Source organism: Primulina tabacum, chromosome 7 (assembly GCF_025594145.1).
Source record: "Primulina tabacum isolate GXHZ01 chromosome 7, ASM2559414v2, whole genome shotgun sequence".
Taxonomy (NCBI): Eukaryota; Viridiplantae; Streptophyta; class Magnoliopsida; order Lamiales; family Gesneriaceae; genus Primulina; species Primulina tabacum.
In genome coordinates, this window is record NC_134556.1 from 22,305,948 (window position 1) to 22,378,036 (window position 72,089).

Here is a 72,089-nt window from a genome sequence, read left to right on the forward strand (position 1 = left end):
AAGTGTTTTGGATTATCAAAGTGTCATGGGCCTTGAAGTTGTTGGGCCATTAGATGGCTTACATATTTGTGAAATTTTAAATGAGCCAAAATATTTTTGGTGAAAAATGTGTTTTTGGGCCCTTAAGTTTAAAATTACAAAAGTTGCAAATATTTTCTCATAAAATAAATAATTGAAGTTGGACTTTAATTATTTATAGTAAATTGTGATTTACAAGAAATTCGGTTATAAATAAATTAATTGGAAAGTAGACAAAGGTGTTTGTATACTTTGTTAATTAAGTTTATAATCGTGGCGGTTAGTGATTGGTTCAAGATATATAATATTGGATCAATTAATTATTGTGATAATTAATTGATGATGTATGATATGTGATATTATGCATGAAGAATGATCAAAAGCCCAAGTCCAATTTGCTAGGTGTATGCTAGGATATTTTGTGTTGACTGATTGTAATAATTATCAAATTTAAAGTGGGCTTGGTTTATGGCCCGTTCCCACCCCCATGAGATGTATCCCTATTTGCCATGGATATTTATTTGTAAATATTAGTATAGTGGATGATCAAGATTAGAAGATGGTGGCCATGATGATTATGAAGATCGAAGACATGTAAATATTGGAAGCTAATGTAATAGTTGCATTTGCATCCCTTGCATTACCCTAGGATTGGACCTAGGCCCGTGTTTAGCTCACACGGGCCATTAGTATTGGGGCGATTGATCATCCTTGTTTTGTTTACTGTTTATATTATATGCATGATATGTTATAAATAATGAGTATGTGCGTTATTATTATGATAATAACAAAGTTGCATGAATCGGGAAAACATACGATCAAACATGTCGAGCTTTTAAATAAAATTAATGACGAGACCTTTCAAAATTAAAAAACCCTCATTTTGAATAAGATTCAAAATTAATATCAAGCCCGAAAAGGGGAATTATAAATTTGTTTATAATTTCCATGTCTTCCATCGACAATGGGTGCATGATGAACGCTACCCGTACTCGGGGCTCGGCTCATATTATTGAGGGGGCCCTGGGTGCCAGAAAGCTGTGACATCCATTGACATGATGATGTGAACTACGTGGAACTTCCATGATTTCGGCTCATATTATTGGGGGAACTCATGGCAACCGTCCATTAAGGTTCAACATCGGTGGGTAAGGCTTGACACGTGAAGATGAACGACGTCATATTATTGAGTCCTAATCAAACGTGAGACAAAAGTTTACGTATAGGGTTGCATTGTTATGCAATTGGAAACTACCTTTTAGGAATTGTGATTGGCTGATATTATTCGGGATCATGATTCGCTAATTGGACCTTGCGTACCTACTGAGGAAAGGAGTTTCCCGTTTTCACTAGAGGGTAGTGAAAGATGTCAAAACAGTGAGAGTAAACATTTATAAAGTAAAAGTCCATACTTTATATCTTATTAAATATTTTAAAATAGTCATTAACATTTATCTGTTTACTTTTCAATACTTTTTGACAATGTCTTCGATTCGCAATTCGCTATCTGTAATACTCGACAAACATGTATTAACCGGACCTAATTACCTCAATTGGCTAATAAATCTGAAAAATCGTCTTGAATTCGGAAAGGATAGCATATACACTTACTAAGTCGTCCCCTGTTGAGGCTCCGACTGTGGGGACCCGGACGCTAATCATCTTCTTAATCATCTTTGGGATTTAATTATCAATTAAGATAAACAGGGTCTAAAAATTTTTCTTTAAAATGCGGAAGGTAATGGAATCAATCTATTATACAAACCAGTATAATAATACAAATCTTGTACATCATGCTTCTAGTTCAAACTAATCTAAGGTTTGACTACTAAATTTCAAGTATTAAACCAAGTCTACATCCAAGTCCGGAATCACCACTCTAATCTCGATCTCTCATCATCTTCTTGACCCCGATCTTGTCCCACTCGTTGTCATGCACACATACAAAACAAGACAACAGCCGGATACTCCGGTGAAAATAAATCCCAGTATAAATAATGTATACATGCAGTTAACGGAATTAACATAAAATCATGAATTATATCTTATCACATGTAGCATAATCAAACAACATGTATCAATACCAATCTGTAAATAATATCTGAATCGTAATCTACGAAACATAAATCAATACAATTATGTAAATCAAGTTCTAGTCCCGATATCTAAGACTCGACTCATCTCTCATTCTAATCTAGTCTAGGGATCCCGGTGAATAAGAACGTTACAAGTCTCCCACCTACTACTACTAGTCGCAGTGGCGGTACGTTCTTATTTCTGGACTTTGGTCTAGCTGTATCGAATAATCTACAATAAGAACAATATCTGTATCTTAAGCACATCGATACACCAAACGTCCAGTGCCTTGGCGTATCTACCAAGACTAAGCCTATTCTGACAATGTGCAATGGGTCAGTGACAAGTCTGTCAAAATCTAACCCCTCTGTCAGTGACTCTTACTTAATAGCTCTCTGCTTCCTACTTCTAATTCAATCGAATAAACATACTCATTAAAACACAAAGGTATAAAAACAATACCATACAAGTATGTGGTTTAGGGAAACTCGAGTTAAATCTAACTCAAGTCGATCTCCCAATTGACATCCATTTATACCTTTCTCATCTCGGTCTGATGAAGACGAAGTCTTGTATTCCAATCTGTCCATATCCAAATCTGATAATGACAATCATATAAATACCATATCAGTATATAACTCAATTCAAGACCTGTTCTGATCAATACTCAAAGCAACACATAATTTGATCAATGTCAACGACATACAATGCAATCTCAATCACTATTGAATCTGATCAAAATCAATCCACTGATGTCTCGACGGCATAACAATACGGTCTTGATAGCCCCGTCAATCTCAACATCACAGATATAATCATACAACTCATATCAATACGAATCATAATCTCAATTCTGTACAGTCTCACAATACCGGCAATACAATATCAGTATATTCGAATCAACAACTCATCTGAACCAAATCTGAATAATATCAATATACCCGCAATACAGTATAAATCAGATATCAATTCCAACACCTCATAATCGATAACAACATAATTTTGATATCAAATTGGTATAACCACAATTGAATCAACTCTGAAAATTCATAACAATTGCATAAACAGTTTGTTCTTTAATCCGATTTCGATTATACGATGTCTATTGTCTCGAGAACAACATATCTGAATCATATTCGATTCTGGAAATACCATAATTTAAAATCATATAGAAACTTAAGAAAACTTACGTCCAATTGTAGCTCGTGTCGAGAGGATCCAGAACTATTTCCGGATTGCAAATCGGATAGACGGATTTGCCAAAACTTAAATTTCTCAAGTACAAAGAAGCTTGAGGATTCTCTCTGAACTTTGGATCAATTTCTACTGTAATGGCCGAAGGAATGAAGTAATATATATATCACATGCATGCTAGGACAAGTGGCCCATTTCTTTCTCGCGCACGTCGTACAGCGGGTGCGCTCACTTTTGCGCCGCGGGTGCGCTCCATGTATTGATATGCATCAACTTTCCCCGAAGCTTGGACCGCGGGTGTGCTCTGTCTTTTAACGCGGGTGCGCTGACCCTACTGGTACAACACCGCGGGTGCGGTCTGTCTAGCACCGCGGGTGCGCTCAATCTCCAGTAGCAACTTTCATACCCTACTGGCCATGCACCGCGGGTGCGGTACTTCTTCACCACGGGTGCGGTGTCACTTCTGTAATTAATCTCCAACTCTCTGTCCATCAACCGCGGGTGCGGTCTTGTTCGTAGCGCGGGTGCGGTCTTGTTCGTAGCGCGGGTGCGGTCTAGACTTTATGCAACCCTTCATAATCTCATTCAGTGCCTCTCATTACATGTCATGCATACTCATATCTTCCGAATATCACATCAATGAAGACTAATAAATCTCGAGCCTTACATTCCTCCCCCTCTAAGAAATGATTTCGTCCTCGAAATCGCAAGTAATCAATTCAGACATATCAGAAGGAATGTATACAGAGTTTAAATCAAAACTCATCTCAATGAATCCATTCTGACATCTTAATCTCATATCAGATTCTGTCTTTCAAGGAAGATTTCTAATGCTCTGTCGACTTTACTGTATATGCAACAGTAGAATATTCTTCGTTCTAAATTTTCTTCCTTTCACGGATCTCCGATTCAAGACTGGAGTAGTCATTCAAGAAGCATAAAATCATAATACCACTCGAAATCATTTTAATCGAATCAATCGTAAAATACTGGCTATACAATATCCGTATATACCAATCAACAGCTCATACCAAATCAATATCATTAGCTGATATCAGATCTATTTATCCCAGTCAAGGATATATTAAATCTTCGGCCCCAAATACCAATCGTCACTATCCGACGTCGGCATATTAAATCTGTCTGGTCTGAGCTATCTTCATTCTGTTCTGAATTAGTTACATTTCCTTTGTCATATCTCTGATCAATTTAGATTAAAGTTCATATACCTCAAAGATATCATCTCTATATGAAAGAAATCTGTGGTACTCAATGTACAATATCTTATCTGCAACTATCTCATTACTCTTCTGATGGTTATTATCATACTATAATTCATAGGATGACTATATGTCATATTAACTAGTGCTAGCATCCAGCACTACAACTCCATAATTATCTTCTAATATCTGGATAGTACACTCTGGCTATCTGTCAGTCGGTGGATAATATATGAATGAGTTCATGGTACGTTCTGCCACAATTACAAACTCAATCAAAATCATAATCTGATATAGTCTAGTTCTACATTCTGATCAGTCTGACCATTTCTTTGACATCGATCTGTGTCATTTGGTCATGTTTTTATGTTATCTGGTACAAACTAATAGATATAGATTGGACAATCTGTCAATCACAATCATATTACATCACAATCTGGAAAGTATTGCAGTGGTCTTATTACGAAATTCATCGAAATATACTCCCCATGTCTAGTCAGAAATATACCAATTCTGTAATAACTCTTCTGATTTATATCTTTCTATCTTCATTTATTGGCGATTCAGACATTTCAGTACAAATTCTGCCAACATTTCAGCATAAATTCTGCCATAACTGATTTAATCTGTCTATATCAAAACTATCTGTTCGAATATCATACATTCTCAGTCACCAAAATGAAAACTGAATCCACTATGGTGCATTTCGGACACTATCGGTCATTTCAGATTCGAACTATTTGGTACAAAAAATCAGTTAATAATATAAATTAAAGAAAAATACCTACCTGGTATTCGGTTCTGATTATCGATATCAAATTCTGTTGTACAATTCTGAAACATTTGACATCACAAGATAATCATTCTCATACCGTAAAATCACATATATTTCACTCTGATCGATGCTCTATTCTGATTATTGAAATTAAGCTCTGAACATTCTGATTATATTTCTGATCTACTGAAATTCTCGAATTCAACTCTGATTCGGATTGAACTGTATATAATCTCAACGGTTCACATTGATCTGTATCAAATACGGCTGTAGAAATATAACAATACTCAGGCAGACACAAAATAACAATCGTATAAGATAATCTGCCAACTCAGACCAAAAATAAATTTCTGACAATTCTGACATTTCTGAAATTTCTGATATTTCTGATCTCTCTAATATCGGTATCATTCTTATCTACTGATCATGATCTCAACTGTGTCAAAATCAATCGGTATACTAACTTCAGATATCGCATATTCTGAATACAATCTATTTCCAGCAGGATTCATATCTTAATAATTTCTGTATACAATAATCACAGTTCTCAGAGTATTCAATACAATCTTCAGATATTCGATTCAGTCGATCAGATGCTGTAAGTATATCAAGCTATCATAGATACAACAAGCATGAAATCATCAGAATATCTCTGAACATACTGAAATATGCCACCGAGAAACACTAAATCAAATGTAACTCCTGGCCCGTACTCTTCTACTGATCTTTCAATTCTTTCACTTCATTCAGTGTCATTCTGTACATTTAATATCATTCTGTACTGAATTCTAAAGCACAAACAGTATCTGATCTCAATTCAATTCTGAAATCTATTTTTCTGATATAAAGCAAATCTGAAATCTTATCTGGCAATTATCAGCCAACTCGTACATCACTGGCAATCTGCCAATGCTAGGCTCGATTTCAGTACATCTACTGAATACATAAGGATACCATCTGCTCATTTCTGTATCAATCGAGTCATAGGCAATACAGATATCAAAGGAATTCTAAATCTAGAATCCTTACCGTGAAATTTCTACTCATCAGCCATATCTGGTCTGAATCTTATACTCTCCTGAAAGGAATCTATAATAGTTCTGTACTTGTTCAGCATATTAATATCAATAATGCAATCCAATCAGAAAACAAAATTACATCATAATTTAACTCGATCTCATTCTCATCTTACTGTAGTATACAATATGTCACAGAAATCTCTGATATCAATCTTTCCTTCCCAAAAGGTACAAAGATTAATACCACAACAATACAGACCCAACAGATACCATATATATCAATGCAACTCAGTCAAAGATAATCATAGGAAATGCATTAGTATATATCAATACATATGCAATATAATCATAAAGTAACAGTACCTGCCACTATATCATCAAGTGCCTCTTGAGTCTGTTCCTCGGTCACTACCACCAGATGGTCCTGATCCCTGAAATCTTCGGGAATCTCTCTGGGGACAAACTCTAGCAAGTGTCCCGGCTGTCGGCAGATACGACAACTACCAGTCACTCCCTGCCATTGCTCTGTGGAATGTCTCCCTCCGCAAATCCTGCAATACACTCCAGTATAACTTGGGCTGGAACCACTGGAGCTAGTTGAACCACTCAGTCCGCTCCCTAACTTCTTGAATGGTTTCTTTCGAGCTTTCAGCAAATCTTGCTTTCCACTCGTGTTGCCGCGATCAAATCGGAGAGGGGATTGCTGTGTCTGGGGTTGCATCGCACACACCCTTTTTAGTTGTCTAATCAGACTCGCCTTCGCTCTCTTCGCTTTACTTAAGGCATCAGCAAAATGATAAGGTCGCTGCATATTCATCAATGCAACTATCTCCGAGTTCAATCCTCTGATGAACTGATCCGCTACAGCTTCATCATTCCCAATTACATGAGGAGCAAAACGCAGTAGAGTAGAGAATTTAGCAACATATCCTTCAATATTCAGTTGACCTTGTCTCAAATTCTGCTTTCTTGTCCTCACGGTAAGATCCTGAGAAGAATCTTCGATAAAATTCAGTTCTGAATATTTCCCACGAAATCACTGTACCTCTCTGTTCTAGCATTCTTTTACTTGTAATCCACCAACTTCTGGCAGTCTCTCGTAACTGGTGGAATATCAATTTAATTCTCTGCTCATCTGAATAATCAAGTAAATCAAACAGTATTTCTATGTCATCAAACCAATTCTCACAATCTTCAGACGTCTCGATACCACTCAGAATCGGCAGCTGAAATAACTGAAACTCTTCCAACTGTATTTCCATCTGAGTTTCTGATACATCTATCTGTTCAGTCGAAGTACTACCCCTTTCTGGAATTCTTCGAGGAGGTACATCTGATTACCAAAAAATTTCATCCAAGATATGGACGTTCTTCCTATGGAAGTTGTTCCTGTCCCGGTGTTGTGTGACAACACGGGAGCTATAGCTCAAGCAAAGGAGCCAATGTCTCATCAGAAATCCAAACACGTATTGAGAAAGTACCACATCCTCCGAGAGATTGTGGAAAGAGGAGATGTCTCGATTGACAAAGTCGGCTCTGCAGATAATGTTGCTGATCCACTAACTAAGCCTTTACCTGGACCATTATTCGAGTAGCATCGCGAATTGATGGGTTTGAAGCATATGGGTACACTACAAGAATAAATGCTTATGGTGACATTCATAAATGTCATCATATTCAATATTTAGTGACATTTAAGTTTTAGTGACATCTCCAACAAATGTCGTCTATTCCAATGTCGTCTTAAACTTTCTGAAATTTTTTTATGTCATTATAAGACGTTAATGACAACTTCATACGTGTTACTAATTATTCATATAATGAAAATTTTAAATGTCAAGAAAACTCATGTTTTAAAGATATTTATACATGCCTTGCTATTATAGCAATAATGACAAATTTATATGTCAGGTAAAATAATTTATAATGACAACTAAAAGTGTCGTGTATATTATTTATAATGACAACTAAAAGTGTCGTGTACATTATTTATAGTGACAATAAAAAATGTCACTAATGATATGTTATAAGGTTAATTTAAAACGTCTCATTATGTAATCTGTAATGACAACTCTCTTCCCGTTCTAGGACAACTAGAACTTGTATTTCACACCAATTTGGTCCCAACGTCTGTCTTCTACTTCGGTATTTGGATCCATGCTACGAACCACTCCTTTTGCCACAATTTTCGTCGAATCAAATAAACTTTTTACTGAGACAGAACATCCAATCTATGTGAAAGTGCAAAAGAGAAAGTTTTGATAAAAACAATTATAAAGTACAATCATCAACAACCATTATGCTAATGAGTATGTCCAGCTAGCCAGAAAACAAAAAAGCATAAAGAAACATCATTCAAATTAGTTAACTCATGACAGCAAATATACATGTAATATATATTCTCAATCAAAATATACTATCTAAATCAATAAATAGCTAACTCGAGTTAATTATAAGCTCACACAAAACATAGCTTACAAAAAAGCAATGCAGTATTAAGAAAGAAGACTTGGAAGGGATCTTAGCAATAAATAAAGAAACTTGTCATCATCATACGAGATCAATGAACTAGTGGTGTTGGAATTTATTAGTCTTCTTCATATATACTATATACATATATATCCATTATCTGTAATCGAATTAATTCCTTCTTATTAAAGTAGTACTGTTGACACAGATTTGTACTCTACTATGTACTGTGAGGACAATCAACAAGATGATATTGGAACCACCTTTTCTGATGATTTTCCCCATCTTCAAGATTTATATGGTGAATTTGATGAAGATGACACTAAAGTCTACTTGATTTTCCCCATCTTCAAGATTTATATGGTGAATTTGATGAAGATGACACTAAAGTCTACTTGTCTTCGTCACTTACAATGGAAGAAAATGAATGGAGTCCTTGCTTTTCCTTGCAATCTAGCAAGAATTCAGAAACATGTTTACTAGTGGATGAAATAAATCTGGACAAAGAATCCAGTCTTCCTCACCTACTAAAGGCTTATGGAGAGGCTGTTGAAAAAGGCGAGAGTGAGTTAGGAAATAAGTTTCTAAAGATGTCCAAGGACTTACTAGCTAATTTTGCAGGAGTTGTAATTATTGGTGATGGAGAAGTGGAGGATATGAACACTTGTTCTAGTTTCCGTTCATTTTTTGACAAATTTGTGAGACACCACAATGCTCTCTATGAAGCTTTAGAGAGTAGTTTCTCAGTTGATCTTGCAGAAGCAAGAACAACCATTGAAAGTTTTTTTCAATAGGCCAATTTTTTTTTAAAATAGGCGCGCCAGGCCTACTAGATGATCTAACGTATATTCTTAAACCAAAAAGCCAATGCTGAATCAATAAAGTACTAACTCAATATAATAATAAAGTAATAAAACTAGAAAAAAGACTTTACCCTTGGAGATAATGGACTACTAGAGGATGCTGTGTGTTGTATATTGTTGTAATTTGAACCAAGGTTTTGGTTTGGTTGATTGCAAATCTTTGATTCTAACATTGCAATGTGTTGGCCTTGTTTTCTAATTTGCTCATCCATTTTTTCTAACTTTATCTTTTGCTCCATCACTATTCGATTGCATGTACTACGGCTTGGAACTTCTCCCCATAAATCAGATGGGTTAACACCATCACCAAGCATACGCATTCGGCCTGATCTATCTGGTCCAATGATTTGAGAAAATACGTCATTTTGACCAATTTGATCATCCTCATCTTCAGGAAGTTGATTTTCTAGTTCTTTCATTGCAGCCTTCACCAAAAAATCAAAATTCATAATTTATTCATAATGATTATGAAAACAAATATCTTTGAAAGTAATCTAGTTGAAGTTTATAAAACAACTTACCAATTTTTCTGCCACAATGTTGCCTGAGGGACTTCCATTAGCATGAATGAAACATGCATGAAATAATTCAACTCTTGATGGAGGTTGCCCTTTTTCTTTTTTCTAATATGTAATTGGTTAAAAGTTTGTAGATTCTAATGCATGTAGAATTATAAGATTAATAAGATAAATTACCAATTTTTGTTTCACTTGAGCGAAAGATCTTCTTCCAGTTGTCTGATTCATTATCTTTTGGTTCCGAGCAATCTTATTTTTTTCACTTCTCTCCTGATACATTAAATTCAACTTGGTACACAAGACAAATGTCTACATGAACATTTTTCTAAACATATAAAATATTTTATACCTTTGATTTTTCAGAGTTCCACTGAGCAACTAGTTTCACATATTGTTCTACAAAAGCTCTTTTATCTTTTTCTTCAAGAAGAACTTGCATTGGCAACTCAGGATCATAATACTTCTTTTTTAGTTCTGCCTTCCAGTTTCTCCATTTTGTTGCTATTGAACGTAGCGTCCAACTTTCTGTTCCAGGAGGAAGGTCGTACTTTTCCTACAAAGGCATTTAGACAATTTACCATCATAGTAAAAAATTATTTAATAATAAAATTATTCAATAACATTTCAATTACCTTTATAACATCTAGCATTTTTCTTACTATCTAGGGGCATTTTATGCCAATCTTCCACGTCAATCGGGCAAAATTTACCATTTCTTGCCAAAGTACCCAAAAAATCAGTAAATTTATTTCTTCTTGATCCAATAGGACGTCCCATATCATCACATCGAATCTTAATACGTGGCAGCGTGCTAGGTCTACCCCAAATTTCTTTCATAAATGTAGGGCCTCTAGTTTTCTCCTCAGCGTTAAGAGATTCACTTTCGCTATCTACATCTAGATGCAAAAAAGAGAAATAAATGATTGAAAAAATAAAGTGAAATGAGTTATTACATTTTTCGTATAGGTTACCTTGATCAGATTCTTCGTTCATAAAATCATTTTCAACATGTGGGTTATTGTTGAATGTGATCCTAGAAGTCAAACCTGTATGTTTTTTATATGAATAAATAAAGAATGAAGTAAGTATTATAACAAGTTATATCTAAATGTAATCATCGGAACTAAAAAACTATAATTTCATGTCTTTCTATATCTTAATTTTTAGGATGTTACCTTGTAATTCAATGTCATTTTCATTTGAAGCTTCATCTATTTGGTTTCTTGATGCACCTTGAATGCTTTGACAATCTGCACAAGCATTATTTCAACAAAATATATGCAAATTGAGTTTATAATTATAAATAATATGCTACCTCTTTCTTTTGAATTTCGAGTTGTGTGATTGTCAATCAAAATCAGTGGTTGAGTATTTGTCTCATCTTGAAGTTGAAAATGAGTTTTTCCAACATTTTTATTTTTAAGAGTCATTCCTATCAAAAGCAAGTTATATAAGATAAATAAAGCATTAATAAGCATTATACCGAATTATATCAAAATTTAATCTTTTGAAATAAAAAATTCTTAAGTTTCATATATTTTTATATATCATACCTACATCATTGTGTTGCTGCTTTGAAACTTTATCCTTTTGGTTATTTAGCATACCTTGTGTGTTTTGACATTCTGCACAAGTATTGACTCCACAAAAATATAAGCAAGTTAAGTTTTAATTATAAGCAACAAAGTTCTAACTTTTTTCGCTAGCTACCATGTTATTACCAAGTTCTCTTGCAAGACTGACTTGAACAAAGTATACAACATTCATACAAATGCAAAAGGTCAAATAAGAGTTATACACAAGCAACAAACAGATTGTTTTTGTGTAAAATGCGATGATACCTCTTTTTTTTGAATTTCGATTTACATGATTGGCAGATATAATAAGTGGTTGTGTATCTTCCTCATCTCGAAGTTGAAAATAAGATTTTCCAAAAAATTTACTCTTACGAGTCATTCCTATCAAAAGAAAAGGTTAAAAATTACAAATGCTTTTATATAGAATAAATAAAACATGAAGTAAGCATTATACATATCCAAACTTAATCGTTTCAAATAAAATGCTATAAGTTTCATATCTTTTTTATATTTAATACCTTGTAAATCATTGTGTTGGTGCTTTGAAACTCCATCCATTTGGTTATTCAACATACCTTGTATGTTTTGAATTTCTACACAAGTTTTGATACCACCAAAATATAAGTAAGTTGAGTTTTTAATTATAAAAAGAAAATGCTAACCTTTTCCGCTATCATTCATGCTACCGAGTTCTCTTGCAAGACCAACTTGAACAAAGTACATAAAATTCAGACAAAATCAAAAGGTCCAATAAGAGTAATACAAAATCAGCAAACATATTCTTGATGTATAAAGTTACATGCTACCTTTTTTTGAACTTCGAGCTGCGTGATTGACAATCATAATTCGAGATTGTGTATTTGCCTTATCTTGATGTTGAAAATGAGGTTTTCCAACAGTTTTACCATCACTAGCCATTCCTATCAAGAGCAAGAACCACAACTTGAAGATAAAAAAAAGTTAGTTATATCCTTTGATATGATAAATAAAGATCCATAGTGAAAAATGAAATTAAAATATATAATGTTATTATTATTCTAGTATCCGGCAAATCCACTCTACTAGTTTCACTTTATATCATATTAACTAAACATAAAAAATTATATATGCAAGAAAAAATCTCATCATTATCTAAATCTCATCATTCATCAACGTCAATTTCAACTCCTGCAACATCATCCCGAACCCAAACGACTTCTTCATGTTCATTCTCGTCTTCAGGATTACAAATACAACTTTGAAGATATGTATCAACATCTGCCATAGGTTGCATTTTATACTTTGCTCGTGTATCGGTGGTGATAATTACATGCCAATTACAATCAACTGGATCTTCCACATAAAAAACTTGCATGGCTTGGGATGCTAATATATAAGGCTCGTTGTGACGCTTCACATTTGTAAAATTGGCCAACATAAAACCATCTTCATCCAGTTTTAGTCGTTTGCCTTTGGAGACCCAATCACATTCAAATAAAACAACTCTTCGACCTCCCTCATAATCTAACTCAATCACATTTTGCAAAATCCCATAATAATCAAGTTCACTTGATACTGGATTCTGATCTCTTATACTTGAATAACTTGAAGTGGTAGCCCGAACAATTACACCACAATTCTGAGTTTTTCTTTTGCGTTCCACTTCTTTTGTATGAAACCTAAATCCATTGGAAATGAATTTTTCATATCGTATCCCTATGAAATTTGGGCCTCTGGCAAGTGATTTCAAATCATTTGATATTGGATCATCTTGTGAAGGATTTGTATTTTCAATCTATCACACAAGAAAAAATTGATAAATTATGTATAAAAATCATAATATTTAACCTTAATGACAATTACAAAAGAAACTTACATGTTTGGCAAACCAAGAGGCAAAAGACTCACTATGCATACGTTCAATTTGGTGTGGTGGAAGACCGGAATGTGTAAGATTCAAAATCTGACGGTGTTCACTGCAAATTAAGAAAGATGGTTTGATAAACATCGATGATTATATATTTAAACACAATGAAATATATAATCACATACTCTATATAAGATTGTACGTGATGACAGTTGAATAACACATATTGATGTGCCTTCTTTAATGTCTCATCATCAAACTTAGTTGCAATGGGCTTTCCAAGTGCATAACCAGAGGCCGTAAACACGCCCAATGCGAATGTTGAGCCGATAGTTGTCTCATCATTTCTTTTTGATTGATTGAATTTTGTCTCTACATAATCAGCTAAATAAAAAGAACAGAATGTCAAACATTCCTCAGCCAAATACCCCTCAGCAATGGATCCTTCTGGCCTATTTTTATTTCGAACATATGACTTCAATGTCCCCAAATACCTTGTACCAAAAACATAAATTTTGTATTATTTAGTGAAAACAATAATTTAAATAAAACAATATCAATAATATTTGTTTTTACCTTTCAATTGGATACATCCAACGATAGTAAACTGGTCCAGCAAGTTGTACTTCAGTAGCCAAATGTACAGTCAAATGAATCATTATGTCAAAAAATGAGGGAGGAAAAATCTTCTCCAACTGACAGAGGATCACCGCAATATCTTTCCTTAGACGAACCACATAAGTAGGAGAAATTACTTTACAACATAGCTCTCTGAAATACCTACTGAATCTAATCAAAGGAGTCCGAACTGATTTAGACAAAGTTCTACGTAGTCCCACCGGCAAAAACTGCTGCATCAAAATATGGTTGTCATGGCTTTTTAGACCAATTAATTTTGCCGGTTTCATTTGAACACACCGTGAAATGTTAGAAGCATATCCATTTGGAACTTTAACTTTTTTCAAAACCTTGCAAAATGTGCCCTTCTCATTTTTCCCCATTGAATAACATGCTGGAGGCAGATAAACTCTACTTGGTCCTTTCTCAATAAGATGAAGTGCTGATCTTATTCCAATTTCTTGCAAATCAAGACGTGATTTAATATTATCTTTTGTTTTTCCTTCCATATTCAGCAGTGTCCCACAAATTGATTCGCACACATTCTTCTCAATATGCATAAAATCAAGATTGTGGCGTACCACATTATCTTTCCAATATGGTAAATCGAAGAAAATACTCAACTTTTTCCAATTGAATGGTAGTTCTGGATTATCATCAACTGTTTTTCCAAATTTCAAATTAAAATTTTTCAACTCGTTGATCACTGTGTCTCCCGAAAGTATGGGTGATGGTCTTCCATACTCTTCTGTGCCATCAATATTTTGAGCATCTTTGCGAAACTCATGATCACCGTTCAAAAATTTGCGGTGACCCATATAACAATATTTTCTGCCATTTTTTAACCAGCGTGAATGTGTAAATTTGTGGCACACTGGGCATGCAAATTTACCTTTGGTGCTCCATCAGATAGGGTTGCATATCCAGGAAAATCACTTATAGTCCATAATAATGCGGCATTCAATTGAAAATTCTGCTTGGTTGATGCATCATATGTCTGCACTCCTACCTCCCACAAATCCTTCAAATCTGCAACAAGGGGCTGCAAGTAGATGTCGATGTTATTTCCAGGAGCAGATGGACCAGGTATTAGCAATGATAATATAAAGTATGGTTGTTTCATCCACATCCATGGTGGAAGATTATAAGGCACTAAAATGACTGGCCACGTACTATGCGCCACACTCATATTTTTGAATGGATTAAATCCATCTGAAGCTAATCCTAGCCTTATGTTTCGGGGATCCTTTGCGAATTCAGGGTGGTTATGGTCAAACGTTTGCCAAGCTGGGGAATCAGCTGGGTGTCGCATGTAACCGTCTTTCGTGCGAGATTCAGAATGCCATCTCATATGGACTGCTGTTTTGCAGGACATGAACAAACGTTGTAACCTAGGCTTTATTGGAAAATACCATAAAACCTTGTGTGCAACATTCCTCTTGTCACCAATAGGATCATTTTCAGATGTTTCCCATCTAGGCTCGTTGCATGTTTTGCATCGAACTCTTTCTTCGTCCAACCGCCAGTATAAAGTGCAATCATTAGGACAAGCATCGATCTTTTCATAACCAAGTCCTAATTGCTTCATCAATTTCTCTGCTTCATAGTATGACTTTGGTAAATCTTTCATGGCATTTGGAAATGCTTCTCTCAACAAATCCAAAAGCATATTGAAGATTTTATTGGTAATTTTTCCAAGACATTTTAAGTGAAGCAAGCGAATGATGAATGAAAGTTTTGAGAATTTCTTGCATCCGGGATATAACTCTTTTTGTGAATCATCAATTAGTTTATAGAATTTCTCGGCCTCTCCGATTGGAATCTCTTTATCCTTTTCAAATCCCGCTGTATTGATTGTATCACCATCGTTTTGTGGGACCCCAAAAGCATCGTGAACTAATCCCTCCATATCATCTACATCATCACGAGATGGAACAGAACTAGATATTGAAGATGCACTACATGCTATCTCTCCATGAGCCACCCAGTGAGTATAACCTTTGATAAATCCATCAACCGTCAAATGATCACAAGCATCCTCTCTTGAAACACATATGCCAATCTTACATTTTGCACAAGGACACGCAATCATTCCATTTATGTTTGCATTAGAAAATGCAAAATCTAAGAAACTCTCAAGTCCTTTCCTGTATTCCTTGGTTTGTCTCGGCAAAAACATCCAACTTTTATCCATCACAATTCTGGTAAAAAGATATACTTAAACTAGTTCAGCAAACAAATATATAATTTTTGTATGTGTGGAGTAAAATATCGAACAAGATATATACAATTAGTGTCTCAAAACACAACAATAATTTAATAACCAAAAAAATATGTGAACAAAAGAAAACTAGAGTGAAACCCAAAAATCCCTTATAGATAGCTATATTTTTTTATGAATTAATTTCATATATTTTTATTATTTTCAATCATTTTAAAGAAAATAAGTTAGCTTTGAGATCACCACTTGTTATAAATTGATTTCATATATTAATAGTTGATATATTTTGAAATCATGTTAATCGAACATATGAAATTTGTCATCAACGTCAATAACTAGATCGACTGTTTATTGCTTAATAAATTATAGTTGATAATGAACGACAAAATTCAAATATTTATAACTATATTGTTATCTAAATGTACTTTTTTTCAGCCAATATAACACATGGACAACTATTTATATATATTTTAATTCAATATGCTTAGTAATCCAGCTAAGTTACATATTGGTCACACCTGGAAGCTTAAGAAAATGAATTGTTTCTTATTTAATTTGTGTACCCAAAAAGAATAAACAAGCATATGCCACATTCGAGAGCCTCTATTTATAAAGCAAGAAACAATAGTCAATATGCAAAAACAAGCCAAAACAAATAAATACTTCTCCCAAACGGACATTTATTATTTGATTTCAATTAAAAAAACATATTATAAACTTCTAAAAAAATATATATTATTATTTTATAAAAAACGAATATAATTAAGTAAAAATACCATTCACCTCAAACAAACCCTTTGTTATATATTGTCATCAATCATTGATAATATACTCCTATTGGCTAAAAATAAAAAATCTCATGAAATCAAAGAAGTCAGATAATGGTCATTATGTTTTAATAAAATCTAAAAGAGAAGGAAAGCTGACATATAGTGTTCATTCCAGATGTGGAAAAACAGTTAAGCTTCAAGTATTTTTTTCTTACATATGGAGTGCGAGTGTTTGAGAAAAAGGAAACATTAATCAAAGTTAAGAAGTATATATTAAAAGGGTTTACATCAGTTCAAAGAATCTGATCAACTTTTGCCTTTCAGTATTCAATTTTTTGTTCTTGGAATATCCATCTATATATATATATGTACATATGTGTGTGTGTGTGTGTGCGCGCGCGTGTGTGTGACAGATCAATTGTCGACTGATGGAGTATAAGATGTATTGTCCATGTTTAAATCTTATATAATCATATTTAGAGCTTATTCTCACAACTGTGCACGTGTGTGCCAATTCCTAGACATCTCCATACTTATAAAATAAACTCTAAAAAATCTCAAAATCTCTGAAATATGAAATCTTGGAAATTACATTATGAAGCTCATACCTCTTTGAATCTCGTGAAATGTTAGATTATGAAGCCCATACCTCAATGGCTTTAATGAAGCTAGCTTTTCTCTATTTATGAGTGTTGGTCAGATTACATGTAATAGCACTGTTACCCTGGAATCTTATCATATACACTCGATTCTTATTTAAGACACCTCAACAGATGAGTGTTGCCTAAAATCTGCCCCTCAGTTACTTAATGTTCAATGATTTCCCATAGTAAATGTGTTCCAGGTGATAGATGTTCTTTATTATAAATACTCCAATACTTCAAAGAGTGGCAAGTGAACAGGCGAAGTTTCCTCTGTCCTTAGTTTCAGAGTAATGGTATTGTTATACGCTTACATTTTTCTACTACTGTACGTGCGTAGAATAGCGAGGCTGGGTTTTCACAAAGTCTTACTTGTATCTGCATTATGGTTGTTAATTGCTTCCTAAACACATAGCATGTGGATTGTGGATGTACCTTGTTGTCACAACTCAGATCCAAACTAATTGCATCTTGGAAAGTACAGATATTGGTGACTTAACAACCAACCTTTCAACTCAGTTAGTAGAAATAGATCGGCTATAATATGATTAGACATTGGTTTTTCCGAGCATATCCTATGTTAGGTGATATGGTTAGAAGGTTCAATAGATAAGCACATACGCAAAGTGCAACAACAATTTGAGAGTTAAGGGGTTAGGAAGCATAATGCTCTGTAAGGATTGATTTCCAAATAACTGAGTTAGGCCCACTTTATCAACATGATCATACATAACCTGCGCATTTGTTTATGGGTTTTAGTGCTGGTCAAAACACGTTGCGAGCTCCTTCATATAAACTCAGCACAAAATGCCAAGCTCAGCTCAAAAACAATGAAGAACACAGAACAATATTTATGTTATGAATCAACTTTTTAATCACAAAAATTGTGACTCAAATCGAACACTCCTCTATTCTCAATAAATCAATCAAGCAAATCAAATGAATCGAACACTCTTATAAAATCGAACACCTCTTCTAAAATAGAACACTCTTATAAAATCGAACTCCTCTTATAAAATCAAATGAATCGAAATCCTCTTCTATATGACTCGAACACTCTTAACAAAAAACTGTGACCAAAATCTCTTACAAAACAAGGGATTCGGAACTTACCGGAGATGAGCGGCTGGACAAATCTGAAAATGAGAAGCAGCTGGACAAATCTCAAACCGTGACACTAGAAAAAAGAAATAAGAAGGAAGGATTAGCGGCTGAACGAGGGAAAAGAAGGGCGCGAGAGATTTGGGAGAAAAAGCGGCGAGAGAGATTTGGCACAATGTATAAATTAATCCATCGTTCTTTCCTTTTTTTTCCTTTTAATTAAGTTTTTTTTTTAGTTTTTTAATGAGAGTGAGAGTGAGAGATTAAAAAATTGGAAATGAGTGGGAAAAATAAGAACTTTTAGTGGAATTCATTAAAAACGTCATTATAACATATCTAATTTAATATTTTTTTAATTAAAAATTTTATGTGTAACCAATGTCATGATATGTATGTAATAACGACATTATTTTAAAAATGTCACTAAGAAAATGTCAGTATAGCCATTTTTTCTTGTAGTGGTAGTTGGTTTTAGTGCAAGTGGGAGATTGTTAGAGTAGGTGCCCGTCGAGCCAAGTGTTGGCCGAGTGTTCACAATGAAACTCTATGTATAAGCAATCTTTATTTTAATAATATTTGAAATTATTATTTTGGCACATCTTTATCTGTATACCAATGCTAGTTGCATAGATAAAGCCCTTGAATATACAAATAGTAGAAAGAATATGAGATGCTCATATGATGACTATCATGAAACTCATATTTGGAATACTGTATATTCTAAACAGTTCCTAGTCGATTCAGCCGCCGCTAAGAAGGATATAGGCCGCTCGAGTTCGAGACTAGTATCTGCGATGTGAGTACCATGTTTCATTGGTAGGGGACATTGTGATGTCCGAGCATGCAGATAGGTGCTCCTGGTAGAGTGCACTGAACAACCCTCCATAAAGGACCTTCCAAGTGGTTCTCACTTATCAAGTGGAAAAGTCCTAGTTTATGGTTGTACACCATTAGTCCTTATGACCCGGGATAATATTGAGACTCTATGTGCTAGAATTACACTTTGACTTGTTTACCGACTCTCATGGGGCCATCAGGTGGCAAGGTTGGGTGTTCTGTCGAAACATATAGGAGTCGATGCATTGTAGTCGGGGATTCACCGCTTACCTTCGGGTATGGATATCCTATGTGTTCTCATGTGTATGTAGGTTGAAATCTCTTATCAGAGTATGGTGGTAATTATGAAAGGGGTCGATGCAACTACGACATGACACATAGTATCGATTCATTGACAACTCTCGATAAACCAATGGTTGTCGAATCGGTCGGGATATATGAGTTGAAGGGACCGTACTGTACGCTAACCATAATTGAATGGTTCTTGCAGGCACTATCATTTGATACCTAGGGAATCATGTAAGCGATGCTGCTAGGCGTTTAACATGATTGGTTGGGTACTATCAGACTTGAGTTCTGACATTCTTGTTAGCAAGTAGTTGATAAGTAAGAATGAAGCAATTGGGGTATGCTCGTATAAGGAAATGTTTAGTCCGAATCACATGGAGATGTGAACCCACGGCTAGTTGTATCAATGAACCATTGAGGGTCACACAAGTGCTAACTTTCTAGATCCCGTTGAGAAGTAAAATAGTTCAATGTGTTGAACGACTTATAAAGGAGTTTATAAGCATAAATAAAAATAGAAGTAGGCCAAACAAATAATGTATTTGAAAATTGTGATTTTCATAAACATTATTATGGACTAAATTAAATTAATTCAAGTGTTGAACTAATTAAACACTAGTTGGCCTAGTAGAGTCCAAATAATTAAATTAATTCAAGTGTTGAATTAATTAAATAACATTGGGCCTTGTAGAGCCCAATTAGAAATAATTATTAAACTAGTGGGCTTGAGTAAAATCAAGTAAACTTTAAATGGACTCAAATATGTTTGGGACATTTAAATAAAAGTCCATGGGCCTTGTACTTGTTACAAGCCCAAGTAGAAGGCATGCAAGGGAGGTGAAGGGTTGGAGACAACTTTTTCAATGTCCAAGGCATGTCATGCAACTTTTTGCTTCAACTTTTTGCCCAACCAAGAAAAATGTTTTCTCCTTCTCTCCTACTACACCATATGGCCGAAAATTTTAAGATAATTCTCCTCCAATTTTTGTTCTTCAATGGTTGAGGAAAGCTTAGTCTTCTCAATGAAAATGCTCTAATTTTTCTAGTGCAAAATTAGAGTGGATTTAGCTTGTTGGTGGTGTACCTAATTTGAAGGAAAGATTTCAAGAACAAGGAAAGCTTGTAGAGGGTCTTGCTATTGAAGAGCTTAGTTGTTTGACAACTAAGTTGGAGCCATGATCAATCTCTTGAGATTGATAGGTACATTTCTTAAACACACTATGTATGACAATTTGTGTTTTGTATTTGCTACACATCCTAGTACATGAGGTGTTCGGTTTTCTTCCTAGAAAATAAATTTTGGACTTCCGTTGCGCATTTGAACACCTAAAATCGATCCTCTTTCACTAGTTGCACAAGACGATGATAAAGATTATTTTCAGCGAAATAAAGATGTGCAGAACAACAAAAGAGATCTGGGAGAAGTTGATTTAGCTATGCGAGGGCAACGAGCAGACAAAATAAATAAACTCTCAGTTGCTGTTCAGAAGTTTGAAAACATTAAAATGAAGACTGGAGAGTCCATAAATGAGTACAATGAAAGAGTCAACGGCATTATAAATGAACTAAATACATTTGGAAAAGTATATTCAAACAAAGAAATTGCGCTGAAGGTGGTTAGAGGTCTTCTCAAAGAATGAAATGTCAACACCATGACTATGAGAGAGTCAAAGGACCTGAATAAGGTAGAATTACATGATTTGTTTGCTGATCTCAAAGCCTATGAGTTTGAACTGCAAACAAGAGAAGGAGAGCCTTCTACACCACAAATTGAAAGGATCGGTTACGATATCTGGAAGCGCTACGGAACTTTCGAAAATCATATTTTCATAGGAATAAAACCGAGCACCCAACATAGTGTGTAGCAAATACTAAAATAATCATACATAGTGTGTTTAGAAATTTACCTATCAATCACAAAGATTGATTATTGGCTCCAACTAAATTTTAAACAACTTATCTCTTGAAGAGTTGACCCAATCTACAAGCTTTCTAGAGCATTCCTTGCTCAAATGGATTCTTTCCTTCAAATTAGGTCCACCACTAGCTTGGAAGATCCAATCTAATTTTGCACTAAAAAAAGCTAGAGTATTTTGCATTGAGAATAGTATGATTTCATCAACAATTGAAGAAGTAAAATGAGAGGATTTTTGGCTATGATGTTTCGGCCATCTCAAGCTTGGAGGAGAGAAGTATTTTCTTGGTTGTGTGAAAAGTAAAAAGTTGCACGTGCATGCCATGCCTAGTTTGTTGAAAAAGTTGTCTTCAACTCTTCACCTTCCAAGCATGCATTTTATTTGGGCTTGTAACAATTACAAAGCCCATGGACTTTTATTTAAATATGTCAAACACATTTGAGACCATTTAAACTTTACTTGATTTTACTCAAGCACGCTAGTTGGATAATTATATCATATTGGACTCTACAAGACCCAATGTTATTTAATTAATTTAACACTCGAATTAATTTAATTATTTGGACTCTATTAGGTCCACTAGTATTTAATTAATTCAACATTTGAATTAATTTAATTTAGTCCATAATAACGTTTATGAAAATCACAATTTTCAAATACATTATTTATTTGAGCCATCTTTTAATTTAAGAAAAGTTCCACAAATTAAAAGTTACATTCTCCATAATCCGCTTATAGAAGTCATACTTTTATTTTTCTTTGCGCTTATAAATTCCTATATAATTTATAAGCCGTTCAACACATTGAACTATTTTCCTTCTCAACGAGATCTAGAAAGTTAGCACTTGTGTTACCTTCAATGGTTCAATGATAAAACTAATCGTGAGTTCACATCTCAATGTGATTCAATACTAAACATGTCCTTATATTAGCATATCCAGTTGCATCATTCTTACTTATCAACTCCTTGATAATAAGAACATCAGAACTCAAGTCTGATAGTACCCAACCAACCATTTTAAATGCCTAGCAGGATCACTTACATGATTCCATAGGTATCAAATGATAGTGCCTGCAAGAACCATTCCATTATTGTTAACGTACAGTACGGTCCCTTCATCTCATATATCCCGACCGATTCGACAACTATTGCTATATCGACAGCTGTCAAAGAATCGATACTATGTGTCATGCCGTAGTTACATCGATGATGTAATCTAAGAAACCCCTTTCTTAATTACCACCAACACTCTGATCATAGATTTCAAACTACATACACATGAGATAACATAGGATATCCATACCCTAAGGTAAGCGGTGAATCCCCGACTACAATGCATAGACTCCTATATGTTTGGACAGAAAATCCAACCTTGCCACCTGATGACCCCATGTGAGTTGGTAAACAAGTCAAAGTGCAATGCTAGCATATAGAGTCACAATATTGTCCCGAGTCATAAGGACTAATGGTGTACAACCATAAACTAGGGTGTTTTCACTCGATAAGTGAGAACCATTTGAAAAGTAATTTATGGAGGGTTGTTCAGTGCACTCTACGAGGAGCACCTATCTGCATGCTCGGACATCACAATGTCCCCTACCAATGAAACATGGTACTCACATCGCATATACTAGTCTCAAACTCGAGCGGCCTTTATCCTTCTTAACGGCGGCTGAATCGACTAGGAACTCTTTAGAATATACATTATTCCAAATATGAGTTTCATGATACTCAAACGGCAGCTGAATCGACTAGGAAATCTTTAGAATATACAGTATTCCAAATATGAGATTCATGATACTCATCATATCAGCATCTCACATTCTTTCTATTATTTGTATATTCAAGGACTTTATCTATAAAACTAGCATGAGTATATAGATAAAGATGTGCCAAAACAATAATTTCAAATATTATTAAAATAAAGATTGTTTATACATAGAGTTTAAACATGAACCATCGGCCAACACTTGGCTCGACGGACAACTGCTCTAACAATCTCCCACTTGCACTAGAGCCAACTACCCATATGCTTCAAAACCATCGATTCACGATGCTTCTCGAATAATGGTCAAGGTAAAAGCTTAGTTAGTGGATCAGCAACATTATCTGTGGAGCCGACTTTGTCAATCGAAACTTCTCATTTTTCCACAATCTCTCGAAGGATGTGGTACTTTCTCAATACATGTTTGGATTTCTGATGAGACCTTGGCTCCTTCGCCTGAGCAATGGCTCCCGTGTTGTCACAAAACACCGGGACTGGAGCAACTCCATTAGGAATGACGTCCAACTCTTGGACAAAATTCCTTAACAAAATAGCCTCCTTTGCTGCAGCAGTGTATTCGGCCTCAGTGGTGGAATCCACAGTACTTTCTTGCTTGGAACTCTTTCAAGAGACAGCAGAACCATTTAGCATGAATACGAATCCATAAGTTGACTTTGAGTCATCGATATCTTTTTGGAAGTTAAAGTCGGTATAGCATTTCAATTTCAATTTTCAACCCCCATAGACCAAGAACAATTTATTGGTCCTTCTCAAGTACTTGAGCAAGTCTTTCACAGCTTTCCAATGTGGAAGACCAGGGTTCGATTGATATCTACTCACTACACTTAGTGCAAAAGCCACGTCAGAACGTGTATATATCATCACATACATGATGCTACCAATTACAGACGCATACAAAATGCTTGTCATCGCCTCTATCTCCGCATCAGTCTTTGAAGACATAGACTTGGATAGGGACACACCATGACACATTGGTAGATGTCCTCTCTTGGACTCATCCATCGAGAATCTCTTAATGATGGTATCAATGTATATGAACTGGGTGTGACCAAGCAATCTTATTGATCTATCTCTATAGATCTGTATTTCAAATAAAAAAGATGCTTCACCCAAGTATTGCATCGAGAACTTACAAGCTAACCATATTTTAGTTGATTGCAACATCCCTACATCATTCCCAATGAGTAGAATGTCATCAACATAAAGCACCAGGAATGTCACATTACTCCTACTGACCTTCTTATACACAGAGTTTGTAGTGGCTTGTGTTTCGTACATGAAAATTTCCGGAATAATTTAAAATTTTTTCTTTAAATAAATAAAATGCCTCGTTCATAAAATATACTGATAAAAGATTCAATGTTTAAAGTAGCAGCAGAATAAAAGCTTTAAATATCGAGATAGCAGGGGAAGTAAATATTTGTTTCAAAGCAACAACTTAAAATAATTCATTGCGATAAAATGAGTTTGCATAAAATAATAAATAAACCGATAAATGAGGTCCTCAGATTCCTACTACTGCCGACCCAAGATGGCTCACTGGTCCTCGCCCTCGGTCCCGACCTCATCAGCACCTACAACAATCAAGTCTAGTGAGTATAAAGACTCAGCATGCATATATCGTGAATAACGAGTAAAATATATCATAAAGTTTCATGCCGGGTAAAAATATCATGTCGTAAAGCAAAACGTGAAAATATCTTGTCATGAGTAATTATAAATATGTGCATAACTGACCTGAAAATCGTAAGTGAAATGCTTGCTCGATAGAGCCCTGTCATGAAATAGCATATAATAATTTTTTGTTGAGAATATGTTCTACGCAAGTGGCCCAAAACGTGAAATGAATCGTCTGATCAGACTAAATCACAGTATACTGGGCGGTAGAGATCATCACAACCCTTGGACTGGATATCCGTACCCATACATGAACATGAACCGGTCAGTAGCCACCAGATGAAGTAAAAATCCCATGATAAGCTGCAATCCCATGAACGTGAGGTGGCCACAAGCAATATCGCATATATCTCAAAAATGAACATTTTATATTTTTATGCACGTAATATAATTAAATTCCTGAGTTATTTTACAAATTTGGGTTGGATCGTTCCCAGGCTCGCTGCGACCTAATTCTAACATGAAAAACATGCACACAACTTGACTTGACCATGCAAATAACTTATCTTGACCAACGCTTCAAAATCGAACTAAAAACGAGACTATTACGCCCAACAAACTTAATATTTAACCATGACTCTGTACCAACCCGAAACAACATCAAATCATAATTTAGTCATGATTAAAATACACCTAAAATACTGGAAAATAATTACCAAGGGCTGTAATACACGAAAATTGTGCATGGAGGCCAAAATCATGAAACGCTCTTTCGAGAGTCACTTTGGCACATTACACCGTAAATTCTCGTACGACATCTAAACTTGACCAAATCACAAACCGCCAAAAACATGACCTTCCTAACTCAATAAGGCACTGTCCAGTCTAAGGCCATAGGCTAAAAGCCAACCAAGAACTCGAAACACACCTCTGAACCGAAGGCAAAGTTGCTGTCAAGAAAATTACAGCAGCAGCTGTTGCGCTTCCTTGCGTCGTTTTCAAGGCTAATGGCCATTGGGGCTTGAACCACCGACCAGAGCCTCTTACCAACATCCTAAGGCATGGTTTGAACCATGGCTAAGGGCCCTAGGCCAACCACAATTCCTGCCAACACCTACGACTAATACAAGCTTCACCCGAGAACACACACATTGCACGCGTGGGGGCGTTGCTTGTTTTGCTGTCAAATGAAGGATCCATTGGCTATGAGGTTAACCATGGTCCATGCTAGACATGATAAGGTATTGTATGAGTCATGGTTAAGGGCTAGAAGCCAAACACAACCCACTTGACACCTAAAAACCGAAACTCAACACACTCAACAAAAACCAGAATTTTAAAACCGAAGGGGGCTGTTCTTGTTTATTTTGAAAACCGATGGGAACATGAACCAAGCCATGAAAGGGGATCTTGGTCACGTCCTAGAAATTTCAAGGAAAGGTTCTAACCATGGCTACAGCCCCTAGGGCAGCCAAGATCAGAACACTTTCCTTAGACAAGCAACAAAAACAAATCGAAACTCATAAATTTCCATAAGAAGAGTTGCTGTCAAATCTCTTCCTCCAGCGTGTAGGGGCTGGTACCAATGGACTAACACGACCCTAACATGCCCTAGTACATATCTAGATGCAGCCTTGGGTGCCTGGAATCGAGCCAACCTCCTGAAACCACAAAACCAACAAAAACGTGAAGCACAAGTGGGAGGGCCAAAATCTGTGCAGACTTTTTATAACACTTGCTGTACAATTTCGGTTTATGCTCCATGAAACATGATCATATTATGATTTAAATTACTTATATGACTTGATTAAAGAGAAAAGAAACGTATATACATGCCTTAAGTTGTTTTTTTACAATAAACAACACAATACGTCGGATCGGGAGACACGGCAACGGAAATGAAGATGCCTCGCTATTGTTGTTGCCTTGGCCAAGAATGGGAGCTGCCAAATCTCCTAATTTTTGTGCTAGGGAGAGTGGAGAAGGTGGTGAAGGCTTGTGGTCAAATAAGGTGGTACATGGGGGAGTAAATGATGCCAAGTTGGGGGGAACATGCATGATGAATGGGTGGCCTTTGTTTTGTTGTTGGGGGAGTTAAATGGTGTCAAGTTGGGGATTGTGTGGAGTGGAGAGGACCGAGACATGTCTTCCCAAATTGGTGTAGGATTTGTTTAAGTTTTGCTAAGTAGAATCCTATGTTAGCTAAGCTTGATTAAAAGGTTAATTAAGTATAATCTTGATTATTAAGAAGCCTACAATTAAATTGGTGATTAATTAATTAAAGTATACTTAAATCCACTTGATTTCATTAAAATAAATTATTTGTTAGCTTGGAATAAATTTAAGAATATTTTTGGATCATAAAATTCATCTCCGATTTCCTATCTCCGGTCCGGTCTCGCGTATATATCTAAAAAGTTAAAATTTGAAATACGCGATTTAAAATCCTTATAAAAAAAATAACGTAAATGATTTAAATGCAATTAAATCAACAAATTCCTAAAATAATAATCATTTAAAATTAAATAATAGATATTATGCACATATTTACGCATATTGGTTTTTCGGGTACTACAGAGTTCCTCGAGATTCTTAGTAAAACCAAACTATTTGATTGTACTATCGAATCTAATATTCCAACTCCTAGATGCTTGCTTTAGACCATAAATAGATCTCTGAAATTTGCATACCATATGCTCACTTTTGATAGATGTAAACCATTCAGGTTGAGACATGTAAATCTCTTTCGTAATATCCCCATTAGGAAAAGATGTCTTGACATCCATATGCCATATCTCATAGTCATACCATGCAGCTATGGCTAGCAATATCCTTATAGACTTGAACATTGCAACTGGAGAAAAGGTTTCCTCAAATTCAACTCCTTGTCTTAGAGTATAGCCCTTTGCTAATAATCGTGCTTTGAAGGTCAATACCTTCCCATCCGCCCCAAGTTTCCTCTTGTAAATCCATTTACACCCTATGGGAACAGTTCCCTCAGGTGGACCACAAGATTCCACATTTGGTTCGAATGCACGGAATTCATCTCAAATTCCATAGCTTCAAGCCACTTGGAAGAATCGGCATCACATAACGCTTCATTGAAGGTTATTGTGGGTTATCCTATGAAGGTTATTCGATGCCGATTATATTCAAGGACTTTTATCTATGCAACTAGCATGAGTATATAGATAAAGATGTGACAAAACAATAATTCAAAATATTACTAAAATAAATATTGTTTATACATAGAGTTTAAACATGAACCCTCGGCCAACACTTGGCTTGACGGTCACCTACTCTAACACAAATCACTACTTCCCTTAGTGCTATCAAACTGGAACCAATTGGTTCGGTTGAGAAAACAGCAGATCAGCTGAGTAATGATGCCATGTCATTATTTGGGAAGAAATTTGGTAAATTCATGAGAAGAAACCAAGGTTAATTCCAGAGGAAATATCAGAAAAACAACTCTAAGGAAGAACCAAATTATTGCTATAATTGTGGGAAGCCATGACATTTTATTGTTGACTGTCCTAAACCAAAGAAGGACAATAAACATTCAACTGAAAAAGGGAAGAAATCAGTTGAATACAAAAGAAGAGATAGAAATGATAAGAGATCATTCAAAAAGAAGCATGAAGTCATGCTAGCTGAAGAAAGCAAATCAAAATAGGCAGAGACTGATAGTGAAGAGTCTGAAGCTGAGAGCTCGAGCAGCTCCAGCGATGATGAATAAGAAGTTAAATGGTTAATGGAAAATGATGCAGAACTAGAGTCAACAAGTGAACATGTATTTGACTTCAGCTCTACTGATTTTACACGTGAAAAACTCATTTTCACACTGCATGACATGGTAAACGAGTATCAAAAACTTGCTCGATTTTTTGAAAAAGCCAAAGCAGAGTAAACTGATCCCAAAGACAACAAAACTGAAACTGATAAGTCAGTTGAATTGTTGAGTTTGAGAAGGGAGATTGAAAAGAAAAAAAGATTAAATGACTGAGAACCAATCTTTGATTCAGCAGTTAAAAACTGAAATTTCAAAACAAACTGATCTGATTCAAGCATGGATCAATTCATCAGTCACTCTGACTGAAATGAAGATTTTACAAAAATCAGTTGATGATAAAACTGGTTTGGGCTTTAATAGCATTGATGAAACCTCTGCAACTGATAAATTTACAAAGTTTAATGAGCACAAAGCAACTTTGTAAAATCAACCGTAGTACAAGAAATCTTTGACCCAAGTAAATTGTAGAGGCCCGTATTTTCGTACTTGAAAATTTGCGGAATAATTTAAAATTTTCTCTTTAAATAAATTAAAATGCCTCATTCATAAAATATATTGATAAAAAGATTCAATGTTTAAAGTAGCAGCGGAATTGAAAATTTGCGGAATAATTTAAAATTTTCTCTTTAAATAAATTAAAATGCCTCATTCATAAAATATACTGATAAAAAGATTCAATGTTTAAAGTAGCAGCGGAAGTAAATAATGTTTTCAAAATAACAACTTAAAATAATTCAACAAAATAAAAACTGAGTCTGGAATAAAAATAATAAGTGCTGAAAATGAGGTCCTCAGGTTCCTACTACTGCAGACCCAAGATGGCTCACTGGTCCCCGCCCTCGGTCCCGACCTCATCAGTACCTACAACAATCAAGTCTAGTGAGTCTAAAGACTCAGCATGCATATATCATGGATAACAAGTAAAAATATCGTAAAATCTGGCGTAACGTAAAATATCATATCATAGAGCGTAACGTGAAAATCGTGTCATGAATAATTATAAATACATGCATAACTGAATAATCGTAAGTGAAATGTTTGCTCGATAGAGCCCTGTCATAAAATAGCATATCATAATTTTCTGTTGAGAATATGTTCTACGCAAGTGGCCCATAACATGATCTGAATCGTTTGATCAGACTAAACCACAGTATACTGGGCGGTAGAGACCATCACAGCCCTTGGACTGGATATCTGTACCCATAAATGAACATGAACTGGACCGGTCAGTGGTCACTGGGTAAAGTAATAATCCCATGATAAGCTGCAATCCCATGAGTGTGAAGTGGCCACAAGCAATATCGTATATATCTCAAAAATATACTTTTATATTTTTATGCACGTAATATAATTAAATGTCCTGTATTATTTTACCGAATGGGTTGGATCGTTCTCAGGCTCGCTGCGACCTAATTCTAACATGAGAAAAATGCAAATAATCTTAACTTGAGAATGACTTCGTAATTGTACCCAAAAACGGGGCCAACTAGATTAACAACTTAAATTCTAACCATGACTCCGTGCCAACCCGAACCTACATCAAACCATCGTTTAGACATGATTAAAATACACCTAAAATGATGAAATAATGCTCCTAAAATTGTAAAATTCGAAGTTTGGTGAATGGAGGCCAAAAACATGAAACGCTCTTTCGAGAGTCACTTTGGTAATTTGCACCGTAAATTCTCGTACGACCTCTAAACTTAACCGAATCACAAACGGCCAAAAACATGACCTTCCTAACTTGATGAGGTACTGTCCAATCCAAGGCCATAGGCTAAAAGCCAACCAAAAACTTAAACATGCCTCTGAACCGAAGCACCAAGTTGCTGTCCAAAATTACAACAGCAGCGCTTGCACTTGCATCGCTTCGTTTGCGAGGCTATTGGCCATTGGGGCTTGAACCACCAACCAGAGCCTCTTATTAACATCCTAAGGTGTGGCTTGAACCATGGCTAAGGGCCCTAGGCCAGTCACAATCCAAGCAACACCTGCCACCATTCACATGCTCCACCCGAGAACGCATCTCACATGCGTGGGGTGTCTTGTTCGTTCTTGCTGTCATGTGTCATTCCAGTGGCCATATGATCAACCATGGCATGTTCTAGACACCATGAGGTATTGTGTGAACCATGGCTAAGGGCTAGAAGCCAACCAAGATCCACCCAAACCCCATATATTCGAAACCCACTAATGCAGAAAATAAAAGGATCTAAGGGACACTTGTCTTGTTTTGTTTTGAAAACAGATGGGACCATGAACCAAGCCATGAAAGGGCATCTTGGTCACGTCCCAGACATACCAAGGAAGGATTCTAACCATGGCTACAGCCCCTAGGGCAATCAAAATCAGAACCCACACCTTAGGCAAGAAAAACAAGAAATCGAAACACAAAAACTGCACTACGGGAGTTGCTGTCCATTTCGTCTTGCTTGTGGCGAAGGGACTCAAACCGATGGACCAGCACCTCCCTAACACATCCTAGTTCATGTCTAAAAGCAGCCTTGAGTTCCTGGAACGAGCCATCCCTGAAATCAAAAGAAAACATACCAACGTGAAGCATGAAGGGAAACAAAATCTGTGCAGAATTTTCTTGTTCTTGTTGCTGAAAAATTTCGGTTTTTGCCTTCTTAATCTTGCACATGAAATGTTTCAAAATAAATATAGGACTTGATTGAAGAGACAAGGAATGGTATATGCATGCCTGGAATTTTTGTTTTGAAGAAAACAAAAGATACGACGACGCGGCGCGGAGGAGACGGAGTGTTCTTCTTTTGTTTCTACTTTCTCTCTTATTTCTCTCAACCTCACACGATTATTCCTCTTAGAAAATGCTCTGAATTTTTGAGAATGTTGAGGGAGAAAATGTATAGGAGAGGAAGGGAAAGTCTACCAATTAAATGGGATGAAATGTCAAGATAAAAATCTTTCTATCTAGAGTTTGAGAGATAAGGAAGTTGCTATGATATCAAGGGATTTGAGGGGGATATGGGGGAGGTGTTTGCCGAATTCTAGTCTAGGTTCAAGGTAGAAAATTGCTTATTTGTTTAATTATTGAAGATTAAATGGTGAGGGAATTATCTATCAAGAATGGATTAAGGAAATGAATCAAGTGGTGAGTTGTCTACTATTTTAAATCTTTTAGGGGTGATGGCCGAAAATTACTAGATAAAATGGGTAGAAAAATTGCTTAATTAATAATTATTGAGGATTTAAAGTTGAAGGAATTATCTATGCCATGAAAGGATTAAGGAAAGATATAAGAATGAAGAGTTGCCAAAAGTTTTTAAATTTAAATGTGTAGTTGCCGAAAATTGTTTGATAAAGGAGTGAAAATTTTGCTTATATATTGTATTTTAAATCTTTAAAGTTTTATCTACTCATTAAGTATTTTAGTGAATAAATAAATTAATTATTGAAACTAAAAGAATTTATTTACTACTTACCTCAAATTACTTAAATAATTCCTTAGACTTTCTTTTACATTAAATTAACTTATTATTTATCTTAAATAAATTATAGGAATGTTTTCTTAATATTAAAATTTATCTCATTACTACAACTCCAGTCCGGCCTCGTTTGTTTAACTGAAAAGATAGCAACTAAACTACTGCATAAAATAATTAAATTTTAAAAAAAGAATTTAAATCCTCATGCATAAAATCATTTTAATTTAAATAATAATAATTATGCATGGTTTATACGTAATCTGGTTTAACGGGTTCTACATAAACCTATTGTCCAACCGATTGAACATAAGAACAAAGCTAAACAGTTTTGAATTGGATGTAGCCTTGACAGTCCAACTGATTCACGAAGCTGGTTACCTAAACGGTTCAGCTACAAAAATAAGCATTATAGGAATTACTATTACAATTATTACAACTGTAAGCCATTTCAGAAGAGATATCAGAAGAACAATCCGTTGAAAAAGTTTAAAAATCATATTGTTTTTTTTGCACACAACACACCACACACACATAAGTCGAGAAAAATCATTTGGAACAAAGTAACTTGAAAGTCAGTTAGACTGATCCAAGTCTGGGTTCCTATAGGACTAATCAGTTTAAGACCCAAATAGATGTGGTACCAAAATCAATTATTGTGGATGATTGCAGGTGACAGGTACAATAAAAGAATAAACTTGGTACTTGGACAGTGGATTCTCGCGACACATGATAGGGGATGCTGATTTGCTAACAACTGATCAAATATTCTGGTCCAAACATCAATTTTGGAGACAGCTCTAAAGGTAGAACTGTGGGTAAGGATAAGCTTATCCATGGTAACATTATTATTATTGATGTCTTACTTGTTGATAATTTAAAGTATAACTTGATTAGCATCAGACAGTTATGCGCGAAAGTTTTTCAGTTCAGTTCAGCAAACACATTTGCACAGTTAAGAACTCAACGGATGAGATCAGTATAACTGGAAATCGTTGTGCTAACACCTACAAGGTGAGTTGGACTAATCAACCTGATGCACCAGTTTTTTTTATAGATTCAAAATCCTCAAAAAATTATTGTGGTATAAAAGGTTGAACTACTTGAATTTCAAGTCCATTGCTCATCTGAGTAACAATAAACTTGTAACTTGTAGAGCCCAAAATCAGTACACGTAAAATCCATGCATTTATTTAATTGTTAAAGTATGTATGTAAGTTTCAATTGATTTTTTTGTAGATACATGATTTATTAAATTGTATTATTTTAATTATTTATGTTTATGTGATGAACATTAAAATATTTTCTCGAGTTTCATGTTTCAGGCGATTATTCAATGCGGGATCGAGGAAATAAGACCGGCGACGATTTAGGCGGTTTTAAAACGTGGTATTTTATTTCAAGTCAAGAAAATGACATTTAAACGATTTATTAATTTTTAGCATTTTAAAGCCTAATTTAATTATTAGGTGATTTTAAGATTTTAAACTTTCAAAAGTTTAACACTTTTGTTTTTTATTTTAAATTTAGGGAGGTTAGTAATTTAAGGGGGAGATTATTATTTTAATTACCATGTAATTGCTCATCAATTATTTAATTAAGCTAATTAGCCCGTAATTATCTTTATTTTAATTATTACCTCACGCACACAGACTCAATTACACACACCACACCCGTAAGTCACACACACATTTCATTTGCACACACACATTCTTCTTTTTCATCTTTTTAAGAAAAAAGGTAGGGTTCTTGGAGAGTAGCAGCCGCCACCCTTTCCCCTTCATCATTTCAACAATTCTCGATCATTTTTGTTGAAAGAAAAGCGCCACAAGTCGTCCCGGATCGGCCTCGCATCCTCGCCACGTCGGTTTCGTCGTTTCGTGAGTTTTAATCATCAAGGCTTGTACATTCTTTCATTTATGCATACATCTCGTTATAGTACATGTTCTTATGTTTATTATGTTTAAAAATTTCATGAATGTTGTGCAAAGTTTGAGCAAAAATTGGTTGGATCGATTTTGAAACGATTTTAATTCCAAAAACCTGAATTCTGCTGTCATTTCGATTTCTGCAAAATTTCGGTTGTCGTTTTGGAAAAACTTTCAACATATAAAACGTAGTATTTTTTGATACCTTCGATTTGACAGTAAATTCGTAATTTTTGGACAAGAAACGAGTGCATTATGATCGTTTTTGTGGGACTACTCAAACTGTAATTTTTTGAATATGTGTTTTTGGCGTGTTCTTGAAGTTTATTTGTTGCAGGCTTCATTGGGAACCATTGAGTGATAGCTGCTGCGTTTAAGTATTGTGATTATGATGTTGGGATGAGTGTTTTGGTGCCTCATTTCATGTCGATAGGCACTTGGTTGCACTAGAAGTCGTATGAAGCATTTTGGTGTCAAAATAGTGTGTTCACGGTTTGAGTTGCGTTGTATCATTTGTATCGTGTTTTGAGGCATCATGGGAGTTTGAATAATTGTCATAGCATCCTAGGATGGGTCTCGAGGTGTTGGTTCACGGTCCGTACGATCGAGTTAGGAGGATTAAGCAACAAGTGTAGTGATTTCCGTTGGTTACTATTGTCAGGGTCTACACAGACCCGAAGCCGGACCCTGACACGGGGTCCGTGCCCTTGTTTCTTTTGTTGTGTGAAATTCCAGAGTCTACACGGACACCCTAGAACCAAGCATACACTTTTGGCCGTACCTTCCTCGATCCAGACCTGTTATACCCTCTAGAATTCCTCAAAAATTGATGTAAAACGATCCTTAAACGTCAAAGAACCGGCAGCCCTTCAACCATATGAAAATCGTGAGATTACATGAAGAAAACATGAGTATTTTTCATGAAATTTTGGTCCCTATGCACATAAAACATTAGCTCTGATATTCTTCATGCATACACACACAAATAAAAATATAATAATGTGAATGATGAGAAAAACTAGGTATATGACGTGTCTTTGTGTATTTACGCTTGAAAACCTCGATACGATCGCGTAGAACGTGCACCGGAGAGACGGGGAGATATTTCTTTGCAAGACCTTGGGGAAATTTGAAGGTGGCTGCTTCAAATTTTTTCGAAAATTCTGCTGGTAGAGGCTGGAGGGGGCTGCCGAAAGGTTACACTAGATTTAGGGTTTTAGTGGTAGTGTTTAAGTTATAATATTAAGTTTTGATGGGCTCTTAATTAAAAATAAAGGGATTAAAAAGATTTTGGGCCCATTAAGCAATAAAAAAATCTAATTAAGCCTAAAATCATTCCCGAAAAATATTTCGTTTAAATACGTTTTTGAAAATATTGTTCGAACTCTCAAAAAGTCCCCTGACTCGATAAATTTTTCGTACTGGTTAAAAATATGACCCTGCGAGTAAAAATACCCAACCAAGGAGCATTTTCAAATATCACTCTTATTTACACCATATATTAAATAATTAAAAATAATTATTTAATAAAAATATTTTCCAATTATTCCCGGTCTCCGTTACTCGTTCGAGCGCGAAAAACTACTAAAAGCCCTTATGCATGAAATTTTAATAAATCACGAAATAAAACACATAACCATTAAATAATCATGAATTTAAATCTTTAAAATAATCACATATTTTAGTAAAACCCTAGATCGTATGTAGTCAGCTTCAGTAGTTCGAATTTTCTAAACCTTACAACTTCGATTCTACTTCGTCCATTTTAATTCAATGTCTTCTTCAATTCTGAGATCGGTTACGCGCTTTCAGTTCAGTTACTGTTCACTTTGGGTCTTCAGTTCGGTTATTTATCATTTTTTCAAACTCTGAAACTTGTAGTTTCTAACAACACTAATTGACAAAAAAATTGTTGAGTAATGAACATGGTTTCGTACAAGGTTTCTACCCAAACATTAATTTACCAAAATTTAGCTAAGTCATGAGCCTGGTTCCAAACATGGTATCTGTCTGAACATCAATTAACCAAAATTTTTCTAAGTAATGAACATGGTTCCTGGAAGGGTTTCTTTATGGACACTAATTGACAAAAAAAATTGTAAGTAGTGAATATGGTGCTAGACAAGGTCTCTGCCCTAACACTAATTGGCCAAGTTTTGTTAAATATTGAACAGAATGGCGAACATGGTATCTGTCCGAAAACTAATTAACCAAAATTTTTTAAAAATGAACGTGGTGGCAAACAGGGTCTCTCTCTGAACATAATTGACCAAAAATTTTCTTATTAATCAACATGGTTCTGAAATGAGTCTATGCCCGTACACTTATTGACCAAAATGTTATTAAGTAATGAACACAGTGTTGAACAAGGTCTTTGCCCGAACGCTAGTTGACCAAAATCCCTAACACTAATTAAAAAATATTTTGCCAAGTAATGAACATGGTGCCGGAAAGGGTTTCTGTCCGAAGAATAATTGAACAAAATATTGCTTAGTAATGAACATGGTGTCGAACATGGTGTTTGTCCTAACACAAAATGACAATTTTTTTTTGCTAAATATTGAACTTGGTGTCCTACACCAATTGAATTTTTTTTTTAGCTAAATATTGAACTTGGTAACGAACAGGGTCTTTTCCCGAACATTAATTGACCAAAACTTTGCTACGCAGTGAACATGGTTCTGAACAAACACTAATTGACCTAAATTTTTATTAAGTGATTAACATGGTTCGGAACAAGGTCCCTACCAGAACACTGATTGATCAAAGTTTTACTATGTAATGAAAATGGTTTCGAACAGGGTCTCTGCTCGAAAACTAGTTGACCAAAATTATTCTAATTAATGAACACAGTGTCGAACCAGGTCTCTTCTCGAACAATAATTGACCAAATTTTCTAAGTAATGAGGATGGATCCGAACAAGGTCTCTGTACGAACACTAATTGACTTAAAATTTTATATGTAATGAACATGGAGTCAGATAGGATCTCTGCACAAACAATATTTGACCAAAATTTTTTAAGTAATTAACATGGTTTCAGAAAGGGTCTTTGCCTGAACACTAATTGAACAAAATTTAATAACTAATGAAAATGGGGCCGAACAAGGTCTCTGCCCAAACACTAGTGGACCAAAGTTTTGCAATGTAGTGAACATCGTGCTTGGTAAGGTCTCTTCCCAAAAACTAATTGACTAAAATTTTCCTAAATAACGAACATTATGCCACACAAGATCTCTGCCAAAGCACTAACTAACCAAAATTTTACTATGTAACGAACATGGTGCCAAAAAAGGTCTCTACTAAAATGATAATTGACCAAAATTATGCTAAGTAAAGAGTATGGTGCCAAACAAGGTCTTCGCCAAAACACTAATTAACCAAAAAATTTCTAATTAATTAACAAGGTGCCAAACTGACGGAAGCTAATTGACTAAAATTTTTCTAAGCAATGATCATTGTGCCGTACAAAGTCTCTTCCTGAACACTAATTGGCTAAATTTTTTCTTAGTAATGAACATGATGCCGAACATGGTCTTTGCCTGAAAAATAATTGACCAAAATTTTGCTAGGTGATGAAATTGATGAACAATAATTGAAAAAAATTTCTAAGTAATGAACAAAGTCTCTGCCCAAACATTAACTTACTAAACTTTTGTTGATTAATGAACATTGTGCCGAACACGGTCTCTTCTTGAATAATAATTGGCCAAAATGTTGCTAAGTGATGGACATGATGCCGAACAGGGTCTTTAGCTTAAAATCATGTCTTGGTATATTGTCAGAAGATGAGTGTCAAACTTTCAACTCGAAACCAAAGAGAAATCACATATCATGGCAAATCCAAAGAACAAAAATCTCTTCTATCTGCATCACAAACCTGGAAGACCATGAAAATTGGAGAAGAAATTTACTTGGAAACGATCAACGAAGTAAGTAACGAAGTTACTCCAGGGATAGAAAATATTCCCAATCATTCAAGATTTTCCATACGATTTTCTCAAGGAATTTCCTGGCACAATTATTGACCGCGAAGTAGAGTTTGAAATTAATTTGATTCCTGGTGTTGTACCGATCTCAAAACGACCATACTGAATGACTCCAGCATAACTAAAGAAGTTAAATGATCAACTCCATGAGTTGTTGGACAAAAAGAAAATCTGACTGAGTGCATCTCTGTGGGGAGTCCATACTACGTGTGATAAAGAAAGACGAGAGTATGAGAATATGCATATCATAGAGAGTTGAATAAGATCACGATCAAAAATAAATATCATCTCCCGAGGATAGATGACCTTTTTTATCAGTTATAAACAGACAAGGTCTTTTCAAAGCTTGATCTGAGGTCAGTTACCATCAACTGAAGTTCAAGGTAGAGGATATTCCTAAAACATCCTTCAGGACAAGATATGGACACTATGAGTTCACGGTAATGCCGTTTTACTTGACCAATTCTCTAGCAGCATTCATCGACCTCATGAATAGTCTTCAAACCTTACCTTGGTAGGTTCATGGTTTTATTTATAGACGACATCATTGTATACTCACCGAGTAAGGAAAATCACAAAGAAAATCTTCGACTCACTCCACAGACACTCAGAGAAAAAGAATTGTACATCAAATTTAAGAAATGTGAATTTTGGCTAATGGGTGTCACCTTCTTGGGTCATATAATCTCTGAACTAGGCATTTTAGTAGACCCCAATAAAGTAGTGGTGATTATGGACTGGCCTCAACCAAAGTCAATAACATAAATTCGAAACATTTTGGGTTTAGTTGGTTATGATAGGAAATTTGTTGAATTATTTTCTTCAATAGTCATACCTCTTACTAAACTCATATAGAAAAAATCTAGATTTAATTGGAGAAAAGAATACGAGAAAATTTTTCAGATTTTGAAAAAGAAACTTGCATCTACACCAGTACTAATACTCCCGAAGATGGCAAGGAATTCATAGTCTATAGTGATGCATCGAAAGGGAGAATGGGTTGTGTGCTTATGCAGGATAGTCAAGTGATTGCTTACGCGTCAAGGCAATTAAAACCATGTGAGAAAAATTACCCAACTCATGATCTTGAGTTGGCAGAAATTGTGTTTGCGCTAAAAATATGGAGGCATTATCTATATGTTGCTAAATGAGAAATATTTACTGATAACAAGAGCCTCAAATACTTATTCACACAACAAGAATTAAACATGAGGCAAAGGCAGTGGGTCTAACTCGTGAAGGATTATGGTTTAACAATCAACTACCATCCGAGAAAAGAAAATAAGGAGTTGATGCCTTAAGCCGAAGAGACATGGGAAAAATAAACTTATCGTCTCTTTCATCTCAACCATGTTTTCAAGAAACCATCAAACTGAAGCAAAATAAGGACCCCTCCATAAAAAAATTAAGTAACAACTCCAAGTAAGAAAAGCCCAAGAATTTCAAACTGATGAGAAATGCGTCCTATGGATGAAAAGACGTTTGTGCGTCCCAAACATCGACAAAATTAAACATGAAGTGATGTCTGAGGTACCAAGTCAAAATTTTCAGTCCCTGAGAGCACCAAGATGTACCGAGATTTGAAACAAAATTACTAGTGGAATGGAATGAAGAAGGATGCAGCTGAATTTGTCTCTGGATGTCAATTCTGTCAACAGGTAAAATCCAAACATCAACGAACTGGAGGACTCCTATAGCTGCTAGAAATACAAACATGGAATTGGGAACACATTTCCGTGGACTTTGTGGTAGGATTACCAAAATCAGGAGAACATCATGATGGAATCTGGTTTATCATTGATCAACTAACCAAATCTGAACACTTCTTAATGATTCGAACAAACTACAACCTAGATAAACTAGCCACCATGTACACGGACCACATAGTGAAATTGCACGGTGTTCCAGCCAGCATATTATCCGACAGAGGCCCAAGATTTGTGTCCCAGTTTTGTAAAAGCTTCCAAGAAGCCATGGGACCAAGATCACCCTCAAATAGGTGGCTAAACTGAAAGAAAAATTCAAACCCTCAAAGACATTCTATAGGTGTGTGCACTAGATTTCAGTGGGAATTGGAGTGAACGTCTATCCTTAAACGTCTACTACCCATTTTTCTTTAAAATATACAAAAAAAATTCTTATATGCTTTCGGCCGAATATATATATACATAAATATATTTTTTCCACCATTTAAAAAAAATTCACCAACTCACTATTTAAAAATCCAAAAGAACGCTGTACAAACATAAAATCGTAAACCGTCAAACCAAACTAGTATTTTTTTAAAATAGTATAAATTCTTAAATCATCTAAAAAAACCACTCAAAATCATAGAAGTCATAAACATCATCACAATCTTTAAAATCATACTAATACGGAAAACTAGCAAAGGTTCTTGGGTTATGTGCACCATCAGTCGAGCTAATTCAACCATCAAGTCCTCCAACATCATCAAAATAATGCTCATCTGTGTCATTCACACCTAATGAGTTTATAGACTCATCAAATCTTAACCATGATAACAAGTAGTATATATACATTCGCAAGCAAAAGTGAAAGATACTTTAAATAAAATAGCTTCTCATTAACATGCATAAACTTTAAACATTTTTCCTTTCATCATATCCTTTTTTATTTCATCATATACGTATATGTTTCCCTTTTATTGAATTTAGATCAATAATTGTAACTTTAATTTCAGCTTTTGGTCGATGGATCTATCTACGTATAATCATGGTACCAGGAAGCGAGGACATCGCGACACTCACCCATCAACTGAACCTTGGCTTTATATATTATCATATCCTTTAGTATTAGTCACAATCAAGTCACTTGCTTCAACCTTTCATTATAATCATCACTTGTAAAAATATATGCATAGATATCGTTTTTTTAAAACCAAGCATGCAACACGTCTTTTAGCATATATCGTTTTTCATCATAAAATCCCATCAAATTTCAAAATAAATATTTAATCATTCATTACAACATTCAGGGCACTGTCAGGACATCTAACATTTTTCAGGTGTAAAATGAATGTTTTGTCCTTGAAACCCTAGGTTTCCCAATTTACCATTGAACCTTAAAACGACGACCCAAATCCATCCAAACTTACCATAACATCTTAAAATACACCCATGTACATTTCTTAGATGTAAACTTAAGCTCCTCTACTAATTTTCCAATTCGTCTTAAAACTTGAACCAACATCCCAGTTTTAACCCAGATTAACTCGAAATTTAACTAAACTTGAACCATAGCTTATTAACACCTACCATATGCAACTCAAATCAAGCCATTTAGAACCCTTGAACAAGCCTAGGAAGCCTTCTGAACTTTATTTCCCTTGTTCGAAAAACCTAGCCTTAAGCCATCTTCAAAACCTTCGACCCTAGCTCTTGACCAACAAGACCAGCCCCTACACAACCTTTCTAGGACCATGACTGAGCCCCTACCAAGCTGCTAGACCCAACCTAACGAACCAATAATGCACAACCCCTCAAGTCGTGCCCTTCCAACCCGCGCGCGACAAGGGAACTCGCCTACAGCCCTTCACTTTTGAACCAGCCTTCCCTAAACCCCTCTAGGACCATGACTAGACCCTCCTAGCTGCCTGGAGTGACCCAAACACAGCCCACGACCTGCTCTTTCTTATCCCTCAATCTTTTGATATAAATAGTTGGGTAGGAATATAGGCCCAATAACCCTAGTAAAATAGGCCCATTAGAATGTAGAAAAATTATTTGGTATAGAAAAATTTTTGTAAATATTAGCCGAGTTCCAAAAAAGTCCTTATTTCCGTCAAAATCGACTATCGGCTTAAAATACAAGTCGGTACGTAAAAAAATCTCGAAAAGAATCATTTTAAAAAATAACACATTAAATATACCATATATTAAATAATTAAAAATAATCACTTAATAAAAATATTTTCCCTTTACGGTCTCCGGTCTCTGTTGCTCGATCGTGTCTCGAATACCCTTTAAAACACAATTTTATGACTTCAAATGTAAAACCCTATTTTAAACATGTAAACATGCCTACCATATTCAATAAATGCAATTAAAATAATTTAATTAGGCATTTTCCATTATTCCTAGATTTGCATGCATTTGGATTATGTTATCGCATTTTGAACCTTACATGTCCCTAATAAAGTTCGCTTATAATAATCGCTACCATAGTATTATCAAAATGGCTCCTTATGAAGCACTTTTTGGAAGAAAGTGTAGGTCGCCACTGTACTAGTATGAATTCAGAGAAAAACCATCACAGGACCTGAACTGGTACAAATAACTGTTGAGAAAGCAGCTATCACAGAGAGACACTCAAAGCAGCGCAAGACCGACAAAAGAGTTGGGCTGACTTAAAGAGAAGACTATTGGACTTTGAAGTCGATGAAAAGTCTTGAGTCAAAGTTTCACATATTAAGGGAGTAATCTGCTTTAGCAAATCGTGAACATTAAAACTGAAACGTCTACTGTTCGTTTTATTAAAACGTGCTAGAAATTTTTTTATTTTTTTTCCCTCCTTAATTTTCATTATTCAAAATGTACATATATATGCTTATAAATACCTTGACACCATTTTTTTAAAAAATAATACAATCAACTAACATTTAAAAACCAAAGGAATATAGTTTGAATCATAAAATCGTCCAACGTTTTACCAAACCTAAAAATGTTATTTGAAAAGTATAGCACATACTATAACCTCTCAAAAATCTCTCATAACATAAATAAAAAATCGTAAAAATAAATTTAGCATCACTTAAAATCATAAATCAAAACTAGTGCGAAAAACTAGCGTCGGTCATCGGGTTATGTGCACCTTCAGTCCAGCAAAGTCAACCATCAAGACCTCAATTAACATTATTATCATAATCACTTGCATCAATCACACCAAGTGAGTCTAAAGACTCAACACATCACATTCTTGATACAAAATAATACGTATAAAACCACAAGCAACAGTGAAAATACGTTTACGTAAAAATATCATTTTCATGACATGCATAAACTTCAAAACTTGAACATTTTCATAAATATTTTTCATATCATCCTCCACATATTCATATTCATAATATGATCAACGTATACGTATTCCTTTTCCTTTTCTTTGAATTCAGATCGTTAATTGTGACTTTCGTGTTCATCTACGTCTACGTGTTGGGCGATGGATCCATCTATATGTAACCACAGTACTGGGCTGCGGGGACACCAGCAACATTCTCACCAGTCAACTAGGCCTTGGCCTATCTTCATCGAATGGAAATACGACCGTCGGGCTTCCTCTGGGGCCTTCTCCCATAAATGGGCTCCCTCTGGGGCTTTTTCCCTCACGATATCCCAATTCTTATCCTCATATCCTCATATTCGTATCAATGGAAATACGATCGTCGGGTTCCCACTGGGACCGTCACCCTCACGTTATCTCCAAGATATCATCGTATTAGTCACAATTAATTCACTTTCTTCAATGTTTCATATTATCATCACTTTATAAAATTTAAACATTTGATATCCTTTTTTCCTTTTAAAAACAAGCATGCAACATATCTTTTAACGTTTTCGTTTAATCATAAAACCCATAAACATTTTAAAAGAAACATTTTAACATATAGAAATCCATAAATCTTTTAAATAAACATTTCAACATCATAAACATTTAAAATATGCATTTAAATCATAAACATTTAAAATATCCATTTTAACACATTAAATCATAACCTTTTAAAATAACATTTTGACATAATAAATCATAAACATTTAAAATACAATTTGACATAATAATAAATCATAAACATTTGAAATAATCATATTATCTTGTAAAACAACATTCAGGACACTGCCAAGACGTTTACTAATTTCTAGGTGTAAAATGACTGTTTTACCCCTATACGTAAAATTTCACGTTTTTTACTTTTTCTTAATTCCATTTACTCTAACCTGTCCCAAATAATTATTTAAGCTTTCATGAATTTTCTCATATTTTTATTTAACTTAAACCGAGGACTTTTAATTTATTCTCTAAATATAACATATTAAAAAGTTTTAATCCCGAATTAAACCAAACCTTAATATAAAATTCCCAAATTAATCACTTAGACTTTTAATAATTATTTGAACTTAAATATAATTTTCCCTGATTTTATTAAGAAAAATTCTAGGTGTTTCAATTAATTCGTTAATTAGTGTTTCGTGAGCCGATTAAATCTCGAATAAATTCAATACTCATTATTTCAATCTCAAACTTTAAACATAGCATTTTTATTATTTATTCTACCCTTCCAAGTCATGAGCCACCCCCGTGGACCCATGTATTCAATTTTCCCTATTAAATTCGAAATATTGACCCAATTGCGAACAACCCGAGCCATCTCCCAATTTACTCAAGCCACGCCCGAGCCACCTCGAGCCAAACACGAGCCAACTCACCTAGGAACCCTCTTGACCAAGTCCAAGCCCCTGAACCTAGCTCTGGCTCGCTCAAAACCCTGCTGGAACTTGACCATGTACTGCACATGTGTGTGTGTGTGTGAGTTCCCTTGAACAAAAAGACTCCTAACTAGTCTAGGACTTCTCCTAACCCTTAACCACCGAACCCACGTAACCCTGACCATCCTTGAACCATGCCCAGCCCCATCCCAGACCAACCCAAGTCCTGGAACCAGCGCACGAAGCACCTGAATCAGAAGACAGAAGCTGCGTGTTCGTTGCTTCCCTCATGTTTCCATCTTTATCCTCGAGCCAGCAGCCACCCATGTGGGTACATAATTTGTTGTTCATAAACTGACATAAACATTGTCAAAATAGTTTAAAGGTCTGAAATGTTTGAATATAAGTTTCAACATGCCAAAGTAAACTTGTGAACCAAAGAAATCCAAACATCATCACATAGCTCCTAAGACCCGAGAATCCCAGTCTAACTCGTATCTCCTCGCCTGGAGCTGGACTCTGGCATCCCAAGCCTCACCTCACCTACCGTCAAGCACATGAAAACAAGAGGTACCGGACATGCCGGTGAGTATAATCCCAGTATGATACAATTAATAACATATGAGAATTTAAAATACAACAATTTCATATGAAATCCATAAAGATGCAATATAATGCAATGCATGATCAGAAGCTGTGGGCTATCAATAAATCTCAAGATCAAGTGAATCATTTGGTCATAGGGTACCCAAGGGAATAGAATCACCCAGCAACATCCACCGACTCATCCGCTCGGGGTGGTGTGCTGTGTTCTACATTCCCAGGACTATGGTGCGCCTATAGAGAGTGTTCAGGCCATAGCAGCGACCTCCGCATACACTATGCCAACTCAACTATAGCCCCATATGTCCAACAAATCAATAAATCAAGGCAACCTCCGTCATATCAAATCTGAATCAAAAAGTGGCTCAATATGCAATGTAATGATGCAAATCAATAACATCATTTCGATATCATAATAAACTCATCTCAATACAACAATCATCATCAAATCACCAATAATTCATCGAGCCATAAAGATTTCAATTTAAAATAAAAATGATACTTTTACCTCGTATGTTACCGACCGTAACCTACCTTTCAAATAATACCAAAAGAAGATCGAAATGTGTAGGTGAGAAGTCTTGAACCTCTGAAATCTACTATAACTCAAGAACTCGGATCACTTATCAAAACAGAGCTGTTTGTAATGCCCTAGATTGTATGTGGATAAAATGAAAAGATGAAGTGTTGCTCGAAGGAAGAGACCGCACCCGCGCCCCTTCTGATGCCACACACGTGGTGCATGGACAGAAAATTGGTCATTTTACAGTAGGGTCACCGCACCCACGGTCCAAGACAGAGTGCACCCGCGGTTGATGGACAGAGAGTTGAGAATTAATTACAGAAATGACACCGCACCCGCGGTGCTAACGTAACCGCACCCGCGGTAATGACATCGCACCCGCGGTCTTATATGTACCGCACCCGTGGTCGTCGAATTTCAGAAAATGAAAGGGATGCCGTGGGCACAGCGCACCCGCGGTGCTGCATGCGAGAAATCCACCTTTGAATTCCATGAAGACACATGGCATATATATATATATAATTGTGCTGAGTCTTCACTTTCACCATTTCCATCAGCTGAAAACGTGAGAGAGTGGGGAGAAGCTTCAACTCCTTATGCTTTAAGGTTGTGATTTTGAAAGAATTATATATCCAAACTTTAATCCAAGTTGAGATTCTTGTTCCTCTTGACAAGGGCTCCAAAAGGGTATACTTTCTATATCTTTTCAGCATGTTTTGAAGTTAACATGTGGAGGAAATTCAGATATGTTTGTGATTATAGGTTCTTGAGATTATAGATGTCGTAGAATCGTAAACGGATTGGTTATTGGATGTCGTATGCAATTTGTATGGAATTCCAGCTTACATGTGCATGAGATTACGCAGATTTTCAGAGTTTGAAATGGGTATGGTATTGACTATGAGTTGAGGATATATATGTTAAGATTTTAATTGATCGGTATCAAGAAACTATGCCATTATACCGTCGAATTGTATCAAGATTTGATATTGAACCGTACTAATATTAGTTTGAGTTGTGATTTGATATTGTGCATCTCAACATTGTCATTTCAGATTTGATAGTGACAGATTCGTCATCGAGACTTCGACATCGACAGATTGTACGACGAAAGGTATAATGCATGTTTTGTTTGGGGAAGACACAACTCAAATAAGATTCAATTTGAGTTTCCCAACAAAATCACATACTATATTAGTTGCTTGTCTTTTGACATGATTATGATTTGTTTATGGATTGTATTCAAATCTTTTGATATGATTATGCATTTATAGATTTATATTCATGCATTTGAGATAGGAGAGTCATTGGCAGATTTGCCAAGCTTCTAGACGTTCGGTGTATCGACGCATAGGAGCAGACATCCTCCGATTGTAGACATTCGATACAGACATGACCGAAGTCTAGGAATAAGACGTACAGTTACCCCGATTGGGAGGGTAGGTGACAGACAGTGATGTCTTATTCACACCGGGATCCCTAGAGTAGAGTCGATTCGAGTCAAGACATGATTTGATTTGAGTTGCATGTTTAGATAGATCGGTTTCATAGACTATGGAGCCATTGTTATTGCTTTCATGCATGATTTATGATTTCGTATCAGCATGTATACATGTTTTATACTGGGATTTGTTCTCACCGGAGTTTTCGGCTGTTGTTATGTCTGTATGTGTGCATAACAACAGGTGGGGCAGGATCAGGGTCGCGACAGATATGAGAGATGGACATAGCGTGGTGATCACGGGCGTAGCAGATGAACTAGTAGTTGTACTTTTGATATGGACTGTATTTAATTACTGGTTTGTAGAATATGAATAAAACGATGCATGTATATTATGTTTGTTGTAATGAAATGAATATAGAACTATCTTGTGCTTGAGTTATAAACATTTGATTTAATGTTAAAAGCAAAATTTTTGACCCGTATTTTTGAACAAGGATCCGATTAATCCCGAAAGGAATCGAGTTAGAGCCCGGGTCCCCAAAACAGGTGGTATCAGAGCAGTAGGTTCTGTAGACTGAGATAGAAGCGGGGTAGATCGAGTCTTCTTCCTTGCTTTTGATGTGCTAGCATGATTTAATGCTTTCCCTATTATATGTTGTATTGTATCTGAGTTGATTTACAGCATATACTTGTAAAGACTGAATCAGAACCGATTCTGGATCAGAGGTATATGATCAGAGGAGGACTGAGACAGACTGTATAGATTGTATCCTAATCTGTTTGATAATCAGATATGCCGCCTAGAAGGATACCGCAACCAGCTACAAGACAAGTGCTAGAACAAGGTAGTACGTCACATACTCAGATGGATGTTACTGCGACACCGATGGAGACTTTGTTGAAGAGATTTCAATCATTCCATCCACCTACCTTGAAGGGCACAGAAAATGCAGTGGATTGTGAAAGCTGGTTGGATGATATAGAGATGTTATTTGAATCACTTGCCTATACAGATGAACGTAGAGTGAAGCTGATTGGGCATCAATTGCAAGAAGTGGCCAAGAGTTGGTGGCTAACGGCGAAACGAGCCTTAGAACATCGAGGTATTGATATTACGTGGAAAGTCTTTAAAGATGAATTTTATCAACGTTTCTTTCCAGTGTCGTATTGAAAAGACAAAGGGGCCGAGTTCGCTAACTTGAGACAGGGCCAGTGGAACATAGAGGAGTATGTTGCCAAATTCTCGTCCTTACTTCGATTTGCACCTCACGTAGCAGGGAATGATAAGGCAGTGGCCGATCAGTTCATAAATGGTTTGAATCCGGATATCTTCACTTTAGTTAACACGGGGCGACCCAACACTTTTTCTGAGGCGCTGAATCGAGCGAAGGGAGCAGAGGCTGGCTTGATTAGGCAGCGAGGAGCTTCCTATAGTGTTCAGGGTCAGAGACCGTCACCGTTCGCCACACAGTTTCCACCACCTCCTCCTCGATTTGATAGTGGAATCAGTAGTAGTGGAAAGAAAGATTCTTTGAAGGCTAAGGGTAAGCAGTTCAAGAGAGCAGGGAGCAGTTCATCGAGCTCCAGTGGGTCAAGACAGAGAGGTCCTGGCCAGAGTATAGATGTGACAGGTGTGTATTGCACTACTTGTGGAGGCCGACATGCCACAGAGCAGTGTCAGGGAGTGATGGGCAGATGTAATATATGCAGGCAACATGGACACTTTGCCAGAGTTTGTCCCCAGAGAGGTGCCCAGAGATTTCAGAGTGCAGGGTCATCAGCATCAGTGACTCAGTCTGAGAGACAAGCTTCGTCTGTCCATTCTTTCCAGCCCACGCCTACACAGTCCCAACTTAGAGCTAGAGGTGGCCAGACAGTGAGCCAACCTCCCAGACAACAAGCTAGGGTGTTTGCACTGACCGAGGAGCAAGCCCAAGATGCACCAGACGATGTGATTGCAGGTAACTGTTTTCTTTGCGGTTATCCTGCATATGTATTGATAGATACAGGTGCATCACATACATTCATATCAGAACATTTTGCATTGACACATGCATTGCCTGTAGATTCATTGTCTACTGTAGTGTCTATTTCTTCTCCGTTGGGAAGTGGTCTGATATCTGTGACTTCAGTTAGACATTGTGTACTACAGTTTGAAGGGCATGAGATCGATTTAGAATTTGTTGTACTTGGTTTATCTGATTTTGATTGTATTGTCGGGATTGACATGTTGACTAAGTACCGAGCCACCGTAGACTGTTTTCACAAGATTGTCAGATTCAGACCTGAAATGACAGAGGAGTGGAAATTTTATGGTAAGGGTTCCAGATCTCGGATTCCTTTAGTATCTACTCTGACTATGAGTAGATTGTTGCATCAAGGAGCAGAAGGGTTCCTTATTTATTCAGTAGATTTACTGAAATCGAGTCCGGCATTGGCAGATTTGCCAGTAGTGCGGGAGTTTGCAGATGTATTTCCTGACGAGATTCCAGGGTTACCTCCAGCTCGAGAGGTAGATTTTAGTATTGATCTTATTTCAGGTACCGCTCCTATATCTCGAGCTCCGTATAGGATGGCGCCTATAGAGTTGAAGGAATTGAAAGCACAACTAGAAGATCTTCTAGCCAAGGGATATATCAGACCCAGTGTATCTCCTTGGGGTGCACCAGTGCTATTTGTGCGAAAGAAAGACGGTTCTATGAGATTTTGTATAGATTACAGGCAGCTGAACAAGGCAACGATTAAAGAACAAATATCCTTTGCCTCGTATCGACGACTTATTTGATCAGTTGCAGGGATCATCTATCTATTCCAAGATCGATCTGAGATCTGGATATCACCAGCTACGAGTACGAGATATTGATATACCAAAGACAGCATTCCGAACCAGGTATGGACATTACGAATTTATTGTCATGCCTTTTGGGTTAACGAATGCTCCAGCGGTGTTTATGAGACTGATGAACCGTGTCTTTCAGAGATATTTAGATGAGTTTGTGATTGTTTTTATTGATGATATTTTGGTGTATTCCAAGAATTTGGATGAGCATGCCAATCATTTGAGAATTGTGTTGCAAACATTGAGAAATGAAAGATTATATGCGAAACTGTCAAAGTGTGAGTTTGGGCTGAGACACGTTGTCTTTTTGGATCATATCATATCTGGAGATGGTATTTCTGTGGATCCGAGTAAAGTGGAAGCTGTGATCAGTTGGCCGAGGCCGACTTCGGTGCCTGAGATACGCAGTTTCATGGGTCTAGCAGGGTAATATAGACGATTCATCAAAGATTTCTCCAGTATTGCGAAGCCGATTACCCAGTTGACACAGAAGAATGCACCATTTGTGTGGTCTGCGGATTGTGAATCTAGTTTCCTAGAGTTGAAGAAGAGGCTGACCAGTTCACCTGTCTTGATGATTCCTTCGGGTACTGGTGATTTCGTTGTATATTGTGATGCATCTCACAGAGGGCTGGGATGTGTTCTTATGCAGCGTGGTCATGTGATCGCATATGCCTCTAGACAGCTGAAGCCACACGAGATTCGATATCCCATTCATGATCTTGAATTGGCAGCTATCGTATTTGCCTTGAAAATCTGGCGTCATTATCTTTATGGGGAGAAATTTGAAATTTTCTCTGACCATAAAAGCCTGAAGTATCTGTTTTCTCAGTCAGAGTTGAACATGAGGCAACGTAGATGGGTTGATCTACTGAAAGATTTTGATTGCGAGATCAAGTACCATCCAGGGAAGTCAAATGCAGCATCCGATGCCTTGAGTCGAAAGGTTTGTGCCCTATCCTTATCGACGATAGGTGTTTCGAATTTAGTTGAAGATTGTTGTTTGTCTGGTTTAGCATTTGACACCGATAGTAGACCATTGAGACTTGCCACGATTCAAGTTGAGCCAAATTTGATCATGAAAATCAAAGAAGCTCAAAGAACATATCAGAATATACAGAAGTCAATTCAGATGGTCAGATCAGGACATCAGTCTGAATATCAGGTACGTGATTTTGTCCTGTATTTGAATAACCGTATTGTAGTGCCAGATGTTTCAGAGTTGAAACAACAAATATTGTCAACAGCGCATTGTAGTCGGTTTAGTATTCATCCTGGTGGCAGAAAGATGTACAACGACTTGAAGACACAGTTCTGGTGTAAACAGATGAAATCAGATATTGCCGAATATGTGTCTAAATGCTTGAATTGCCAACAGGTGAAAGCCGAGAGAAAGAAGCCCGGAGGTTTACTTCAGAGTTTGGCTATTCCAGAATGGAAATGGGATCACATTTCCATGGATTTCGTGACGAAGTTACCTCGATCATCCCGGGGTTGTGATGCGATTTGGGTTGTGATAGACAGATTAACCAAATCAGCGTATTTTATTCCATACAGAATGACATATCGACACGATCAGATGGCAGAATTGTATGTCCGAGAGGTAGTCAGATTACATGGTGTGCCGAAGTCTATCGTATCAGATCGTGATCCACGATTCACTTCTCACTTTTGGCACAGTCTGCAGCAGGCTTTAGGTACGACATTGCACCTGAGCACTGCTTATCATCCCCAGACAGACGGACAGTCAGAGCAGACTATCCAGACTTTAGAGGACATGTTGAGAGCTGTAGTGCTAGATTTCGGCACTAGTTGGCAAGATTCACTACCGTTATGTGAATTCTCGTACAACAACAGCTATCAAACGAGCATAGAGATGGCACCGTTTGAGGCATTGTATGGCAAGAAGTGCAGATCTCCGTTGTACTGGGATGATATATCTGAAGTACCAGAACTTGGGCCTGATATGATTCGGGAAATGACTGAGAAGGTGAAGATCATTCAGAAAAGAATGAAGACGAAACAGGATAGACAGGCCAAGTATGCCAATATCAGACGTAGACCGTTAGTATTTGAACAGGGAGACAGAGTATTCTTGAAGATTTCTCCTTTCAGAGGCATTGTCAGATTTGGCAAACGCGGGAAATTGTCTCCTAGATACATCGGTCCATACGAGATTCTTGAAAAGATTGGCGATCGAGCATATCGACTGGCTCTTTCTCCTTCTCTATCCGGGATACATGACGTTTTTCATGTATCGATGATGCGTAGATACATGCCAGATTATTCTCATGTCATTCACCCTGACAAAGCTGAGCTAGATCAGACATTGAGTTATGTCGAACAACCGATACAGATTCTTGATCGGAAAGAGAAGCAGCTCAGAACGAAGACTATTTCGCTAGTGAAAGTCCAGTGGAGTCGTCATGGCACCGAGGATGCGACTTGGGAGACAGAAGCAGATATGAGACAGAAATATCCCGAGTTATTCTCGTGATGTGAGTATTTATTCAGCTTTTGATTTTACTGCTGTTTGTACATAATTTGATTAGTTAATTTCACGTTCGAGGACGAACTAATATCTAAGAGGGGGAGAAATGCAGTGCCCTAGATTGTATGTGGATAAAATGAAAAGATGAAGTGTTTCTCGAAGGAAGAGACCGCACCAGCGCCCCTTCTGATGCCGCACCCGCGGTGCATGGACAGAAAATTGGTCATTTTACAGTAGGGTCACCGCACCCGCGGTCCAAGACAGAGTGCACCCGCGGTTGATGGACAGAGAGTTGAGAATTAATTACAGAAATGACACCGCACCCGCGGTGCTAACGTAACCGCACCCGCGGTAATGACACCGCACCCGCGGTAATGACACCGCACCCGCGGTCTTATATGTACCGCACCCGTGGTCGTCGAATTTCAGAAAATGAAAGGGATGCCGTGTGCACAGCGCACCCGCGGTGCTGCATGCGAGAAATCCACCTTTGAATTCCATGAAGACACATGGCATATATATATATATAATTGTGCTGAGTCTTCACTTTCACCATTTCCATCAGCTGAAAACGTGAGAGAGTGGGGAGAATGCTTCAACTCCTTATGCTTTAAGGTTGTGATTTTGAAAGAATTATATATCCAGACTTTAATCCAAGTTGAGATTCTTGTTCCTCTTGACAAGGGCTCCAAAAGGGTATACTTTCTATATCTTTTCAGCATGTTTTGAAGTTAACATGTGGAGGAAATTCAGATATGTTTGTGATTATAGGTTCTTGAGATTATAGATGTCGTAGAATCGTAAACGGATTGGTTATTGGATGTCGTATGCAATTTGTATGGAATTCCAGCTTACATGTGCATGAGATTATGCATATTTTCAGAGTTTGAAATGGGTATGGTATTGACTATGAGTTGAGGATATATATGTTAAGATTTTAATTGATCGGTATCAAGAAACTATGCCATTATACCGTCGAATTGTATCAAGATTTGATATTGAACCGTACTAATATTAGTTTGAGTTGTGATTTGATATTGTGCATCTCAACATTGTCATTTCAGATTTGATAGTGACAGATTTGTCATCGAGACTTCGACATCGACAGATTGTACGACGAAAGGTATAATGCATGTTTTGTTTGGGGAAGACACAACTCAAATAAGATTCAATTTGAGTTTCCCAACAAAACCACATACTAGATTAGTTGCTTGTCTTTTGACATGATTATGATTTGTTTATGGATTGTATTCAAATATTTTGATATGATTATGCATTTATAGATTTATATTCATGCATTTGAGATAGGAGAGTCATTGGCAGATTTGCCAAGCTTCTAGACGTTCGGTGTATCGACGCATAGGAGCAGACATCCTCCGATTGTAGACATTCGATACAGACATGACCGAAGTCTAGGAATAAGACGTACAGTTACCCCGATTGGGAGGGTAGGTGACAGACAGTGACGTCTTATTTACACCGGGATCCCTAGATTAGAGTCGATTCGAGTCAAGACATGATTTGATTTGAGTTTCATGTTTAGATAGATCGGTTTCATAGACTATGGAGCCATTGTTATTGCTTTCATGCATGATTTATGATTTCGTATCAGCATGTATACATGTTTTATACTGGGATTTGTTCTCACCGGAGTTTCCGGCTGTTGTTATGTCTGTATGTGTGCATAACAACAGGTGGGGCAGGATCAGGGTCGCGACAGAGATGAGAGATGGACATAGCGTGGTGATCATGGGCGTAGCAGATGAACTAGTAGTTGTACTTTTGATATGGACTGTATTTAATTACTGGTTTGTAGAATATGAATAAAACGAGGCATGTATATTATGTTTGTTGTAATGAAATGAATATATAACTATCTTGTGCTTGAGTTATAAACATTTGATTTAATGTTAAAAGCTAAAATTTTTGACCCGTATTTTTGAACAAGGATCCGATTAATCCCGAAAGGAATTGAGTTAGAGCCCGGGTCCCCACACTGTTTCTGTACAAAATTCATAATTAATTCAATATTGCTTCGAATCAAGATGTGTAAATTTCTTAACCGTAATATGCCATAAAAACATTTATTGAATCATTTTATCAAACACGTGGCATGCGTGCTAAAGAGTTAGCTCCTCTACAATTCCATTTCTTATCCAAAATATCAATACATACAATACCATCAATCATTATATAAACAACTTTACCTCAACACTCAAACCAAAAAACCCATTGTTTTCCCTTCAATCACTAACCCAAGGAAATAAGCTTTCTTACCTTGCTTCTAAACTCTTGAGAAGAAGAAGTTCAAATCTCCAAGCAAAGATTAAGGCTTCAATCAAAGATTAATGTCTTGGAAGAAATTGGATTGAAGGAGAAATGAAGAACCCTAGCTTCCAACCCGATAGAGAGAAGAGAAGGAGAAGGAAAATGAGTAAAAAAATGATCCCATTCGATTTTATTCCTTCCCAAACACCAAAACACGTTTTTTAATAATCGCTGGCCGCCCAGGCGGACATCTTTTTCCACCCGAACGCGGAACTCTCGGCTAAAACACCATTTTTCCCGAACAAGACCCGCCCGGGCGCACATTAATTCCCGCTCAGGCGCGCATTCTGCGCACATTCACTACAAAGATCGCTTACGAAACGCCTCTTCCCTTCAGAATTAGGAAAAGTGGTAAACTAGAAAGTTGTAGCCCTATATCTTGGCTTACATCTCCAATTAGCTTCATGTCATTTGAAGGTCTGAGTAAAACGTTATGCTCAATCTCCAAACATGTGTCATTGTAGGAGCGACGATACGCACGACACACTTCGGGGCGCTTTTGGCTCATCTTCCCTAATGATTTGAACAAAACTCAAAACTGGAAAGTTATAGCCTTATGTCTTATCTTTCTAATGAAAGTAGCCTCACATCAATTAAATCAATATACAAAACATTATTCTAAAAACCACAACTTGTGCCATATTTTTCAAACCGTTTCTGCACTTCCATTACCTATTTAGCTCAAATTCCACCTTTGATTCTACCCATCCATTATCTATTCCATTCTATAACATCATTACCATTCATACCATATCGTAAAGCCAAGAACCATCACAACTACTGCCATATTATATCAAAATTCAGGCATTACAACAAGAGTCTCAAGTATTTCTTCACGCAGAAAAAGCTGATTATGAGACAGAGACGGTGGTTAGAATTGGTGAAAGACTACGATTGTGAAATTAGATACCATCAAGGGAAAGCTAATGTTGTGGCAAATGCCTTGAGCCGTAAAGTTGCAGTCGTAGCACAGTTGTCAGTACAAAGATCTCTTCAGTCAGAGATTCAGAGATTTGGGTTAGAGGTTTATCCTAAGGGCAGAGCGCCTAAGCTGTCTAATCTGACAGTCAAATCCGATTTGCTAGACCGAATCCATAGAGGACAGCCTTCAGATGAGCAGTTGCAGAAATGGAGGCTGAAAGACGAAGAAAGGGCAGTGTACTCTACACAGTGTCTCATGGTATTGTGAGGTAGAGAGGGAGAATGTGGGTGTCTAGTGTTGATTCGATCAGAGATGATATCTTGTCAGAGGCACACGCATCTCCGTATTCTATTCACCCAGGTGGTACCAAGATGTACAAAGATCTGCAGATTTTGTAATGGTGGCCAGGTATGAAGAGAGACATCTGTCGGTTTGTGTCTGAATGTCTCACTTGTCACCAGGTGAAGGCAGAGCATCAGAGGCCAGCAGGGATGCTTAAGCCACTCCTTATCCCCGAGTGGAAATGGGAGAATATCACCATGGACTTCGTTGTTGAGTTGCCGAGGTCAGTCAGGGGATCCAATGCTATTTGGGTTATAGTGGATCGACATACTAAGTCGGCACACTTCTTGCCAGTGAGGACGACTTTCTCCATGACGCAGTATGCGGAACTCTATATCCGGGAGATAGTCCGATTTGACGGAATCCCAGTTTCTATTGTGTCCGACAGAGACCCAAGGTTTACACCGTCCTTTTGGAAGAGTTTGCACGCAACCGTGGGGACGAAGTTGTTATTCAAGACAGCTTTTCACCCGCAGATAGATGGCCAGTCTGAGCGAGTGATTCAGATTTTGGAGGATCTATTGCGAGCCTGTATGATCGATTTCCAGGGGACTTGGGAATTTAAGCTACCTCTAGTGGAGTTTACCTACAACAACAGCTTCCAATCATCTATTGGTATGGCTCCATACGAGGCATTGTATGGAGGGAAGTGTAGATCGCCGATTCATTGGGATGAAGTCGGTGAAAGGTCAGAGCTTGGTCCAGAGATTGTTCAGCAGACTGCAGATGTTGTGGTCAAGATCCGTGATAGGATGAAGACCGCACATAGTCGCCAAAAGTGTTATGCTGACAAGAGGAGAAAGGATCTAGAGTTTGCCGTAGGTGATCACGTTTTCGTGAAGATAGCACCCATGAAGGGTGTTATGAGATTTGGAAATAGAGGCAAGCTTAGTCCAAGATTCATTGGGCCGTTCGAGATTCTCGACAGAGTTGGGACACTAGCTTATCGTGTAGCCTTACCGCCGAATATGACTGGAGTACACAATGTGTTCCATGTCTCGATGCTGAGGAAGTATATAGCAAATCCTTTGCATGTTTTGAGTTTTGAGCCGTTGCAGTTGGCTCCAGATATGTCGTATGAGGAAAGACCTGTCCAAATTCTAGAAAGACAAGAGCGGAGACTTCGGAACAAAGTGACCAAGTTGGTCAAAGTCCGGTGGCTGAATCAATCAGTGGAAGAGGCCACTTGGGAGACCGAAGCAGATATGAAAAGTCGCTATCCGGAATTGTTTGGTAAGATTTATATTCGAGGACGAAATTTATTTAAGTGAGGGAGAAACTGTAGAGCCCGAAATCAGTAGACGTAAAACCCTTGCATTTATTTAATTTGTTAAATTAATTATTTAAGTTTAAAATGATTTTAGAGATGCATGATTTATGAAATTGCATTATTTTAATTATTTATGATTATTTGATGCACGTTAAAATGTTTTCTCGAGTTTATGTTTCAGGCGAATAATCGATGCGGGATCGAGGGAAAGAGACCCGAGACGATTTTTGGCAATTTTAAAATGTGGTATTTTATTTCAAGTCAAGAAAATGACACTTTTAAATGATTTATGAAGTTTTAACATTTTTAAAGCCTAATTTAAATATTAGGTGATTTTAAGATTTTAAACTTTTAAAGTTTATCAATTGTGGATTTTATTTTAATTAGGAGATTTTAGTAATTTTTTATGGGATTAGAATTTTATTAACTTGATAATTGTTTTAACATTTTAATTAGCATGATTAATTTATTTATTAAACAAAATTTTCCTTAATTAAAACAACCCACACACCACACACATATATTCACGTATACACACACCACACACATAAACATTACTTGGTCAATTCCTTTACTCTATTATGGTAAGAGGAGAAGAGAAGTTTTCTTGAAACTCTCTTTCAGCAGCCTCCATATCACCGTCTTTCTCTCCAAATTTCCTTCAAAAATCCTTCCTTGATTTAGCAGCAAAAATTGTGCCTCAAGTCGCCCGGATCATTTCCCGCACCGTGTCGCTTCGATATTCACCGTATCGTGAGTTTTAAAAATCAAAGGCATGTATATTCTTTCGTTTTATGCATCGATCTTGTCATTGTAGATATTTTGATGTATGTTATGCGTGAAATTTTGATTATTATGAGCAAAGTTTGAGCGTATATGCATTGAATCGATTTCTGAAACATTTTAGATCTCAAAAGACATTTTTGTTGTCATTTAGGTTCCTGTGTAATTTTGGTTTGTTTTCTGAAAATATTTTCAACATAAAAAACGTAGATCTTTTTGATACCTTCGACTTGATATATAATTCGTAATTTTTGAACAAGAAACGAGTGAGTTATGGTTGTTTTTGTGTGACCTGCTCAAACCTGCGATCTTATGAAAATGATGTTCATCATGTTTTGAAGTTTTTGAGTTGTAGGCTTCGTTGGGCACCTCCGGGATTGTGTTACTGCATTTAGATATGTTATGGGATGTGTTTAGGTGTTATTTGGATGTTTGTTTGGGTCGGGATTGGCTTGGGATGTAATAGAAGTCGTAGGAAGCGAAACGATGTCGAATTACGGGTTATTGTGGTATTGAAGTTGCTTGTCGATGCTTGGGGACGTTTGGGGTGTTTGTACGGGTTTGAATCAAGGTAGTAGCATCCTAGGATGAGTCTTGAGGTGTTGATTCATGGTCCTTAGGCTTCGGTTGGAAGAATGAATCATTAAGTTAGTGAATTTTCGTGAATTTCCATGTCCAGCATGTACCCGGACCCCTTCCCGGACCTCGACACGGAGTCCGTGTCCTTTTTGCTTCAAAAATACGAAATCTTTGTGCCTACCCGGACCCCTACCCGGACCCCTACATGGGGTCCGTGTACCCCCCTCTTAAAAAAATTTTTAAAAAAAATAAATTTTTTTTAGGATTTGCTTCGGGGTTCTATATCATGGTTTAGTACGATGGTTAAAATTTATTTATGTAAAAATATAGGATTTGTTTTGGGGTTCTATATCATGGCTTAGTACGATTATTAAACAAAGTCAAGTCTCGAGAGATTTAGAATGTCATAAGCCATTTATTTTCTTCGGTGGTGAGCACGAGTACCTACGTCTAAGCTATGAAAGATAAGTGTTTGAACGCATGTTAGTATGTTGTAGCAGCGGCCTCAAGCGAGATCCAACGAATCCCTCAACGCCAAGTAAGTATGTTCGACGCGCAAAAGAAAATATTTTAAGTTTTTGAGGTATGCTAAATGTCTCGTGACCAAATTATGAACGAGTTTGGAAGTCGGTGAACGTGGCCGAGGACCTCTCCACCCCGTTAAAGCATGAACGGGTTTAGATCAGGATTGGGAAGCATTAAAGCATGAACGGGGACCAATCCACCCGTTAAAGCATGAACGGGGATCTCATGTATGTGGCAGTGGATCTCCTCTGTCAGCCCACTACTGTGATTTAGTCTGATCAGGCGTATTTATGTATGGGTCACTTTCTTTGAAACATGCCTCTATGCAAAATGATGAAGTTTATGAATGTTCAAGTATGTACAAGTATTCAAGCATGTTTAAGAAAAGTTTTATGATGATGACACGTCTATATTTATGTATGTATTCACAAGTTTCAAATATGTTACGTTCAGGCTTTTAAGTATGCAAGTTTAAGTTTCAAGTACATACGCTCTATTTTAAAGTTGCATGTGATTTTATTACTTATTACTCGTTACTCCCAGTTTATACATGTTGAGTCTTTAGACTCACTAGACTTGATCGATGCAGGTGAGGATGCATTTGAGAAGACTAGGGGTGAGGACCAGTGAACTGGCTTGTACTGAGCAGGAGGCTAAACCCGAGGACCACGATGCTTTTAAGAATTTATGAAAGTTTCAAATACTCTCATTTTATGTTACTGTCATGATGCCTAGTCAAATGCTTTAGAAAAATTTTTAATTTCAAACTTTTGGTTGTAGTTATTTTTTTAGAACGGATTATGGATGATCTCAATTTGAAAGTTTATTTCATATTTAAGAAAATTTTTATTTTTCGAAAATTTCAAGTAGTTTAAAAGTACGGTACGTTACATGAAACGTTGAAAGAAGTGAAGTAATTGTGACTAATACGATGATATGTTGGAGATATCGTGAGGGTGACGGTCCAAGTGGGAGCCCGACGATCGTATTTTCATTGATACGTATATGAGGATATGAGGATATGAGGATAAGAATAGGGATATCGTGAGGGAAGAGAAGCCCCAGAGGGAGCCCATTTATGGGAGAAGGCCCCAGAGGGAGCCTGACGATCGTATTTCCATTCGATGAAGACAGGCCAAGGCCCAGTTGACTGGTGAGAGTGTTGATGGTGTCCCCGCCGCCCAGTACTGTGGTTACATGTAGATGGATCCATCGCCCAACACGTAGACGTAGATGAAAACGAAAGTCACAATTAACGATCTGAATTCAACGAAAAGGAAAAGGAATATGTATACGTTGATGATACTATGAATATGAATATGTTGAGGATGATATGAAAATGTTTATGAAAATGTTCGAGTTTTGAAGTTTATGCATGTCATGAAAATGGTATTTTTACATAAAAGTATTTTCACTGTTGCTTTGGTTTTGTACGTATTATTTGGTATCAAGAATATGATATGTTGAGTACTTAGACTCACTAGGTGTGATTGATGCAGGTGATTATGATAATAATGTTAATGGAGGTCTTGATGGTTGACTTTGCTGGACTGAAGGTGCACATAACCTGAGGACCGACGCTAGTTTTTCGTACTAGTTATGATTTATGATTTTAAGTGATGCTAAATATATTTTTTACGACTTTTTATTTATGAGAGATTTTTGAGAGGTTATTGTATGGGCTATACTTTTCTAATAACGTTTTTAGGTTTGGTAAAACGTTTGACGATTTTATGATTCAAACTATTTTCCTTTGGTTTTTAAATGTTACTTGATTGTATTATTTTAACAAAATGGTGTCAAGGTATTTTGATGCATATATATGTATATTTTGAATAATGGAAATTGATGAGGGGAAAAAAAATTTCTAGCACGTTTTAAGAAAACGAATAGCTAACGTTTTAGTTGGTATTAGAGCAAAGGTCCTGTAAAGGGTTGTGACACCATCAGTGCCGAGAAGCTCAGTCCTCAAGCCTCAACTTGTAAGTTTACACGCTTTATATGATTTTATGATGTTACATGCATAAGTACATGAATTATATGTTATGTCACATGTTTAATAGCTTTACGAGAATATATGTTTTATATGCTGTAGAATTTTTATACGTGATACGATATGAAATAAGAAATTCGTTGATTTTAAAGCATGTTGGCTTCGTGGTAGAAATAAACTAGGTTGATTTTTGGGTTTTAGTATTGACGTTCTATTATTTGGGTCATAAGTTAATCGTGAATGTTATGAATGCTTTTGGGACACGTAGATTTTTCTAAGAAAATACTGATGACTCATGGGTACTAGTTGAGTTAATGTTGGGAATTTCACCTAAGGAATAATGATTCGAGGATTTGCAACGACTTTGGGAGTATATAAATGTATAAATTGAGATTTTAAGTTTGATGAAAGATAAGATTGCTCATAAGAATTGATTTTTGGGTAAATAAGTTTAAATTTATCGAAATTATGTTATGGGAAACCTGTAGAAGGAACTTAAGAATGCCAAGAACTTATGGATTAATAATAGGAGTTTTGAAATTAAGGACCAATTGGATAATTTTTGAGAAAATTAAGAATTTATTTTGCAATTTTTAAGGAATTTGACTAGTTTAACAATAAGTGAGAATTGAATGAGTTAAATGGTGAGAATTTTGATGATTTAGACTTTTAAGAATATTTAGAACCTTGAAATATCTTGGTTATAAGGTTATAAAGAATGTTAATCAAAGGTTTTTAAGGATGAATCAATATTAGGCTTGAAAAATCTAGGCATTAGCGGATGTGTTTGGGATTTTAAGATTGAAATTGATAGGTTGATGAATATTTTGGGTATAATAAAGGGAAAGTAAAATATGATAAGTATGGTCATCCATATTTTAATATTGTGAATCGTAAGAAAAATTGAAATTCGAGGTTATAATATTAACAACACTAAGTCATTATGGGTCTTTTTAAGTTATGAATTGCAAAATAAGGATTTAGAAGGAAAAATTGATTGGGATCAAGGAGACGTAAGGACATTCTAGAACTTAAGTTTTATCAGAGTAGCGCAGCGGAAGCGTGTATTTTTGGGATACAAGAACTAAATATAAACTTTGGGTTATCAAGGATAAGCGAATTTCGAGGACGAAATTCAATTTAAGGGGGGAGGATTGTAACGCCCCGAAAATTTAAAAGTCCACGCGAACCACATGCACGCAAGTTATTAAATTATGTTGTATTTTAATTAAATGTTTTAATTGCATGAATTAATTATGCTGTGCATATTGGCATGTTTGAAATATATTTTTCTACATGCTTGCATTAAAATATATTTTTAAAGGTTATTCAAATTGCGATCGAAGAACGAAGACCGATGGCTGAAATATAGAAAATATTTTTATTGGTTAATTTTTTTTAATTATTTAAAATATGGATGATGTTTTTTCTTATTTTTGAAATTAAATGGTTTTGAGGTGATTTTATACGCAGGACGTAACTTTTATCGTTGTTGGATTTTCAACAAAAATGCAAACGTTTTGGCAACCCGGCTAATAAATTCACAAACTTATTTTAACAAAACTATTTTAATATTTTAATTAAACTCTAATTAAACACTAATGGGCCTAATGTCTATGCTTAATAGGCCTAAGTTTAATTAAGGATTTAATTACTATATAATATGTTAAAATCACCCCAAACCCTATCATTATTCACGCCACTTTTCTGAAAATTCCCCTTCATATTCACGGTACACACACACCAAAGTTGAGAGAAAAATTCGAAGCTTTCAAGGGTTTGTCAAACCTAGGCCTCTTCGTCGTCGTTCTTCGTTGTCAACGTAAAATAGTGCGTCTAAAACGCAAAGGCACGCCATATTTTTTCCTTCAAACATCTATCACACCATAGTATTTTATTTAAGTGAATTTTTGCACGAAAAATAAGTGTGTCATGAATAATTTCGTTTTTATAGTACATGTGAATTTTTGAGGCATGAATTTGTTGCAAAATTATTTTTAACATGATCCTAAGGGGCTGCCATGATTAGAAAAGGGTCAAGGGTGGTTTCTGCATGTTTTAAAGAGTCATAAATCACACCAGATATGCTGCACATGTATCACAGAAAAGCTGGAACCACTTCTCACGATTTGGGGTGTCAAGGATTGGTTTATGTGTTAGGTGTTGCATGGCCTAGCTTGGGTCACAACTAGGTCTCGATTTGGGTCAGGTTGAGAGTCCTAATTATGCTAGGACTCGAGACCAAGGGCTGGGGAGGAGTCCTAGCAAGCTAGTACTCCACCCGAGAACATCAAGGGAGCCGCACAGGTACAGCTGCAATGCAGGGAAAGAAGAGGCTTGGCCGAGGGCTTGGGGCTGGGCTACACTAGGTCCTTAGGTCCTAAGATGGTGAACAAGGGTCTGCTAGGACTCCACCCGAGAACATCAAGGGAGCCGCACAGGTACAGCTGCAGTGCAGGGAAGGAAGAGGCTTGGCCGAGGGCTTGGGGCTGGGCTAGACTAGGTCCTTAGGTCCTAAGATGGTGCACAAGGGTCTGGGTAAGGGCTGGTGCGGCTTGGGTTGTAATGCCCGAATTTTGATATAATATGGCAGTAGTTCTGATGGTTCTTGGCTTTACGATATGGTATGAATGGTAATGATATTATAGAATGTAATAGATAATGGATGGATAGAATCAAAGGTGGAATTTGAGCTAAATAGGTAATGGAAGTGCAAAAACGGTATGAAAAATATGGCACAAGTTGTGGTTTTTAGAATAATGTTTTGTATATTGATTTAATTGATGTGAGGCTACTTTCATTAGAAAGTTGTAGCCCTATATCTTGGCTTGCATCTCCAATTGGTGTCATGTCATTTGGAGGTCTGAGTAAAAAGTTATGCTCAATCTCCCAACATGTGTCATTGACTTGAAGAAACAATTTTGGTTGAAAAGAATGAAATCTGACATAGCAGAATTCGTATCTCGTTGTTTGAATTGTCAACAAGTGAAAGCAGAAAGGAAGCGACCAGGAGGTCTTTTGCATAGCCTTAAGGTTCCAGAATGGAAGTGGGACCATATAACCATGGACTTTGTCACGAAATTGCCGAGGTCGTCGAGGGGTTGCGATGCAATTTGGGTTATAGTTGACAGATTAACTAAGTCTTCATGTTTCATTCCTTATCAGATGACATATAGGCATGATCAGATGGCCAGATTGTACATCAGAGAAGATTTGAGATTGCATGGTGTGCCTAAGTCAATTGTATCAGATCGTGATCCCAGATTTTCTTCTCATTTTTGGCAGAGTTTACAAGAGGCCCTTGGTACTCGTTTGCATTTGAGTACAACATATCATCCTCAGACATACGGACAGTCAGAACGTACTATTCAGACATTAGAGGATATGTTGAGAGCTGTAGTGATGGATTTTGGTATTGGTTGGCAGGATTCGTTAACACTTGTCGAGTTTTCTTATAACAACAGTTATCAAGTGAGTATTGGAATATCACCATTTGAAGCACTATATGGAAGGAAGTGTAGATCTCCTCTGTATTGGGATGATTTATCTGAAGCACCAATTGTAGGACCTGATATGATAAGAGATATGACAGAGAAGGTGAAAGTGATTCACAGTCGTATGAGAGCTGCTCGGGTTAGACAGGCTAAGTATGCGAACATCAGGAGACGGCCGTTGATTTTTGAGAAAGATGACAGAGTTTTTCTGAAAATATCTCCTTTTCGTGGTACGGTTAGATTTGGAAAGAAGGGTAAATTATCACCGAGATTCATAGGTCCGTATGAGATTTTGGAACGTGTTGGTGATTTGGCTTATAGATTAGCTCTTCCACCTCCATTATCAGGTATTCATGATGTTTTTCATGTGTCTATGTTGAGGAAATATCATACAGATCCTTCTCATGTACTTCCCCCCGATGAGGTTGAGTTAGATCAGAATTTGAGCTACATTGAGAGACCGATTCAAATTCTAGACAGAAAAGATAAGCAACTCAGAAATAAATTGATACAGTTGATTAAAGTACAGTGGAACAAACATAGTGTCGAGGAGGCTACTTGGGAATTAGAAGATAAAATGAGACAAAAATATCCCGAGTTATTCAAATGAAGAACGCTTCTATTCTCGGTTTTAATTTCAGTATTGATTATTACATGTTAGACTTGAAAGAGATGATTGATTTCGAGGACGAAATCTATTTTAGAGGGGAGGAATTGTAATGCCCGAATTTTGATATAATATGGCAGTAGTTATGATGGTTCTTGGCTTTACGATATAGGTATGAATGGTAATGATGTTATAGAATGGAATAGATAATAGATGGGTAGAATCAAAGGTGGAATTTGAGCTAAATAGGTAATGGAAGTGCAGAAACGGTATGAAAAATATGGCACAAGTTGTGGTTTTTAGAATAATGTTTTGTATATTGATTTAATTGATGTGAGGCTACTTTCATTAGAAAGATAAGACATAAGGCTATAAATTTCCAGTTTTGAGTTTTGTTCAAATCATTAGGGAAGATGAGCCAAAAGCGCCCCGAAGTGTGTCGTGCGTATCGTCGTTCCTACAATGACACATGTTGGGAGATTGAGCATAACTTTTTACTCAGACCTCCAAATGACATGAAGCTAATTGGAGATGTAAGCAGAGATATAGGGCTACAACTTTCAAGTTTACCACTTTTCCTTATTCTGAAGGGAAGAGGCGTTTCGGAAGAGATCTTTGTAGTGGATGTGCGCAGAGTGCGCGCTCGGGCGGGAATGAATGTGCGTCCGGGCGGGTCTTGTTCGGGAAAAATGGTGTTTTGGCCGAGAGTTCCGCGCCCGGGCGGAAAAAGATGTCTGCCCGGGCGGCCAGCGATTATTAAAAAACGTGTTTTGGTGTTTGGGAAGGCATAAAATCGAATGGGATCATTTTTTTACTCATTTTCCTTCTCCTTCTCTTCTCTTTATCGGGTTGGAAGCTAGGGTTCTTCATTTCTCCTTCAATCCAATTTCTTCCAAGACATTAATCTTTGATTGAAGCCTTAATCTTTTCTTGGAGATTTGAAGTTATTCTTCTCAAGAGTTTAGAAGCAAGGTAAGAAAGCTTATTTCCTTGGGTTAGTGATTGAAGGGAAAACAATGGGTTGTTTGGTTTGAGTGTTGAGGTAAAGTTGTTAATATAATGATTGATGGTATTATATGTATTGATATTTTGGATAAGAAATGGAATTATAGAGGAGCTAACTCTTTAGCACGCACGCCACGTGTTTGATAAAATGATTCAATAAATATTTTTATGGCATATTACGGTTAAGAAATTTACAGATCTTGATTCGAAGCAGTATTGAATTAATTATGAATTTTGTACAGAAACAGCTCTGTTTTGATAAGTGATCCGAGTTCTTGAGTTATAGTAGATTTCAGAGGTTCAAGACTTCTCACCTACACATTTCGATCTTCCTTTGGTAATATTTGAAAGGTATGTTACGGTCGGTAACATACGAGGTAAAAGTATTATTTTTATTTTAAATTGAAAACTCTATGGCTCGATGAATTATTGGTGATTTGATGATGATTGTTGTATTGAGATGAGTTTATTATGATATCGAAATGATGATATTGATTTGCATCATTACATTGCATATTGAGCCACTTTTTGATTCAGATTTGATATGGCGGAGGTTGCCTTGATTTATTGATTTGTTGGACGTATGGGGCTATAGTTGAGTTGGCATAGTGTATGCGGAGGTCGCTGCTATGGCCTGAACACTCTCTATAGGCGCACCATAGTCCTGGGATTGTAGAACACAGCACACCACCCCGAGCGGATGAGTCGGTGGATGTTGCTGGGTGATTCTATTCCCTTGGGTACCCTATGACCAGATGATTCACTTGATCTTGAGATTTATTGATAGCCCACAGCTTCTGATCATGTATTGCATTATATTGCATCTTTATGGATTTCATATGAAATTGTTGTATTTTAAATTCTCATATGTTATTAATTGTATCATACTGGGATTATACTCACCGGCATGTCAGGTACCTCTTGTTTTCATGTGCTTGACGGTAGGTGAGGTGAGGCTTGGGATGCCAGAGTCCAGCTCCAGGCGAGGAGATACGAGTTAGAGTGGGATTCTCGGGTCTTAGGAGCTATGTGATGATGTTTGGATTTCTTTGGTTCACTAGTTTATTTTGGCATGTTGAAACTTATATTCAAACATTTCAGACCTTTAAATTATTTTGACAATGCTTATGTCAGTTTATGAACAACAAATTATGTATTTACTAAATCATTTGGTTTGTTACAATTATAATTATTAGTATTAGATATCGGACCCGGGGCCCCACACTTGTGATCAGTAAATATTTGGCATTTCTCGCCGTACAAGTAATGTCTCCATATCTTCAAAGCAAAGACAACGGCGGCTAACTCAAGATCATGAGTCGGGTAGTTCTTCTCATGCACCTTCAACTGCCTGGATGCATAAGCTATAATCCGACCATGCTGCATCAACACTGCGCCTAACCCGAGCTTAGATGCATCGGTATATAACACAAAATCTCCTTGCCCTGATGACATGACTAGCACTGGCGCTGAAATAAGAGCTTGCTTCAAGGTATCAAAGCTCTTCTGACATTCATCACTCCACACAAATTTAGCATTCTTCTTGGTCAGCGAAGTGAGCGGCACTGCTATCGACGAAAACCCCTGAATAAACTTACGGTAGTAACCTTCTAAACCCAGAAAACTGCGGATCTCTGAAGCGTTCTTCGGTTCAACCCATTGCTTACTGCTGCTACCATAGCTGGATCCACCTCGATACCACTACTAGATATTACATGACCAAAAAACGCTACCTTCTCCAACTAGAATTCACACTTACTAAATTTTGCAAACAACTTGTGTCTCTGCAAAATCTGCAACACTGTACTAAAATGCTGAACGTGCTCCTCATGGCTCTTCGGGTAGATAAGAATGTCGTCAATGAACACTATGACGAACTGATCTAGGTAGGGCTGAATTACTCGGTTCATCAGGTCCATAAAAATAGCTGGAGCACTAGTCAGTCCAAACGGCATCACTAAAAACTCGTAATGTCCATATTTAGTCCTGAAGGTTGTCTTAGTTTTACTTTACTATGACCTCGAATTCTGACTTTTCTCACAATTCCCAATATTAGAAATGGAGGTTCAAACTTATCGTATCTTACTTTCCTTATACTATACCCGTAATGTTCATCGATCTATTACCTTAGCATTTATGCAGTTCAATCTAAGAAATCTTAGCACCAAATGTTACTGATCAACTTCTATCCGTGGTACTACACTCAAAAGTTAAACCTTATCTTAACCCCGTAATAATATTGACCTACGATCCTTGAATCGAATCTTTACCTTACGACACCAAACTTACGTAACTTAGCTATTTATAAGTACATCCCAAATAAAGATTGTTGCTAATCTTAAATTTCGAGTAACGTTAATCCATAAAACCCCAAAATATACAATATCGATATTCTTCTTAGATAATAAAACCTTCCTAGCATCAAAACACATGCTTAAACTATTTCCTTCCCAATTACATTATAGTTGAGGCCTAAGAAACTTAAACCTTCCTCATTGGAACGAATGTCACACTTTGACGTATCCTCAAAACTTAATTCATTCTAACATATAAAGCTTAATAAGTTTCCCCCTGTTAATGATGGACTAATTCTAATAAATCAACTTCACTTATAACCCACATAATTCTAGAATCCTCATATAAAGATTTTAGATTTCTTACTCGATAAAAATCTTAATATTCGATCATTGGTAACCTATGTTGAATACAACTACTTCCCTTTTGTTTTTATTTCACCCAATATCCCCGTATGATCAGCTATTTCATAAACTTGAAATTAAAACTTACACAACCAAAGTATTCTTAGATAAACTAATTCCAGTACTCATATCCACTTAATCCTAAGTGTCTTAATGACTTACAAAGATTCCTCAAAACAAGGTGCATGATAGGGCCTCTTGCCACGCCTATCAACCTCAATGTCCACCTGGTTCTATCCTGCCGCCAAAGCTCTCGACACGGCAACTGTATAAGTCGTAGGACCAGCAACCCTGACACCACAGCGCACGATCGACCACAAGCAATCCATAAAATGCCTCAGATTCTCCCGGGCATCGTTAACTATTCGGGGAACAAAGTGACACCCCCTCTCAAACTCCCTGATGAAGTCTGCCACGCTGCTGTCTCCCTGTTGCAACGACATGAACTCCCTGGTCAGGCGGGAGCGTACCTCCATGAAGCAATTCCAGTTCAGTATTTGTAAGTTCACTGACGCTAACGCGCCTTCCCTCCAAACCCTGGCGTCTCCAGTCAACAAGAAGGTGTAACATCTAACTCTGTCTGAATCCTGCAGCTCCATAAACACAAAGATTACCTCGATGGACTTAATCCATCCTTCAGCTATCATCAGGTCAGTAGTCCCCGAGAACTCCTTAGGATTCATCCTCCTAAACCTTTTGTACACAGCCTCTAGTCTGGGCCTCGCCCCTGTGTCTACTGCAGTCTGGTTCCCCGCAAACTGTGCGAAGAACTGAGTCATACCTGCAAGCATCTGTGCCTGCATATCTGGCGGTGGAGAAGGAGGAGTGTCTCTCTGTCCTCATCCCTTGCTTCCTGGTTAATCATGCGTCTAAGAAGCTTACTGTCCCAAATTTTTCCCAACACATAAACCCAACATGAATGAACACACTACTAATATCATAAGATGCATGTAAATCGAAGTTAAAACATGGACATGCTGAAATCATGACTTAATGCTTAATACATAACATAATTCAAAACTTTAAAACTTACAGACTTGAGGTGTGGCTTCGTGAGCTTCTCGCAACTGGCAGTATGCATAACCCTTTACAAGAACACCGCTCTAATACCAACTGTTACGTACCGTACTTTGAAACTACTTGAAATTTGCGGAAAATAAAAGTTTTCTTAAATATGAAATAAACTTTCAAATTGCGATCATCCATATTCCGTTCTAAAAAAATAACTACAACCAAACATTCGAAATTAAAAATTTTGCTAAAGCATTTGACTAGGAATCATGACAGTAACATAAAATCAGAGTATTTGAAACTTTCATAAATTCTTAAAAACATGGTGGTCCTCGGGTTTAGCCTCCCGCTCAGTCCAAGCCAGCTCACTTGGTCCTCACCCCTCGTCTTCTCAAATGCATCCTCACCTGCATCGATCAAGTCTAGTGAGTCTAAAAACTCAACATGTATAAACTGAGAGTAACGAGTAATACGTAATAAAATCACATGCAACTTTAAAATAGGGCGTACGTACTTGAAACTAAACTTGCATACTTAAAAGCCTGAACGTAACATACTTGAAACTTGTGCATACATACACAAATATAGACGTGTCATCATCATAAAACTTTTCTTAAACACGCTTGCATACTTGTACATACTTGAACATTCATAAACTTCATCATTTTGCGTAGAGGCATGTTTCAAAGCAAGTGACCCATACATAAATACGCCTGATCAGACTAAACCACAGTAGTGGGTTGACAGGGAAGATCCACTGCCACATACATGAGATCCCCGTTCATGCTTTAACGGGTGGATTGGTCCCCGTTCATGCTTTAACGCTTCCCAATCCTGATCTAAACCCGTTCATGCTTTAACGGGGTGGAGAGGTCCTCGGCCACGTTCACCGACTTCCAAACACATTCATAATTTGGTCACGAGATATTTAGCATACCTTAAAAACTTAAAATATTTTCTTTTGCACGTCGAACATACTTACTTGGCGTTGAGGGATTCGTTGGATCTCGCTTGGGGCCGCTGCTGCAACATACTAACATGAGTTCAAACACTTATCTTTCATAGCTTAAACGTAGGTACTCGTGCTCACCACCGAAGAAAATAAATGTCTTATGACATTCTAAATCTCTCGAGACTTGACTTTGTTTAATAATCGTACAAAGCCATGATATAGAACCCCAAAACAAATCCTATATTTTTAAATAAATAAATTTTAACCATCGTACTAAACCATGATATAGAACCCCGAAGCAAATCCTAAAAAAAAATTTATTTTTTTTTTAAAAAAAATTTTAAGAGGGGGGTACACGGACCCCGTGTAGGGGTCCGATTAGGCACGAAAATTTCGTATTTTTGAAGAAAAAAGGACACGGACTCCGTGTCGTGGTCCGGGAAGGGGTCCGAGTACATGCTGTACATGGAAATTCACGAAAATTCACTAACTTAATGATTCATTCTTCCAACCCAAGCCTAAGGACCATGAACCAACACCTCAAAACTCATACTAGGATGCTACTACCTAGATTCAAACCCGTACAAACACCCCAAACGTCCCCAAGCATCGACAAGCAACTTCAATACCACAATAACCCGTAATTCGACATCGTTTTGCTTCCTACGACTTCTATTACATCCCAAGCCAATCCCGACCCAAACAAACATCCAAAT

General features: G+C 36.7%; 3 protein-coding genes across 8 annotated transcripts; all 3 read right to left on the minus strand.

Moving 5' to 3' along the window:
- Positions 1 to 8,365: 8,365 nt before the first annotated feature.
- Positions 8,366 to 19,354, minus strand: LOC142551173 (uncharacterized). Of its 6 annotated transcripts, none has more exons than XM_075660252.1 (10): positions 18,939 to 19,354; positions 12,536 to 12,671; positions 12,392 to 12,436; positions 12,248 to 12,322; positions 11,994 to 12,110; positions 11,328 to 11,402; positions 11,124 to 11,198; positions 10,785 to 11,048; positions 10,502 to 10,705; positions 10,330 to 10,422 (listed from the first exon to the last, which is right to left on the minus strand). In XM_075660252.1, exons 2-9 carry the CDS (start codon positions 12,645 to 12,647, stop codon positions 10,605 to 10,607), a joined length of 864 nt encoding a protein of 287 aa, XP_075516367.1. In that variant the 5' UTR covers positions 12,648 to 12,671; positions 18,939 to 19,354; the 3' UTR covers positions 10,330 to 10,422; positions 10,502 to 10,604. The 6 variants fall into 6 exon arrangements, with proteins under 6 accessions (XP_075516369.1, XP_075516365.1, XP_075516368.1 ...); XM_075660251.1 differs by lacking the exon at positions 11,994 to 12,110 and adding an exon at positions 11,468 to 11,584 and having other exon boundaries at positions 18,939 to 19,347; XM_075660255.1 differs by lacking the exon at positions 18,939 to 19,354 and having other exon boundaries at positions 12,529 to 12,633.
- Positions 12,871 to 15,011, minus strand: LOC142550603 (uncharacterized). Its single transcript, XM_075659676.1, has 4 exons — positions 14,152 to 15,011; positions 13,797 to 14,069; positions 13,585 to 13,684; positions 12,871 to 13,503 (listed from the first exon to the last, which is right to left on the minus strand). Exons 1-4 carry the CDS (start codon positions 15,009 to 15,011, stop codon positions 12,871 to 12,873), a joined length of 1,866 nt encoding a protein of 621 aa, XP_075515791.1.
- Positions 15,035 to 16,387, minus strand: LOC142550604 (uncharacterized). Its single transcript, XM_075659677.1, has one exon. It carries the CDS (start codon positions 16,385 to 16,387, stop codon positions 15,035 to 15,037), a length of 1,353 nt encoding a protein of 450 aa, XP_075515792.1.
- Positions 19,355 to 72,089: the final 52,735 nt, after the last annotated feature.

Excerpts from the sequence above, each read along its gene's own strand:
- LOC142550603 (XM_075659676.1), bottom strand. The coding sequence starts at position 15,011 with ATGGGTCACCGCAAATTTTTGAACGGTGATCATGAGTTTCGCAAAGAT. Across the intron at positions 14,070-14,151 it reads TGGATGTATCCAATTGAAAG|GTATTTGGGGACATTGAAGT; the intron begins GTAAAAACAAAT and ends TTTTGGTACAAG. Across the intron at positions 13,685-13,796 it reads AAGAAGGCACATCAATATGT|TGAACACCGTCAGATTTTGA; the intron begins GTTATTCAACTG and ends CTTAATTTGCAG.
- LOC142551173 (XM_075660250.1), bottom strand. Across the intron at positions 10,423-10,501 it reads GGAACTCTGAAAAATCAAAG|GAGAGAAGTGAAAAAAATAA; the intron begins GTATAAAATATT and ends TTAATGTATCAG. Across the intron at positions 10,060-10,155 it reads ACATTGTGGCAGAAAAATTG|GCTGCAATGAAAGAACTAGA; the intron begins GTAAGTTGTTTT and ends TTTTTGGTGAAG.
- LOC142550604 (XM_075659677.1), bottom strand. The coding sequence starts at position 16,387 with ATGGATAAAAGTTGGATGTTTTTGCCGAGACAAACCAAGGAATACAGG.